This window comes from Lutra lutra, chromosome 3, assembly GCF_902655055.1.
Source record: "Lutra lutra chromosome 3, mLutLut1.2, whole genome shotgun sequence".
Classification (NCBI taxonomy): Eukaryota; Metazoa; Chordata; class Mammalia; order Carnivora; family Mustelidae; genus Lutra; species Lutra lutra.
In genome coordinates, this window is record NC_062280.1 from 149269684 (window position 1) to 149341772 (window position 72089).

Consider the following 72089-nt stretch of genomic DNA (forward strand, 5'->3'; position numbering starts at 1 on the left):
TCGGGCTCGATGCTCAGCAGAGAGCCTGCTTCCCCCCACTCTCTCTCTCTGCCTCTCTGCCTACTTGTGATCTCTCTCTCTGTCAAATAAATAAATAAAATCTTTTTTTAAAAAAAGAACAAGTAACATGAGATTTACTCTTAACAAAATTTTAAGTGTACAGTATTGTTAAGCATAATGTTATATAGCAGATCTCAAGCACTTATTTGTCTTGCATAAGTAAAAGTTAATACCTGTAGAACCAGCAGCTTCTCCCCCAACACCAGACCTTGGTGACCATGTCTCCTTTCTGCTTGAAGAGACTGACGGTTTTAAATACCTCATATAAGTGGAATCATGCAGTATTGTTCTTCTGTAACTTTTTAATAATGTTCATTAAAATCTTTTGTGCTGGGGCGCCTGGGTGGCTCAGTGGGTTAAGCCGCTCGCTGCCTTCGGCTCAGGTCATGATCCCAGGTCCTGGGTTCGGGCCCCACATCGGGCTTTCTGCTCAGCAGGGAGCCTGCTTCCTCCTCTCTCTCTGCCTGCCTCTCTGCCTACTTGTGATTTCTTTCTGTCAAATAAATAAATAAAATCTTTAAAAAAAATCTTTTGTGCTAATAAAACTCACATATTTATTGTAGCATTATATGAAATATACTAACACCTGGAGAAGAAAAAATGAAAAAAACTGTACTCCAACCTTCCAGAAATAATTGCTTAAAATTATATTTTATAGGTGTCTATTTTAAGTGTGTATGAGAATTGCTTTTATAGGTAAAAATTAAATAATTCTGGTTATTTTATATTATAACTCACTTCATTTGATATTGGGAATATTTTTATATGATTCAGTAATTTCCTCCAGTAATATTTTTAATTGTTCCATAGTAGTCCATTTTATGGATATGGCAATGAATTATATGCCAAAATTTTGCATAATTATGTGTCATAATTTATTGAACCAATCACTTATCATTCAGCATTATGTTGTATCCAATTTTTCACTATTATAAATAGTGCTGTGGTGATCATTCTAGTAGATAAATCTTTTTTGCTATTTATCATAATTTCCTCAAGAAAATTTCCTAGAAGTAGAATTACTGGTTCAAGGAATAAGTACATTTTTAAATCACTAAATGTTTATTGCAAAATGTCATGCAGCTAGCTTATAAGCAGGACACTAAACTGCCATTTCATCTATACCCCAGGCTATTCTGGGGTATTATTTTTTTAAAACCACTTTTACAAATGGTATCTCCTTGTTTTACTTTTAATTAATACACTTGATCCTTGGGTCCAGAATGTCTTCCTCTGTCCAGCCCCCTCCACTATGGCACGCCTTTAATTCTGAGAATATTTTTATACCAGAGCTCAGAAAAATTCAGCAAGACATTTTGACTTGGCACAGTGAATTTTCTTTATCCCTTGACAAGTTGGCGTCCTCAAGTACAGGGTCTCGGTAATTGCTTCCCTCTCCTTGTTTTGACTCAATTTCTCTTTTTCCCTCAACAGTCAGTTCTCTTTTCCTCTAGTATAAATAAATGTAAATGTTGGTTTTTTTACCCCACTGTTAAGCCCCAGTTTCTTTCCTTATGGTGCTAAATGGTCTTGATGGTGGAATCAATGTATTTCTACCTCATTAATCACCTACCAACCTATTCAGGGCTTCAGAGAAGCAATTCAGGAATTCAAATGCAGTTCAGAATGCAATAGAAAAGAAACAGTGTATCAGAGGAAAGGAGATAGTTTAGTTGCTAGGTATTCTTCTTGTCTTTGGGTTCAAAGTCCTGGAATTGGTTCCAAGATGCTAGATATTGCTGAAGCATCCAACTGATATGATAGCACAAATAGCATTAAAGAGGATAAATGTAGGTGATCATCCCCTAAATAGGCAGTGAGATCATCCCCTAAATACAAGCAAAAATACAAATATTGGCTTCAGAATGTGGACAGAATCTTATTCAAACTCTTCTTTTTCATATGGGCCAACATACGGTAGAGAAGTTAAGCCTGCATTCAGGTGCACTGCTGCTTTGGATTTCCCTCCAGATTCCTTCCTTTTGTCCCTGATACTTATTGAGTCATATGTATAGGCATTCCATAATAACTGAGATAGACTTCTTCATGCATCTCCAGCAGTTTATTTTTCCTTCATGACAAGGTTTATCCTCTCGTCAAAATTGCTTTCAGGACAATTACGTCTCCTGTTCCTTTTCTTCGGGCATCCTCCAACATTCCTTTTCCAAGAGGGCAAGTCGGTCAAGTCTGATCCCTCTGGTTCACCAAGGAAACAGGCTCCAATGGAGAACAGAAGGACATGCACATAAATTTCATTTCTTAGCAGTTCTTGGATTCAAAATAGATGCCATAAGTAATTATAACATTATACTCCTTTAGAATAATCAGATAGCTTGGATCCAACCACTGGCAAAGAGAAAAAGAATTGTTTCAGCCTTGGCTATCAGTCATATTTTTTTTTTCCTGCCTCCAGTTTTGTTCACAAACCATTCCTATATAATTTTTTTTTATTTTACATTACTACAACTCCTCAAAAAAAAAAAAGTAAAAGTAAAGTGCTAGAAAACAGAATCTTCTAAAATATCAAAATAGAATTATATCAAACTTTTTTATAACTCCTAAAGAAATTCCTATTATGCCAATAAACAGGAGGCCAAGTAACCTTTATAATATTGCCTTATTTTTATATGACTCCATTCCATAAATGTCTGTTAAATCGCAAATCCAGAACCTTCAGTTTCCATTGTGTTCTGGTCTGTGGGGCTGGCCCCTTCTGCACTGCCATTATGGTCTAGCAACATCCTGTTAACCAATAAAAGTCTCTAGGAATGCTGAAATGTTCCAGCTTCCATCTCTTTGTAACCTGTGTTGTGCTAGAGCAGAATAGAATGAACACTTGGATTTCTCCAGCCATTTTACCCACTGTATAAAGATGTGGAACTCTAACCCGGTGTAGGTTCTTCCCATATTTTAATACAGAAAGAGGATTCTCTGGCCTGGCTTCAGTGCGCCCACACTGGTCCCTAACTCTTGTTATTTCAGGAAAAACAATGAAGATAATGCTTTTTAAAATCTCCAACTCTTATTGAACTGAACGCCATTCTCTTTTCATCATTTCCTCAACTTTTGCTTTATTTTTAATTTTATAAAATGACTAAGTAAATAAATTTGGAGGAATTTGCTTAATAGTTTACCTGGTTCAATGATTCTCAATCCTATTTAGATGGCAGAGCATGTTAGGAATATGACACACCTCAGGGAATCCCATAAATCCTGACATATCCAACTTATATTAGCCACATATATAACTTTGTTCTAAATTAAAAAAAATGGATTGGATTTTAATACAGTAGAGGACATAATCTGTGAAAATTAGTGCATAAGAATTAAAATGAGTAAATTTTATTCATTGTTCCCCCCCCCCTGCAAAATTAGGGTCTACGGTTACTGATGTAATAGAGAGACTCCATTTTTGATATTTCACTGCTGAGGGTTTGAAGGTCCACTAACACCCTTTCCCCTTTGCTCTATATTCAGGAAAGCTGATAAGAAAGCCTAGTGTTCCCTCCTTTAGAACCTGGTGGGAAGTTCAGATAAAAAATGTGGGAATCTTCACCTCGCTTCACCTACTAATCACAACAACCCAAAGCCAGGCTCCTTTCTCTGCTTTCTCAAGACATTTTTGGATTTGCTTGGGAAGCCTCCCCTGCTCTTCTCAGAAAGTTTCATGTTGCAAACTTTCTTGGTACATGTATGGCAGTCAACATCTGAACCAAATCTGGGGGAGGTTTGGGGAGAGCCATCACTATTCTGCAGGATGTCCACAACAACTAGATTTTTAATAGTAACTTATTCCCTCTTCTCTATTAACATTGTATTTTGCAGTAGCATCAGTAGAGATTAAGCTACCCATTTGCTTTTTAAAAAAGAAGGTTGAAATGTAGGAAAGAAACAACAGCTAAAAAAATTATAAGGAACTCATTTCAAATTTTATCAGAATTTATAGGTACATTTTCTTTAAAATGCTGTCGTTATTAAGTAAGTGGCAGTTAAATATTCTTGATGTGAGAAACGACATTAAAAATGCAATTTAAAAATTTTGTAATAGAGGTAATCACTAAGATACTGTACTCAGTACTTAGCTCATTTAATACCCACAACAACTCTGAGAGATATAGATTATTATTATCCCTGTTTCGCAGGTGACTATGAAGCTGAGGGAGGTCAAGTAACATGCCCAGTACTGCATAGCTTATATGTAACAAAGCTTGGATTTAAAACCCAGGCAGTCTGTACCAGAGCTGGTATTTCCAATCACTAAGCCTTATAACACACATGACAGCCAGTACTGTTGGTAATGCAAGAGTTGCTTTCCAAAAAAATCTTTTGTTTCTTTATTCAGTTAAAAAAATAAGGGGCTGGTAGTGATTAATTTCTTGATTCAGGCTCACATTAACATTAGTTTACACTGGAAGAATTTTAACAATAAAGGGATTTGCTTTTATTTTTTATAGTGTATAAGAAAGTTATGAAGCCTAAATATCACTAAGCAAATCCAGTATTTGCATCTAGCTTTATTGGAAGAGTAATGGCCTCAATTTTCCTATCATCAAAACTATAATGATTAAAAATCCATTATCACCTGTTGTTATAATAAAATATAAATAACTTTTCAAAAGTCATTTCAATTATACTCTGTTTTTTTCTCTCCTTGAGAGATACTAATTTGTGATCTCAATTTCCATATTGATCTCAAGTTCATGTTAAAATATAAAGAAAAGTGGCCTGCATTATGCAAATGCTTCCTTAATCACATTATTACAATTTATATTACAACAACTAGCTCTCTATGAGAAGTGCCTATATTAAGTAAAGCATGTGTTTTTTTTCCCCCAAGGAAGGGTTGCCATTAAAGCACTTATTTTCAATTATTACAAGAATGTATTTATCTACTACTAATAAAGAAGATATTTTTATAGAGAGTTTCCATTTAATAAGAATATAATTATAACTTTATGGGAAAGCAGTGATTATGTATGTATGTATATGTCCAGTGGGGCAATTACAAAATGTACACTTTTCCCACCCATTCAATATTGTGGAACTTTGTTTTTTATGCAAAAGGTTAGAAAACCACATTGAGATATCACCTTACATCAGTTAGAATGGCCAAAATTAGCAAGACAGGAACAACATGTGTTGGAGGGGATGTGGAGAAAGGGGAACCCTCTTACACTGTTGGTGGGAATGCAAGTTGGTGCAGCCTCTTTGGAGAACAGTGTGGAGATTCCTCAAGAAATTAAAAATAGAGCTTCCCTGTGACCCTGCCATTGCACTACTGGGTATTTACCCCAAAGATACAGATGTAGTGAAAAGAAGGGCCATCTGTACCCCAATGTTTATAGCTGCAATGGCCACAGTCGCCAAACTGTGGAAAGAACCAAGATGCCCTTCAATGGACGAATGGATAAGGAAGATGTGGTCCATATACACTATGGAGTATTATGCCTCCATCAGAAAGGATGAATACCCAACTTTTGTAGCAACATGGATGGGACTGGAAGAGATTATGCTGAGTGAGTCAATTATCATATGGTTTCACTTATTTGTGGAGCATAACAAATAGCATGGAGGACAAGGGGAGTTAGAGAGGAGAAGGGAGTTGGGGGAAATTGGAAGGGGAGGTGAACCATGAGAGACTATGGACTCTGAAAAACAATCTGAGGGTTTTGAAGGGGTGGGGGGTGGGAGGTTGGGGGAACCAGGTGGTGGGTATTGGAGAGGGCACGGATTGCATGGAGCACTGGGTGTGGTGCAAAAACAATGAATATGGTTATGCTGAAAAAAAAAAAACAGGTTAGAAAATTTTTATGAATGCAAAATGTTGGGCTTTTTTTTTTTCCCTATCAACAGCAAGATGATGGAGGGTCACTGAAACTGCAATATAGTACAGAAGATGTGAGAACTAATTTCATCAGTTTGGAAAGGAATTAGGGGAGAGTTGAGAAATAGGCCTATAAAATTATAGATAGGTCAACCTGGGCCAGTCCATTTACCGGTTCTATAGTAGAAAACGCAGAGAATGCTAAGCGAAATAAAGGCTATGTTATTGAACCGAATGAAAGAGAAATACATTTTTTACACAGAAGATTCTGTAATTAACCTGTGGGGCTCTAATGTGATTATAAATTATGACAGTAAATTACTGAGGATGACACAAAATAAGACATATGGAAAACAGTATCTGAGTAGTTCCTGAATTAAAAGAAAGATGATGTACAGTAAGCTGACCCGCTAGGTCAGCAGTGAGATTTCTTGTCGTCTTTTTTTGTGTGTTCTCATAGCACACTGTTAGAGCCCCAGCCTTTCTCAAGGCTCAGGCTATTATGGAGATGAAACACTGTACAGAAAGGTGTTTGTCAATTTTTAATATATACATAAAAGAAACCATTAGATTTAAGAAAATTACCAACAGCAAAGAGTTTTCAGTCCTGCAAGATAAAGCAGAAAACACATTTTCAGTCTTAGAATTCTTTTTTTCTTTCTAATGAGCAGCAAAGGTGAGAATCTTTAAAATGTAAAAGAGATCCATCAGTACTCAGGAGAAGTACCGCTTCAGAGAAGAAAATACCCCCTTTTCAAATGTCTTTCCGGATTTGGTGGCTATCATCTTGCTGATGCCAGGGAAGCTGTACTGTAATTAAAACCCTGCGTTTCAAGAAAGGATTTTTTTCCTCCTCCAATAAAGGTTCTTTTGTTTTTTGTCAAAAAACATACGATTATTTTACAAATGAGAAATTAGATTTCTGCGTCCCCGTGTTTATCTGCTAATTCCAGTGTTGCAATTCAGTTCATTCAGTGTGTGTGTGTGCGCATGCGTGTGACTATGTGTGCGTGTGTGCGTGCACAGCCCCTAAGTATTGGATTTTATCCTGGGGGACAACAGTGCCCAAGATGGAATTTATCCTAGCCTTGCAGAAACACACAGAGAAGTACTAAAACACGGTGTTGAAATATGATGCCGGACGAAATACGTGGTACGACTGGGGGCCCTTTCCTCAGACGTAGTTTCTTGGAGGTTACCAAATGAAGAACTTTAACTAGATGACAGTGGTGAGGAGACTTAATGAATAAAGTTTTAGAGGCAGGGAAGAGTATGGTATTAGTTAGAAATGGAGATGATGCAATGTTTACAAAGAGGGCGGAGGTTGAGCTGGGAAGGAAAGTGGTGTCAAGACCATACAGCACCTGGCGAGCATTTTAGACTTTATCCTAATGGCAAATATTGAGCAGGAGAAATAAAGTTCTTCAATTTCCTAGCATAGTAGGAAAATATAAGACAATGCTCTTAACAGTAACTGTATTGGACAAAGAGAGAACTAGTTAGGATCTAGGAAATGAGAAACACGGTAATTGGCCAAGAACAAGAAACATAAAGACTGTTCTTTGATCATTCATTGAAAGCAAAGAAAGGAAGAAATCTTATGTTTGGTAAATTTAAGAACATACTTCTAAATAGCTCTTGGATAAAATAAGGAATCGCAATGAAAACCAGAAAATACTTTGAGTTGAATACAAATGAAAAATACTGCATATTCAGACATAAGTTAGGGTTAAAACTGTACTTAGAGGGCGATTTTCAGCCTTAAATGTTTAGTTAGAAAGTGAGAGTTGAAAATTGATGAGCAGTTATGAAAAGCACAACAAAAACAATCCAAGGAAAGTCAGGAAAGGGCTATGATAAACAAGGTTTTAAGACCAATAAAATAGAATGCAGTTATAATAAAGAGAATCTTTGGGAAAGCTGATCATATTGACACATCATCTGATAAGGTGTTCAAGAAAATGCAGAGACGAGTGAAAAGAAGCAAAATATAAGGAAGGTAGTGGAAGACCTAATTATAGATAACTCCCCAAATACTCTGTATAAGTTTGTGTTAATAAACTTGACCACTTGAGAAAAATGGATAATATCTTAGAAATATATTGCTGAACAAAATTGGATCAAGTAGAAACAAAAATATCTGAATAGATTTCTATCCACCAAAGCCACTGAATCAATAGCCAAAAACCTTCCCACAGTAAAATAAACATGTCCATATGGGCTGGGAGGCACTCCAAAACACTAAAAACATAAATCTGATCTTATACAAATTATTTGTAGATGATATACTTGTCTACATAAAAAAATCTACAAGATATCCAAACCAATAAAAAGCCTGAGCAAGTTTGCCGAATGCAAAATTACCATTCCCAAAGCAGGTGTTCCTATGCACAAACAACAGCTAGAAAATATAGATAAAATTGCTCTGATGATAACGGGTAAAACTATAATTATAGAGATAAAATGTGACAAAAATATGGCAAATGTTATGGAGAAAATTTTAAAATTTATTTAATGGCAAAACATAGATTTTGTTAGTGTGAGGTATACCTTGTGCAGACATGATTTACCATAAGCTTGACTTAACACAGACTGCATATGAATCTCTAGACAATATTAAAGAATAACGGTAAGATGGGACTCTTCTCTATAAGGACATAGTAATTAATTAATAGTAATGAATATTGGTCCAGGCAGGTAAGAATAAGCCAGTAGAACAGAACACAAACCTGAAAGGACTGACATATAAAAGGGGACTTTTTGTGTGACACAGGTGGCAATACTAAGCGTGAAAAAAACTCTGAACCATTCTTAGGCCACTGGGGGGAAAAGGATACCCATTTTTTAAAATCATATCCTCAAAATAACATGGGAGAGATCATCTCTATGACAAAAGAGATCACAACGTGAATGTGTAACAGACGGGAAGAAAACATTTGCATTTGGTATAAAATGGTAAGAGGCTGGTGCAGAGAATACATGGCGGACCCCTATCAGTACAAAAATTATGACCCTCCCCCCCCAAAAATGATGACCCAGTGAACAAATGGATGATGAAGATGAAAGTACAGTTTACTGGAAAGGAAGCATCAAGGTCAATAAAAGGCCTAGCCACACTAATAGAATAATGCAAATTGAAATAAATCATCTATAATGTCTTATGCCCATCAAGTTGGCAAAAGTTTAAAAGAAATCTAATAACACCACATTTGACAATGATAAGAGGAAACAGGAATTTGTATCCAGAGAGCTTGAGTAAAGAATGCGGTGATATGGAGGTCAATATTATATAAAATTCAAAAGTTCCACTTCTAGCTCTCTCCATAGAGAAACTCCTCCAAATATATACAAGAATGTCATTGCAATAATAGTTTCTACCGGCAAAAATGTAAAAACAACTTCTCTGTCCCTCAAAAGGGAGTCAGCTATAAAAATGTGACTCAGTGTAGCATGTAAAAGAATGAACTGGATCTAAAGTTATCACGGTGGAAACAGACAACAAAATAATATGCAGAATATACTACCAGTGAAAAAGAAATCTAAAACACAGTATTTATGTTGTTTATAGATGGGTGTACATTTGGTAAATTTATCTAATGGTGGATAAATGATCATGTCCAAGGAGAATTTGAGAGACCAAGGACGAGAGTGACACTTAACCTGTAAAGTTTGATTTACTTCTTAAAATACCAAACGGAAGGAAACCTTACAAAATATTAATCTCTGTACACTTGAGTGATGAGAACCTGTTTGGATGTTGGGAATATTTAAATTGTTTTTAAAATTTTAAAAAGAAGAGTTATACTTTTGGCAGTTTCTAAAGTGTATAAAATAAGTCATTCTGTTTTTTCCTGGCGTTTTAAAGCCCCTCTGTATGCATAGGGTCTCAGTTATCCTAATGAGTAGCAAGGAAGTTATTAGGTAACTTACGATCATCAGTAAATTAAACCATCCGGGATTTATTTTGTACAATGCCCAGCACAAATGCCTGCACAAATTGATACTTTGTAAATATTTTGGATAATAATATCGGTGATTCTGATTGCAGTGCTCCCAGACTGATAACTTAGAATTGCCAAGTTCATGCATCTCTAGCAGTGTAGAATTGGTTGGTGGGGTAACCTCTTCTCAAATAAAATGAGATAAGGTCTTTGAGTCAGATACCTTTCAAATTCCTAATGAATGTGAATCAAGTAAACTGGCTGTATGGACACGAGGACTCCAGTGCCATGCTCGCCGCTGAGAATACACAGCATTAACCTCGCAAAGGACCCTGAGTTCTCGTGACGATGCTTATTTAGGAGATGTCTGGATGTTTCCCGACGCCCAGCTTTGATCTATGTGTATGGTTGAAAGGGAAAAGCAAGTTATTACTTTCCCATGTCTTATGCAGACTCTCCAGATTTTGACTGTTTTCCTCGTGTATCATTGAGAAGAATCGATATCAATTTCAATGGTATAACTGCAAGAGAGAACGAAGAAAATCACAGCTCAATTATTTCTTTCACTTGCCTCTCCAGTACATTTTCTGAAATGACAGTCAACTCAAAGATCTATTTTAACATTAACATTTGTCTCTTTTTTAAATGCTCATGAACTGTGTGTAGGAATTTATTTTCCTAAGTGGGATTTGTGATGATGTAGTGAATGGGGAAGGTTTTCAAAATAACTAGATCTCAACAAGCCAACCAGTGTAAAGCAATTCATTGGGGAAGCTGATTGTAGTAGTGAAGGCAATTCACTGTGGGAATAGCAGCCTATTTGTTAATTTACCCAAATAACGTATCAGTGGATCAAAGATCTATTAAAGAAATGTCTGAGATGCAGGTTTTCTTGAAAACATAATTTTCTGTATATTAGGCAAGCATTTTGTAAGAGAGCAGAAATGACAAGAGTTTGGTGACTCCAAGCATAAAGACTATGCTGCTGGTGCAAATCAATTGAGAGAGAACACAGTATTTATAAAAACTTGATGATAACAAAGATGCAACTACAGCAAGTGCCCTGTGATAATGAAGTGAACAAATTATCAGGCACGACATAATGAATGCCTTGTTTCCAATCAGCCTTTATAAACAAACAGTGGTGGATCCATCATCCAAAATTAGCAAAAACATCAGAGTGCAATGATGATTTAATTAAAATAGGCAGGGTAGATAAATGCACCAAAAAATGAATGCTGCACATAAAATAATATGCTGGCAAAATGTCTTGAAATAAAAATCTTGAAGAATTAATCCATAATCCAATATTATGTCTCAAGATCACGCATTTGAACAATGATGTTGTTGCAGTTGTTACAATTATATAGACAGATTTCACATACAAGTTTGAATGAAAATGATGCCCGTATTTTCAAGAAGAGTCTGAGGTTGGATAAACAGTGGCACAAACATGCAGAAGACTGCATTTTGAGAGATTTTACCATATGTTGTATGAATTATTCATGCAAAGGTATGCACTGACTTGGTCTTCCAAGGTAATCAGACTATGGCCAAACTATGATGATACATTTTGGAAAAACACCACCATTATCAGATCGTGAGGAGTCTTCATACAGAATAGAACTGATTATTGGTGACCAGCTTTAGAATTCTAAATATTTAGAATTTTGGTGTTTCAACTAGCTTCATATCATTCTGGGGATATGTGCATTTATTCTTTATTTGGATTTTATTTTCTTTTTCAAAAATACAGTACCTTTGGCTTAAGAATTTTAGAGTATGATGTAAATTTCCATCTTTAGTAGCAATTTACATATTACATGAAGCATAAAATCACTTTAAAGATCTTTATTTGTCTAGAAAAATGTATTTTTTAGGTTTTGAAGCAGACTGTTTAGGTTATTACAAGTTCCCAACCTCAGATCATAAAATAGTTTTAAAAGCATCTGTAATATTTTCAATAACAATTTACCCTAAGACCAAGAAAAGCCAATTTTTTATCTTTTTCTTAAATATTATTTATTTATTAGAAAGACAGCATATGCATGTGTGCACAAGGTTGGGGGCAGTAGGGGCAGAGGGAGAAGGAGAAGCTGACTCCTCACTGAGCAGGGCAGGGATCCCGGAACCCTGAGATCATGACCTGAGCCAAAATGGTGAAGAGGGAGATGAGGGGGAGGGAAGGGAGCTCCGGGAGCTTCATGCCTGTTGGCCCCAATTTCCTTAAGTTTGGAAGGAAATGAGCTGCTGAGAGTGAAGCCCGTAATGCACAGCAGAATCAACGTGTCCGCGCTCTTTAGAAAATCGCTTCAGGAGCCCTGCACGATCTTCTTGATTGCAAATGGAGACCTCATAAATCCAGCCTCTCGCCTCCTCATCCCCAGAAAAACCTTGAATCAGTGGGATCATGTGCTACAAATGGTCACGGAAAAAGTCACTCTGAGGAGTGGGGCTGTCCACAGACTTTACACGTTAGAAGGAAAACTTGTTGAGAGCGGGGCCGAGTTGGAGAATGGACAGTTTTACGTGGCCGTCGGCAGAGATAAGTTTAAGAAATTGCCTTACAGTGAATTACTTTTTGACAAGTCCACCATGAGAAGGTCCTATGGTCAGAAAGCCTCTTCACTACCTCCGATTGTAGGATCCAGAAAGTCTAAAGGGAGTGGGAACCGTGGCGAGCACATAGTAGGTGACCTCGTAACCTGGGAGGGGTGTGATGCCAGGCTGCAGGTCTGCTGTGACAGGCTTTTCTGGCTGGGGCTTCTCTCTCTGCTTTTTCGAATGAGCTGCCGGACCAGCAGTGATCAGAATTGCTTTGACACCCCCCCACCAGCACACTGCTCCCCTGATTTAACTCCGCACAATTCTTCTGTTGGTATTTGTGACATTGGTGATTGCTGGGTGATGATATGTCTCCTCATGATGATTTAGTGCCCCCCCTCAAACTTTTTATATATCATGCACAATTCTTTGGAAAAAAAAAAGAAATAATTTTGTGTGAAAAAAAAAAACAAAACTTAACTGACTGAGCCACCCAGGCACCCCCCAACCTTTTATCTTAATACAAATGTATTTGCACTAAATTCTATATTAATGATAAAGTAATATCAAGCTGTGAATGATGATAAATATGGGATTTTAAACAAAAAAATTTTAGGGTCAAATTTGATTCTGAGAGTTAAAATTTGGTACATATAGAGTAATTTTGAACAGGGAACATAATCAGACATTTTTAGCAGGTCCATTATTATCTTTAAGAAATCTAAAAATTCATATATGCATCCTTTTCTCCTTACTTAGATAGTGGTTGTTTCAGTGTTGTCTTTGTTAAAACATGAGGTATAGTATTTTAAAAATATATACAAATAGAGGAAATTGGGAAGCAGCTTTGCTTAAAATGATCACCAGCAGCCACACTCTTAACTCTCAGTGAACTGCCCATCCTTTACAGAAGAGACTCCTCCCTTTGAAGTTGATGCTTGCTCTTTGCAGATGTTCAGGCATGACAAGAACGAAATCTTGTCTGAGAACTGGAAAATAAAAACTAGATAAAAGGAGCAGCTTTTATTAAGTTGGTATACATAAAAGAAGATAGAGCTTCTAGGCTCTGATGAACTTAATTTCAAAAGGGATGGAGAAATATGAAGGTAGGAAGACCCAAAAAAGTGCAGTTTGCATTAGGGTACTGGGTCTAAGAAAGTCAGTTTCCACTTCCCATTCAGACAGTGATGTTTTTCATTTCTCTTCCTCTGCTGCGAGTCACCTGCTGCTCTTCTGTGAGTGTGAGTATCCTGCTACATAGACTGTCATGTTCCATCTATCCCTCTTCTCCACTAGAACATTTCAACATCATGCTTTGTCCTCACGCTATAATCTTGGCTTGCACCTTCACTTTTTTAACACATACACTTTCTCTTTGTTCTTCTGTCTTTGGATTGTGTTTCCTTTGCTTTTTATGTTCTGTATTGATTTGGAGAGTAGGCACTTTTAGATTTTAACAATATTTACCATTATCACAATCATTTACTATAACAGCCCTTCAGTGATATTTTATTGATTATCAAACTCAAAGAAAAATGGCACCTTCTGACTTCTATACTTTTATGTACTTTTCCCTTCTCCTTCAGCTTTTCAGTCTTTCTTAATAGAATCTAAACTTGGGTCTAAGTTTTTGTTATAATTTTTGTTATAAATGTTTCTTTTAACCATAGCATCCAGCATTTTATGGGCAGTTATAACAATGTTTTATGTAATAGTTAAAACCATTCCTAGTTTTTTTGTTTTGTGTCATTCCTTCTCTTACTTGTGATTTCTTTCCTAGTTGGTTTGAATTCCTCTTTTCCCCAAGAAGAACAAGTGTTTAATTTTTCACATGTGAATGGCCTTCATTTATTTCACCATTTTTACTAGGCTATGGAAGCTATCATGTATTGCTATATTTTCCATAAAATATTTGTTGATATTTCCACTATCATCTAGCCTTTATTGCCACATTAGGAGAATCTGAGCTCAACCAAGTTTCATTATTTACAAGGTGTTTGGTTACCCTTCTGTATCTGTGAAATTAAAAAAAATTATAATTCAAAATTTGTTCTCATTATGTAAATCATGTTTCTTTAATTTTTGCTGAAACATTAGCTGCTTTTATACCATATTATTTCCATCCATATTTTAATTTAAAACTATAAAACCTATAGAAAAGTGCATAGAATAAGACAATAAACACCTGTAAGCCTTTCACATATTGGTAATAGATTTGCTTGAGAAAGAGACAGAAAAAGAAAAAGATAACATATAAATTGATCAGTAGATTGATCAAGATTGATCAAGATCAAGATGGTTAGTTAATGTGTATGTGTATATATATATACACACACTTTTGTGTGCATATATAGACTTGGTCAGTTGGAAGTAAGTTGCAGACATGGTATTTTTCCCATAAGTACTTTGGGATATTTTATGAGAATAATGGCATCTTCTCATGTCGCTGTAATGTTATTACCATGCCTAACAAAGTCAGTATTAATTTAGTAATATCTAATACACCATATTTTCCCTCTCTCTATCAACATCTTTCTCATCATTGTAACTCTTGTGCCTTTCCTCTGAGAATACTTTCTGAGAATACTTTGCAAATACATCCAATGTATCTTGTTTTGATTTCATTTAGTAATATTTCTGTTCCTTGATTGCTTCCAATGGATGATTTAATTCTGCCAATGAAGAATTATCTTGCGTATTATCCTTTTTTCCCATCTCATCCTAGTAGTATAGACTATTATCCTGATCTGTTATTATGATTTGTTGTTCTTTTTTCCTTATAGTCTCATATAATTATATCATGTTGAAAGTTCTGAATGGTATTATAGATTTCCTATGCCTAGATTTCACTATGATTTTGAGATGCATTTTATGCTATAGGGATAAATTATGTATTTTTTCCATTTACTCTTAATTTAAAAAGGATGACTCTATTAACACACAACATTGAGATTTTAGATTGTCTTGATCTTGCTTAATATCCACTTGCTTAATAATTCACTTTTCTGATCTACATCTGGAAGAGAGACTGGAATTCACAGCTCTTATTCTAATATTTGGTATCAAGAAATAATTTTTCTAGCATGTTTTTTTATGGACAGACATGGCAACTTATCATCTAGTTCTATGACACTGAGATTTACGAAAAAATACAATTCCCAAATGCTACTGACAAGGTGTTCCAACCGAATTTTGCTTAAGGGTACCATTCCTCCCAGAATGCAGTGTGCTCACATCATCCTATCTATCCCCACTCCCTCTTCCTACTGTCCCTTCGGTCGAGTTCTGGGAGACCAAAAAGACAAAAACAGAATGATGTATAAAGACACGTGGAGACAAGACCATTATTCTGGCCACTTTGTATAAAATAATATACTACCATATTATACTATGCAGGATACGACGTGAGGCAATGACATGGAATGTGATGGGACACAACACAACACAACACTATACACACAATACAATAAAATACCAAAGATATTGAAGGATAGCTGTCCAGCTTTTCAATTGATACCCCCCCTTGCTTTCTGAGTGTTGAGCAAAGGGGGAGTATGAGAGGGAGAAGTATTTTCCCAGCTTTTTTTTTTATGATGGAAACATGAGTAAAATTCTTGCTTTTCTTAATCAAATTCCAATGACTCTGGTAAACTTATAATTTTAGTTTTAGTCACTATTTCAAGTTGTGCCATTTGCAACATTTTTGCAGATATTTTGGAGAGGAGGAGCAATGTACATTATGACTGAATAGCCAAAGTTATTTTAAATTGAAAATTCAGTGCAGCGTTTGGATTTGATCAATTTGACTATTAAGCTCAAGCAATTTGCATTTCTCCACATTCTCTCTCTTTCAAAAAGATTATTTCCTCAGCATCACTTATTTGGCAAGGTATTTTACAAACATTATCTCACTTGATTATCACAGTAATGGTGTGGAGTGGGCATTATTACTGCTTCCATTTTTATGAGTAGAAACTGGGCCTCAGAATGTACTTGTTTTCCTCCAAATTCATAGTGGAAACAAATCTACCTAAATCTGTAGTCAATGCTACTTCCTCTATAGTGATATTCCAAAGAGAAGAAAATTATATTTGATGTAATATTAATCCTTTATAAAGCACATAGGTAGCAAATATGAGATCATTATCAAAGGAGATAATGTTAGGAAATTAGCCTTACCTGTTCTCTGTAATGTAGTTAGTTTGAAAGGGCTAATGATCTGAAGATACAGATAATTACTAGATATGTTAAATATTCCTGAAGAAATCTAAATGCCTGGACATAGAAATATTATAAAACTACTTTATCTAGTTATATGCAAATTGAACACATGGCAAAATGTTCAATTTGTTTCTAGACATCCAGATTCTCCCAATTCTTTAAAATATTTTCTCCTAAGGAAATTACACTATAACATTTAGTCAATTATTGAATCACCTACCTTGAAAGTTCTTTGGTAAAAATCTGCTTTGGACAGTCCAAACCTAAAGTGAGTGTACTTAAAATACTTAATGGAAATGAAAAGAAAATGGTATGGCCTTTTCAGTAAAAGGTACTGAGTCAACCGAATGTTCACATAAAAAAAATGTACCTTGGCTCCTACTCCATAACACACACACAGACACACACAGATAAAATGCACACATTCCAAATGGACTGCAGATTTAAATACAAAAGGTAAAACAAATATTTTAGAATGAAATTTAGTAAGAATATCTTCATTGTCTTAGAGTAGGTAAGATTTCTTAAACGTAGCACAAAAAAATAACTAACCGCATAAGAAAGAAATTCATAAACATAGCACAAACATAACTAACCATGAAAGAGATAAATCAGTAAACTAGAAAATGAAATACTAGAACTTTCTGTTAGTCAGAGGACACCATTTAAGAGTGAGAAAATAATGTATGAGTGGAAAGGAATGTTTGTAAGACATCTACCTGAGAAAGGCCTCTTATCTAAAATATATAAAAGGTTCCTTCAAATCAATAAGAAAAATACAGATGACCAATGCAAATGTAGGTAAAAGAACTGAAGATAATTTTTAGGAAAGAAAGTAATTGAGTAACCCTGAAAAGGAGCCTAGTTTTGTTAGTAGGTAAACACATGTTTAAATCCACAATATGATGCAAAGATACATCCTTATCAGAATGGCAAAAAAGAAAAGGATAGAACAACCAGTATTGACCAGAATATGGAAGTGTAAATAGGTAAAATTACTTTGGAATAATATTTGTCAGTGTGCACTAAGGCTAAACTTACATATTCTCCTGATCCAGCATTTTAACACCAAAGTGTATACCCAAAAGACATATAAAGTGTGTTTGCCAAAAGACATATAATAGAATGTTCTTAATGATACTGTTGGTAATAGCCTAAAGTTGAAAATTACTAGAGGTCCATTAGCAATAAAATAAATTGTGACAAACTCACACAGTGGAATACTATAGGGCAATGAGAATGAATGAGCTACATTTAACACGCAAAAACAGGTATGAATCTCACAAAGATAACATCAAACAAGAGAATCCATAAATAAAAGAATTCATGATTTTCTTTATATCAAGCACAAAAGATGTAAAACTAATCTATGGTGTTGGGATTCAGCATAGTACTTCTGATCGGGGAGTGGAGGTGGTAGTGACTGGAAAGGGGACAAGATAAACTTTTGGTTAGTTCTTGATTGAGGCACTGGTTACACAGATTTGGACAGTTTGGGAAAATGAGCAGGAAGAGATATTTGCAATATATCTACCTGAGAAAGGCATGAATAATATGTGATTTCTGTATCTATGTGATACTTCAATGAAGACCTCCAACAACTCCACCATTAATCTGAAGATTGAAGTTAAAGTTTCGATGTTTTGAAGGTAAGAAAATAACACAAAATTCTATGGAATGTACCTGATACATTTATTATACTCCCGATATACACTCTACATTTTGTAGCCTGTATGATGCTATCATGTGGAAGATGATCCGAGAATCCTAGGACCAAAAGAGACCATGAAATCACCTGTTTAAGACTCATGATTTTGAGGCATTATTTATTGTTGCTGTTAATTATCTACCCAACAGTCAGAGCTCAGAGGTGTCAAACAACTTATATAGGTGATGGGGATATGTCAACCTACTTGAGGGATCTAGGAGCCCTACTTCACCCTAGAATCCTGACTGGCTGACTCTGTTTGACTCCATGTTGAAATCCCATTTAAAGCTAGTCCCAATGCCAAATGTAGTTCAGTGTCATTGAGAAGTCAACTTCTAAACAGATTGGAGGTGTCTCCAAAGATTATGATGTACTGAGGAGCAGACTAAAATATATACACCCCAAGTCACTATCATATCTAGATAATAAGTATTCAAGGCTTCCTAATGCTTGAAAAGCCTTCCAAGCATTGCTACTTTGAAAGTTAGCTGAAGGGCATTAACAAAAGAAATTAAAATGCAGGAATAGGTAGAAGGGTACACTCTCAGATTTCTCATCATCCAGATATGATTTCTGAAACACATAGTGGAAATAGCAAAACCAACAATAGCATTCGGAGCATGGAGACCTGAGTTTTGGCCTTGTTAAACGAGTAGCTAAGTACGTGATGGTGGACACTTGTTAAGTTGTTAAAACTTCTCAGGGCATACTCTTCATCACTGATTAAATGAATCAGTTCAATTTGATGATTATTAATTTGCCTTTTAACTTCATAATCATGTAGTTCTCATCATAGTGCTAGCTTTTATATAATTTAAATGTTTCATGTTGCTTACTTTTCTAAAAGTCTATCATTTTTTCCCTTATCGTTCCTTTTATTTTATCTGGACCAAAAATTATCCTTGCTGAAACTTGAAATTCAACTAAATTCAAGGTTTTTCATTTAATGTCAAGTATGGGAAATATAAATAGAAAATTACTAATTTTGTAACTAATTTAAGCACCTCTAATGATCAGCAATTATCAGAAATAAAAGGGTGTGAGTAATACTTTATAAGCCCAGTTAATTAGCAAAATCTTTGCTTGTGCTTGACGAAATTGAATACAAAAAAAGACATTTATAGATAATCTCAAGATTGCCACAATAAGCATATTTATAAAAATGTCAATTCAAGCTCTAGCTAATATTAAGAATAATTTGAATTTAAACCAGTATTCAGATAGTAGTAATTTGAGGAATACTTAGTTTGTGAAGAATTTATCACATATGCTTTACCTTAAGATTATGTGTCAAAAATTTATATTCAACTTTCAAACCCTTTTTTGTTAAATCAGCTCTCTAGAAATTTTATTCAGAAAAGTTTTAAGTTGTGCTAAAAGCATATTTTTTAGCATATCGATTTTACTTTAAAATTAAACTTGACTAAAGGAAATAGCTTTGTGTTATTTGTAATAGATAATCTTAGAAAATAGGCATACAACATAAGGTAAACAGAAAATGTAAGGAGTGAAAAGAAATAATAGAATATGAAACAATTGTAAGCTTTTGAAATTCTTTGGTTTGGGAAGATAAAAAAAGAAACCAGTAGAAAGTCTTTCATTTATAGAACCAGGTAGAATTGAATAGTTGGGGCACAAAGGAAAGAAATTGCACAGACAGTACTCAAATCCACTTCCTAATTAAAGAAATAAAAACATTAAGGAACAGTATTCTAAGAGAAAAATCTGTATATGGCCAATCCATACATATCTTTAAAATGGTGGGACATTGATAAGGAATATAAAGGATGGAAATGCCCAACACCAAGAAAAATACATTTTTTTAGAATGGAGAAAACAATTATTATATAGCAAGACTATACAGAAACGTTTATTGACTCCATTTATATTACCAGTGTAAAAGCATGGGATCATGGAACACTGAAACAGTAAGTTCAAAGAGTTCAAGCATGTCTACTTCTCAGCCTTGCCAAAGAGCTTTCAACAGAACTATTCCGCTTGGGAAGAAGAGTTGAGAAAATGGACAATTTCTGCATTACTGAAAATCTGAAGCTATTGTTATCAGTCTAAAAATACATGGATGTTGGGGCACCTGGGTGGCTTAGTTGGTGAAGCATCTGACTCTTGAACTCTGCTCAGATCATGATTTCAGGGTTGTGAGATCAAGCCTTGTGCTGGGCTCCATGCTCAGCATGGAGTCTGCTTAGGTTTCTCTCTCTCTTGCTCCCTCTGCCCCTCTCCCACCCCCTTTCTCTGTCATCCACTGGATATGAACAGTAGAGCTAGAAGCTGGGCGTGGCTATTCCAGGAAAGGGCTTGTAAGAAAAAGCTCTCTCAACAAATGCAGTAGAGATCCAGCCCAAATGAACAATAAAATAATCACTGTGCAAGAAGTCTTTAAATGCAAAATTGTCTAGAGCAGGTGTTACACAAAGGAAGACTGGTAAGTTCTTTAGGAATTATACAGTGGTGGTGTTAAATGACTGGTTCCTCAAATAAATTGACTTCCTCAAATAAATTTCTTTAATAATTTCTGCAAAATAATTTTAAAAGCCCGTGAGTTCAAGGGTTATGCTTATTAACTCAATAGCTAAATTTTTCTAGCTCATGAGTAAGTTTCAAAATACCTGAAGCAACAAATGAATATTGGTAATTTGATAATAAGAATTTATTTGAGAACTTGAATGATTTAAATGTGCCACATCTTTTTAATATATTTTCATCTGAAGCTATCAAAAATACATTCTTTCAGTCACTTTGCCCTTTTTAAATCTACATGCATTTCAAGATTCAAGCAACCTTTATGATTCATTGCATTTTATTCATCAACACATTGCTTTTAAGAGTTCTTTGATGTTTGAGAAATCTTGTGTGTCTTTTGGATAAGCCTTCTTAAGCCTTTTTCCCTCAAGTCAGAAAGTTATACTTCACTAACTATAAAGAAATATCCAAGGACTAAAAATTTGCTTTGCAACAGAGAACCAAGGATGTTCCAAAGAGTTGCCAACACACATCTCCTTTATCCACAAACCAAATAGAAGTCAGGGAGCAAATACTTGACAACTGATCAGTGTATTGGAAAATAATCAACAGCAGACAAAGAAACTAGAAATCATATTGCAAGGCTAGAGGAAAAAATAAAAACACTCCTTCAAAAGTATGAGTATTGACAGAACGTGTGCTGAAAATGCATTCTAAATGGTATGTATCCAGTGCAAAAGAAGGTAAAAGACAAAGAAAAAGCGATGCTTTCTTGCTTTTAAACTTAATCCAGAGAAAAACAAAGAGAAGTGTTTGTACTCCAAATTGAGCTTTGGATCTGAATGTTTTAGAAAGAACTTGAAAAAAATGGACAGTAGTTTTTCTTTCCATTACACTGATATTTATCCAAGTGCCCATTAATAAGAGATCATTAGCTGTGTCAACTGCACCACGGGTAATATTTACTATGGAAACTGTGTATTCCTGAATAATACATTCATGTCACATTTTCATACCATAGGCTATAAACTAGAAGGTTTAGCTTCAGAAAAACAAAACTAGTCAAACAAGTTCTATGAAAATTATGGGCAATAACATCATGATATAGCAGAAAATTGATGGATTTTATGTCAGATATTCACGGCTATAAATTTTGGATCTACTTAAACATTCTAAAATTCCATCTCCTTATTCGTAGGATGAATAACTAAATCACACTAAAGAATGCATGAAACAATATATGTAAAGGGCCTAGCACTGTGTCATTTCTTGATAGAAGATTGCTATTACAAAAGATCCTTTACACAACCTGAAGATAGATTGTGGATTAGAGAAAGCAGAAAGGATGACCTTCTCAATGTAGTTGGCACGCGTGAGAGAAAAACTGCTAAGACTTCCCTGAATGAACCTGTGGTATTCCTTTCATTTAACTACTATGTGTGAATGAGGTGCCTAGAGTTGTGTGGCTAGTTACTTTCACAACCAGGTGGGGCAGTCTTGCAAACACTCCTCAGACTATGACACCTTTGCTCCTCCATTAGTTCCATTTAGTTCAGTATGCATTTATTGCCAGATACCGAAAGTCTCTAAGGTAAATAAATAGCACATGACCTGTTGCTATTGGGCACTCACAAGAAAGAAGGTCACAGTAAAGAAGGTCAGCACTTATCAGTAAAATTTTAAAGGGATTGTTGTAGTGCACAAGTGGAACTTTAACTCAAGTTTTGGGAGGGAGGATATCAGAAAGGGTCAGAGAATGCTGGTGAGGGATGAGTCAACAGCCTTAAACACTATGCCTAGACCAGAAGAGTGGGAGAGTTTGGTGGTACAAAGGAGAGAACCAGAGTCATAAAGGTGCTGGGTATTTGGGGGCCTGCTAGAAGCTGGATATATCTAGATAACCAATTAGAAAGATAATTGACTAGACTGATGATAGCAGAGGTACTAACAAGATAAAGAGGCCTAGAAGAAATGAAATGTTGGTGGCTTAACCTCTTGTAATACCAAAGAGTTATCAAAAGGGAATCTTTTTGGGGCACCTGGGTGTCTTAGTGGGTTAAAACCTCTGCCTTTGGCTCAGGTCATGATCCCAGGGTCCTGGGATCGAGCCCTGCATGGGGCTGTCTGCTCACGAGGAGCCTGCTTCCCCGTTCCCTGCCTACCTCTCTGCCTACTTGTCTGTCAAATAAATAAATAAATAAAATCTTTAAAAAAAAGGGAATCTTCATTTTTAAATATAATATAGAATGCTATGGCCAGATGACCTGTGCCCCAATCTTTTATCATCACAGTGAATCAAAGATGGGAATTTGCACTGAAAAACTGCCTCTTTTTAGAGAGAAGACAAGGACATCAAATAAAGAGTGATTGTATTGGTCTATCAATAATCACAAAATAGACTAGGCAAAGTCTAGTATCAGAATGTTGCATGGGAGGTGACAGATTAAGAAACAAAAATCACTTTTCTGAGAACCATGAATTCCTCATTTGTAAAATAAGAAAACTGAGTTAAATCTGCATTTCCAATATTTTTAACATAATATGCTCTTGTTGATAATATATAAACCAATAAATCTAAGAATGACTTTAAGTGCTTTTTAATTTTGGGATACACTGTTTCTATTTAATTAATTAAAATTACAAAGCAGGATTTGTCACCATATTAGTTTCCTAGGTCTGCCATAACAAATTATTAGAAGCACAGTAGCTGAAAACAACAGAAATGTATTTTCTCACAGAGACAAAGGCCATCTGAAATCAAGGTCTTGATGGGGTTGGGGCTTCTTCCAAAGACTGTAAAGGAGAAAGCTTCCATTTCTCTCCCAGCTCCTTGTGGCTCCAGGCTTCCTTGCTTAGAGCTGCATAACACCACTTTCTGCCACCATTTGCATAGGGCATTCTCCATAGAGTTTCTGTGTGTTTTCTTTACTGTCTCTCCTGAGGACTCTAGTCACTGGGTTTATAACCCAACTTGAACCAGGATGATCGTACTTCAAGATCCTTGCCCTAAGTACATTGCTAAGACCTTAATTCCAAATGAGGACACATTCTGAGGTTCTGGGTAGACATATCTTTTTGAGGACCACTATTCAACCCACTACAATTATCAATAAATTATAAAGTGGTATTATCATGTTTGCTTCTGGTTATGAGAGAATAGCTTGTATCAGATCATCTCTCCAGCTAAGAATTTTGAAACCTGGATACAATACAAAAGGTCAAATCCAAAAGTAGGCAGAGAATACCTTTGGCAGCCAGGACTTCACAGAGGCCAAGTCATAAGGAAATGCAGAAATATCTTGAGAGGAGCTAGACACTCTGCCACTTAGCCTCTTGTCTGTTCATAAGCAGCACAGACTAACATGCCAGGCAGATAGTCAAGGCAATCCCACTGACAATCTCAGGGGATCAAAGAGGCAAAAAGTGTAGGGGGGCTAAAGCAGCCAGGTCTTCAGTGACTAAGAGTCTGGAGCATAGGAAGTGATAAAAAGTTAGCTTCTGGCAATCTTTTCTTAAAATAATTGTAGTTTCATAAATTCTGCTGGATTGTAGGAAATAAGGACAAAGAAAACATTGGCTAAGAGGTTAAGAAGATAAGTGAAAATTTTGACAATCTCATTGTGTTGGGGAGACAAAGAGCCAAAAAATGGAATTCGGAGTCCACCATAGGGAAGAAAATTAAATCCCATCTGGAACAAGATAACATCACACCGACCCTCTGAAATTATTCATATGTATTATCTGGCATTTGATAAAAATTAACAGACATGACCATAGACAGTACCAAATCAAGAGAAAAAAAACAAGAAAATACTTAGATCTGACAAATATACTTGATAATCAATTTATTGGAATTATCTGAAAAGGACAACAAAGGAACTATGATTACTATGTTTTAAGAATTGGTGACAAGATGGGGTGTTTCAATAGAGAACTGGGATTTATGAAAACAAATTTATTGGAAATTTTAGATCTGAAAAATGCAATAACTGAAATTAAGTTATCAGAAGATAGGTTAAATAGTGGATTAGATACAGCAAAATGTATTAGTGAAATAAAAAATAGGTCCGTAGAGAATATTCCAATAGAAGTAGTGTTTGAAAAAGATAATCCAGTGTATTTTCTTAAACAGATTTATTGAGTTACAATTATATATGTCATTACATTTTCTCATTTTAAATGTACAATACATTTACATTTATTGTAAGTAAAGACTAATGATTTTAAGCATTTTATCAGCCACTCATTGCCACTTTGGTGAAGTGTTTATTCAAATATTTTGCCCTGTTTTTATTAGTAGTTAGTCTTATTACTGAGTTATAAGAATTCTTTATACAAGACACAATGCCTTTATTAGATGTATGTTTGCAAATAATTTCTTCAAGTCTGTGTTTTGTCTTCCATTTTCTTAATAGTATCTTTCAAAAACCAAAATCTTTTAATTTTGATAAAGTCCAATTTGTCCATTCTTTTCTTTTCCTTTCCTTTCCTTCCCTTCCCATCCCGTCCAGTCCAGTCCCTTTCCTTTCTCTTTTTTCCTTTCTTTTCTCCTTTAGTAGATTATGCTTTTGGAGCCATATCAAAGAAATCTTTTCCTAACCCATGGCCACACAGATTTTCTTTTAAACTCTTTATAGTTTAATCTTTTAACATTTACCTCTGTCATATATTTATAATCTTTTATTTGTGTTCTGTTTAGTTCTAAATAATCACTTTGGAATTATTTAAGCTATAGGAACTGTTTCACCCATAATATATTGGGCTTGGATAAGTTTTACCCCCACTGATTTAAATCTAAATTAGAGGCATTTGTCAATTTATTATGACTTTTAAATTTTTTAAATAATGGATTATTTGTGATATATTCCATTTTTGAGCAAGTAATTCTAAATTGTGTATCTAGTGAGTGTCTTTATAAAATAATTTTCTCGATTTATTATAATTTTTAGACTTCTGATTTTAATAGTGTTACTTCTTCCTTTATTGATTTTATTACTAGATTAAAATAGTTAAACCATATATATATAATTTATAACAAAAACCACAAGTAGCAAAAGCAAAAATCAATAGTTGGGACTACATCAAGCAAAAGCTTTTGTACTGCAAAGGAAATAATTGACAGAATAGAAAGGCAATCTACAGAATGGGAGAAAATATTTGCAGCTCATATCTCTTATAAGTGGTGACTATCCAAAATATATAAGAAATTCGTATAACTCAATAGCAAAACAACCCCCCCAAAACTACCCCTCAAACAAGTCAAACTGAATAGACATTTTTTCCCCAAGAAGATATCCAAATAATCTCATGATCAGCATCACGAATCATGAGGGAAATCAAATCCAGAATAAGAAATCAGGTTCCTCTAAAGATTAAAAATAGAACTCTCATATGATCTGGCAATCTTACTTCTGGACACATCTCCAAAGGAAATGAAATCAGGAACTATAAGAGATAACTGCACTCTCATGTTCATTGCAGCGTAACTCACCATAGCAATCTAAGTGTCCATCTATGGATGAAAGGATAAAGAAAATACATACAATGAAATATTATTCAGCCATTAGAAAGAAGGAATCCTACCATTTTATGACAACATGGATGAACTCTGAGGGCACTGTGTTAAATGAAATAAGTCAGATAAAGACAAACAATGAATGTTATCATTTATAGGTTGAATCTAAAAAACCAGAACTCATGGGAAAAGAGAGTAGAATTATGGTTACCAGGGCTCAGGGGTGGAGGAAATGGGAAGTTGTGATCAAAGTGTACAAACTTTCAGTATAGGTTGAGTAAGTTAATGAAAAAGTTCTGGGCATCTAATGTACAGCATGGTGACTATGATTAACAATACTGTATTATACACTTGAAAGTTGCTAAGAGAGTAGATCTTAAATGTTGTTTTGTTTTTTTCTTTTTTAAAATTTAAATCCGGTTAGTTAACATACAGTGTAATATTAGTTTCAGGTGCACAATATAGTGATTCAACACTTCCATACAACACCCAGTGCTTATCACAAGTGCATCCATTAATCCCCATCACCTAATTAACCCATCCCCCAACCCACCTCCCTTCTGATAACCATCAGTTTGTTCTCTATACTTGAGTCTGTTTCTTTTTGTATTTTTTATTAATTTTTGTTTAGAGAGAGAGAGAGAGAGCATGAGTAGTGGGGAGGGGGAGAGGGAAATGAAGATAGAGAATCTTAAGCAGGTTCCATGCCCAGCATGGAGCCTGGCATAGAGCTCAATCTCATGACCCTGAGACCGTGCCCTAAGCCAAAATCAGTAGTTGAACACTTAACCCACAGAGCTACCCAGATGCCCCAAGAATCTGTTTTTTGGTTTGCTTCTCCTTCCCCCCCTTTGCTGGTTTGTTTTGTTTCTTCGCTTAACATAGTACTCTCTAGCTCTATCCAGGTCATTGCAAATGGCAAGATTTCATTCTTCTTTTTATGTCTGAGTAATATTCATATATATATATATATTCCTAAGTCCCATATATATACAAGTTCTATGTATAAAAGATATATATAAATATCACCTTTTGTTTATTCATCCATCAGTCCATGGACACTTGGACTATTTCCATAATTTGGCTATTGTAGATAATGCTGCTATAAACATTGGGGAGCATGTATTCATTTAATTTAGTATTAAATTTAGTATTTTTAAAAATTAGTATTAAATTAGTATTTCTGTATTATTTGGGTAAATACCTAGTAGTACAACTGCTGGATTGTAGGGTAGTTCTATTTTTAATTTTTTGAGGAAACTCCATACTGTTTTCCAGAGTAGCTGCACAAGTTTGCAGCAATGCAAAAGAGTTCCCCCCAGCAGTGCAAAAGAGTTCCCCTTTCTCCACATCCCTGTCAACACCTGTTGTTTCTTGTGTTGTTGATTTTAGCCATTCTGACAGGTGTGAGGTGATATCTCATTGTAGTTTTGATTTGTATATCCCTAATGATGTGTATGTCTTGTATATCCCTGATGGCCACCTGTATGTCTTCTTTGGAAAAATATCTATTCCTGTCTTCTCCCCATTTTTAAATTGTATTATTCATTTTGGGGGTGTTGAGTTTTATAAGTTCTTTATATATTTTGGTATTCTTTATCAGTTATTTCATTTGCAAATATTTTCTCCCATTCTGAGGGTTGTCTTTTAGTTTTGTTGGCTGTTTCCTTCACTGTGCAGAAGATTTTTATTGTGATGAAGTCCCAATAGTTTATCTTTATTTTTGTTTCCCTTGCCTCAGGAGACATATCTGGAATGAAGCTGCTATGGCTGATGTCAAAGAGGTTAGTGCTTGTGTTGGCATCTAGGATTTTTATGGTTTCAGGTCTCACATTTAGGTCTTTAATGCATTTTGAATTTATTTTTGTGTATGGTGTAAGAAAGTGGTCCAATTTCATTCCTTTGCCTGTTGCTGTCCAGTTTTCCCAACACCATTTGTTGAAGAGACTTTTTCCCATTGGATATTCTATTCTGGTTTGTCAGAGATTAATTGACCATATAGTTGTGGGTTCATTTCTGAGTTAAATGTTCTTAGCACAAAAAAGAAATGGTAGTTCTGTGAGGCAATAGAGTTATTTTTTTAATTTTTTTTTGTTTTTTATTAACATGTAATGTATCATTAGCCCCAGGGGTACAGGTCTGTGAATCGTCAGGCTTACATACTTCACAGGGCAATAGAGTTATTAACTGATCCTACTGTGGCGATCGTTTCACAATATGTAAGTGTATCAGATCAATACATTCTACACTTTAATTTTTTTAAATTTATTTAACAGACAGAGATCACAAGTAGGCAGAGAGGCAGGCAGAGAGAGAGGAGGAAGCAGGCTCCCTGCTGAGCAGAGAGCCTGATGTGGGGCTCGATCCCAGGACCCCGGGACCATGACCTGAGCTGAAGGCAGAGGCTTCAACCCACTGAGCCATCCAGGCACCCCCATTCTACACTTTAAACATACACAATGTTAATATTAATTATATCTCAGTAAGTCTGGGGAAAAAAAAGATGATTATACCCAATCCAGGATTTGCCTTGTTACTCAAATCTGTCCTATTGATTGAATCCACTTGGTACTACTTATCCTATTAATCCCTTTGCTTGTATTCATTTTGGTAGCTTCTCTGTAACAGTGGAGTACTATGGTACATAAACATTTAATTTATTTAAATTCAAATATACACACTTAGAGAAAAGCAACAAACCCCCTCATCCAGTTTGGGAACAGGCACATAAATTACAAACAATAGCATAAGAAATCTGTAGAGTTTGTGAGTGTTCCCCTTTTTAGTAGGGTGAGTGGATGACCCAGACAATAGATGCAATTAAGTCTGAAGTAGTAAATGTCTGTTGGTCAAAACCAATGGAAAAAATATGTGAGTAATTTTAATATATTCCTGACAATTAATGAGGAAGTGAAATATGTTGTTCAGCTGGCCATGAAATTGTTTGTGATGACCTTTATTTGCAGAATTATTCATAGAGAAACAATGCCTAATATACAGTTAAAAGAACTGGTCTATGGAAAAGAGTTGAAAAGATAGTCTATAGGGAGAGAAATAGCAAAAAGAACAGAAAAGCCTTAACCTTACTTGAATTTTCTTAGCAACAAAACATTTAAGTGATTAGATTTCTGAATATAGCTTTTCTTGGAGATTGCTTACCTTATCTTACTATTTACATTAGTAAGTGCCTAGTACCATGAAGAATTATATATACAAAATATATGCTACACTTTATGAATTAATTAAGAATTGAAGAATTTCCTTAAGGGTAAAAAGAAGAAAAAAAAAAAGAATTTCCTCAAGGGTAATTTTGTTTATGAATGACTTTTACATTATGTGCTGAGCTTAGAAATTAACCTTAGACTGTTTTGAAATCTTATTTATGTTTTTAAATCCAGTCAGTATAAGATTCCATCAGAGTTTGTTGGCATTTTGATCAACCCTCTGCCAGATATTTATCTCTTTGCTCTCTAGTTAGCTGTTTAATTAGATTAAGAGGTTTTCTAGGGCTGGGATTGACCTTTATTTGTTGGTTCCATGTGCCTCATAGCACAATGACTGAGTCATGTTATATATTAAAGACATTTACAGTGAATGAATTGACAACCTACTTTTCAAAGAGACAAAATAATGCCTCTCTTATATGTATAAAATAAACACGTGTCAGAAATTTTCATTCAGGTCATTAATTAATGAGAGAATCAGTAAGATACTAAAACCAGTTCAAAGAGCATTTGAAAAGCAAGGGGTGAGTGTGTGCCTGTGTGCTGTTTAATTAGGACAGCCAGGAATATTTCTGGCATAGGTACAAAACAGGTGAATATCTTATAGTATAATAAACCATAATCTTTGAAGTTCTCCATCCCATGAGGCAAAAATTATTTGATTCTTTTCTGGACTAAAGTCTACAATTTAACACACGAATTCACTTATTCTGAAGACTTTAATCAATGTGAAATAGTGATTAGTTGTCAGTATATTCCTTTAGCTAATGCTGACGTTGCTTTCACACCTGAATGAAATTAAAAAGATGTGTTTTCCTTAAGCCTGGGACCACTACCCATGGACGATGGCAGATAGGCAGCATTACCAAACACTTGCACAGTGTAGAAGGTGCCAGAATTCGGGTGGGGAGGCCCAGGGAGTGCTACAGGCTTTCTGTTAGTCTGAAAAGACTACATACTAATGCAAAACTATGGATACAGTAAACATTTCAGTAGTTACCTAGGTTGGGGGAGAAAGAGGGAGGAATAGGTGAAGCACAAAGGATTTCTAGGGAAGTGAAAATATTCTGTAGGATCACGGTGGGTATATGTCATTAAGCATTTGACCAAACCCATAGACTATAGAGCACCAACAGTGAGTCCTAATAGAAACCATGGGCTTTGAGTGATTATGATATGCCATTGTAGGTTCATCAGTTGTAACAATTTTACTACTTTGGTGAGGTTGATAATGGGAGAGGCTACACATGTATGGGGTCAGGAGGTATATGGGAAATCTCTGTGCCTTTCTCTCAACTGTGCTGTGAACCTAAACCTGCTCTAAAAATAAAGTGTACTAAAATGTAAATACATAATTTGTTTTGAAAAAGGAAACAGTGTTTCCTTTTTTTGCCTGATTTTTCATGAGTGCATTAATACGTTCTTCCTAAAGGTATCTATTAATTGAATATAGGAACATTGCTGCTAAGGGTTTACCCTGTAGTTGGTGATCCTATTAACTTAAAAATTCAGTTATACGAAATGACCCATTTTACTACCATTGCCAGATAATTGAGGTCTCACTGTAATGGTTTAGTGATTTGATTCCTCACCATTGTTCTAAATATGTTTTGTAACTTGCTCTTTGAGATGAGATTACCTTTGAATATTTAGTGTCAGTGAAATTAATGATTATAATGCACAGGATTACAATAAAAATCTTTGAACTCCAATTTAAGTCAACTTGGAAATGGAAAGTAGAGATTTGTGTTTAAAAAAAGTAATTAGGAAAGGATTGCTTACTATATGAACAATTAATAGATTTAATAATCTATAAGAATAATAAGAAATAAAGATACATACAGTAGACTTCTGTTAGTATTTATATAACAATAGAATGTTAGAACTGGAATGGACCTGGGGAGCTGTTGATTGAAACCCCTTCATTTACAGGTGAGGAAACTGAAGAGAACTCACACAGCTTGTCAAATATTATGAAAAACGATGTGACTAACAAAATAATAGACAGCTTTGCCATAGCATATCTCTTACATGTATGAGGTATAACAGTTGTCCAGGATTTTATTGGGTTAGTTGCTGAATCAGTAGAGAGACACACACAGGATAAGCACTATATATGCATTTTTTACAGATAATGAAATTGGGATCTTGAACTGAAATGACTCATAAAGCATAACTAGTTTCACTGTATGTGGGTTTCTACCTACCAAAGAAGCTGCATGGAGCACTGGGTGTGGTACAAAAACAATGAATACTGTTATGCTAAAAATAAATTAAAAAAAAAAAATAAAAAATAAAAAGTGGAAATATTTTGAGCAAGTAGAAAAGGATTGCAGGGGAAAATGTATGAAACTTGTGACCTGCTCTTAAATAAAATTCTATTTCCACCCTGAGCCCCCCAAAATTATGTTCTCCAGGGGATATGACTAATGTTGATGAAAAAAAGAAACTTACCAGAAGATTTTATTCTTTTTTGTAGTTCTTGTAGGTAGCGGGCCCCTTTTAATACAAAGTGTATTGATTTAGAAGACTGGTGCCTTTGGTATTCTGGTCTAGAGAAAATAATCAAAGTTGAGAATAGGGGAAGAAAGTATTGTCTGCTTCCCACCTCCCACCTCCAAAATGCATGCCTGTCTCAAGAAAAATTACAGCTGCCTGCATGTGGCAGAGATAACATTTTTTAGAAAGTTCTAGTGACTGGTAACACAGATCTCAGAAAAAAGGAAAAATATTAAATGGCTGGTCAATTTAAATAGTACAATGTTGAACTACTACAAAGTAATAATTGTCAGACTGAGGGGTGATGGTGGGAGGTAGATGGGGGATGGGCTGGTTGGGTGATGGTATTGAGGAAGGCACTTTTTGAGATGAACATATTGGATACATGGAGACTTTTAGGGTTTTAGATCTTCCCTGACTTTTCCAAGTGCCCTTCCTGTTTAATGCCTTCTATGAGGTTAGGCACATGGTTCCCTGACTCTCTCATTTGGTGATTGTAGGTGTGGGAGGAGGAACATTGTCCCCTTTTCTCTCCCAGTTCTCTAGAGCTGACTTACAAGTCCTCCCTGTGGATTTTTAAATCACTGCACCCTCATCTCTATTCACTCCCTAAAGAACCCGTGTCCCCAGACCCAGTGCATTCAGTACCCCACTTATTTTTAACTCTCTACCCCACCACCTGTTAATCATATTTGGTAATTTTTTAACTTCTTTGGCAGTGCCCCAATTAACAGCTTATCCCAATTTACTGAATAGCTACTGATCCTATTCTCTTCACCATAGCCATGCCCAGCCACCTCCTCACCTCCAGTATCTCTGCTATGTATTAGTAAGCCTGAATCAAGTCTGTGTCATTTTACCTGGTTTTCAGTATTTCTGAGGCGAAATTTTGGCATGAAACATGCATACCATTTAGCAAAGGCATTTCATGTTTGGCCTGTCTGCTCCGCCTATATGCAAACTTTGAAGGCAACCATAGAGTGTGTGATGGTCACCGGATTGCCTTCCTTTACCAAACATAAATAAGAGCAGAATGCTGGGATTCAGCTAATACTAGGAATGCTGCAGCCTTACATTTTCTTCAAATGAAAAACTATATGAATGTCCTTTTAATACAAAGACTTTTCTTCTGTATTTTCGTCCCGGCTGCTTTTTTAACTTTTCATTCTGTTGGGGAGATTAAAGACAGAGGATCATTATGAGTCTTCTAAGAAGCCAAGGGACTGCAGTTAGATTAAAAGCTATTTATTCTGCACTTTGTATTTTCTTTGGTCCTTATTTTCAGATTGAACATAAGGTATCTGCAGCACAGATTGCTTTCAGAAAGATGAATTTGACTAAAAATCATACTATGCATTCATTCAATAAACATTTATTTTTGAATGCCTCCTATAATTCAGGGTCTCTGCTAGCCCAGGGCACATAAAATGAATGAGAAAACCTTTTTGTCTTTAAGGAGCTGTAGTGGATTCCATGGTGTTGTGCCCATAGACCGTCACCCCAGCTGCTTGGATGGTGGTGGCTGATGGCTCTTAGCTAGTCTCTCTTTGGTCCTTGCCCATAACTGAGGAAAGCCACCTCACCCAAGGTTATGCTTCTATCCCAGAGGGAAGCCACTGGGATAATGACTGCTCAATAGGGGGATTATTATTATTATTATTATTATTATTATTTTGCCCTAGTTTAGGACAGTTTTGAAGGGCTGTTTCAGCGTTAGAGCTCCCCATAAGATTGGCTGAAGCTTTCTTTGTCGTTGCATTAATTCACAGTTCTCTCTCTCTATCCAATCCTGCTTCCTTCCCTCCCCACAATATTTGATCCAGGGAACGCAAAACAGTCTCAGATAAACTTCTGGTGGGCACATCTATATTTTAGAATCCAATTCCTGGGGACCCTGTGTACATTGAGAATTCACTGTCTGGCTGGAGGGGCCACAACATTAGTAATTGTGATAATAGTTTGAAAATTACTCCAGTAGATGTAACCCTATGTCATTAGGAGAGATGCATGTAGCTCTGATTGTGGTAGAGGTGGGGTCACACCGCCTTTTCTAGAGAAGGTGACTTCTGAACTTAGATTTTAGTACCACTCACAGTTAAACACAGAGCTATGGGCAAGGAAGAGATGAAGAGAAGGGATTTTTGGACAGAGAAAGCAGTATTGTACAAAGGCAGTGACCTGTAGGTGAGCTTGACAGATTAGAAATTTCTAATAGATTAGTATGACCTGAACCTATGGGCAAGAGAGAAAGTGGGGAGAAATGATGAAGGGGTTTGCAAAACCCAGTTCATGAGGAACTTGTCTTTCATGTTGAGGAACTTGCGTTTTATACTGAGAACATTTGGACTGTTGACATTTTAAGCAAAAGACTTCGGTTGACAGTAGCTTGTGAGCACAGGTTAGAATGAGGTGAGGGTGGAGACATGGAGGCCCTTTATGAAGATGTGGTAGAAAATCAGGTAGTGAAAATGGATAATATCATGGTGGAAGATAGGAGAAATGAGAGGACTTGGGAGCTAATAGGATACAAGAGAGAAGGATGAGACATACCACTCCTAGTTTAAACTCATAGGGAACATAAAGGAAGGTCTTTGAGGGGCACCTGCATGGCTCAGTCAGTTAAGCATTCGACTCTCGATTTCCACTCAGGTCATGATCTCAGCGTCATGGGACTGAGCCCTGCATTGGGCTCTGTACTCAGCGCAGAGTCTGCCTGTCCCTCCCCCTCTACTCTTCCTGTCCCCTCCATCTATCTATCTATTTGTAAAATAAGTATTTTTTTAAAGGAAGGGATTTGAGGGACAAATATGCTCATCTTAGTTTTGAACACATTGAGTTTGAACATATTTATGGGGCATCCAAGTTGGGGAAAAGAAGGTGAGAGAGACAGGTGCATGTAGGTTATACTTGAAGCTGAGCCTTGAGCTGTTGGGAAGAGTGGGCAGGGTAAGGAGAGATGAAAGGAGAAACTGTCACTTTGGGGAAATCACAGCGTTTAAAGGAAAGGCTCCATGGAGGTGGCCACAGAGACAGGCTTCTGGAATCGGTACTATGCTATGGTTGCTATCTACTTCATACCAAGGTGAATATGTTTTTGAGTTTTTAAGTGTGTCCACTTAATTACTTTTCACAGTAGTCTTTCTTGGGCCAATTGCCTTTATATTATAAATGAGGAAACTCCCTTAAAGATAAGTTGTTACACTACTCCTGTTGTATAGTAAGTCGATGGTTTGGCCAGGCTATTTATTTGAAAGATGACTGAAAAGTAAAGATATAGGGAGAGTTCAAATTAGTTTACAAATTAATTCCTCCTGTTTGCAGCAGGATATGTTTTACTTATCATATCCTCGTGAACCCAATTAGTCTGAAAATATTTTATGACATTCATGTGCATGACATTTTCAATGACCTGAGCTTTCCTTTTTCTACACTTACCTCTTCCTTAACATTGTTTTTGTTGTTGTTGTTGTTGTTGTTGTTTCCTGCTCTTCTGATTTAAAGTTAACAGACATCTGCAAAAACTGTATATGACAAAACTGTAAATACTGGTGCTCTACCTGATCTGTCAGTTATTTCTCGGAAGTTGAACCTTTCAATAACTGTGTTCATAAGGCATGTTGTAAAATCTGCCATCTGATTGCATATTGCATACATACATAGCATGGCAAATGACATCATTCATTCTTAAAATTTTCTGTTTTTTATCCACTATTATTCTTGGTATGGATGCATAGGCACAGCACATTTTCCAAATAAACTGCAGTTCTTTTTTTTTTTTTTCTTTTTTAGGAAAGACTGTTTCTCAGTGGCTTTCAGAACTTACTACAGGTATTTAATTAAATGTAGATTGTATGGTACATTAGTGACCATCAAACATTATGTCTTTCAGCAGGCAATTAAAAAGGGCAAAATATTCTAAATGAATTTTTAAATACCCTCTTCCAATCATTAAGCACAGTTACCACGGCCATATTTTGTAAATTTAAAACACTGGAGTTCGCACAAGTATGCTTGTCACAGTCGTTTTTATTGATGATCTATCTGAGCTTCATTTCCTAGCTGAGAAACCTTGTCGGTCAATTTATTCCAACATAACACCGTTTGGTTGGGTGGTTATTAATCCTGTAATTGTTCACGGCATGCCAGGAATGATTCAGTTAATTATTACAATATGTCTTACTTTGCCATGCTTTTCTATGTCAAAATACCCTTTGCATACATTGGAAGAAAAATCAGATGCTTATTTAAATTCTAGACATAAAAATTGATTACTAACTAAAAATATAAAAGGATGACATTTTGTGTTTGCCCTCATAGAATAGCTGCTGGCCTAAATGAACTTTGATGAATTATAACCTCCTGATTTTAATTGATCCATCACCTCTATTTTTTTAAAGAATTTGGAAGAAGCAATCACTTTAACTGAGTATTAGTTTCAATTAAGTGCCATAGTGTAACAATTCACCCTCAATCTTACTAAAAAGAGAATTTTATTTTTTTCCAATCCGATATATGGAAATAGAGCTAATGTCTACAATTCCATTACGATCATGAAATTAAATGTTGTGCAGTTAGGTAAAAAGTGTGATGATGTATATAATAACTTTCATGCACAGAATTAAATTCAGGTAAAGGTATTTGGGGTTGGATATGCCTGAATGGATTCTAGAATGTAAAAGCCTATCAATAAAACATAATAATGTATGGATTATTATATTCTAACACTCACAATAGGTTATGTTAGTTCACTATAGAAATGGAAAATGCAATATTCATTATGCAGCACTGTACTTGCATTAAATCAAGTTCAGCAGAGGCCTTCCATGAGAGAAAGGAATATAACCACTGCTTTATGGTTAGCTTCTTTAGCTAACTCTGACTTACAATAAACAAATCACCATGTGCTTTTTAACCAAATTAACATCCTTCTCTTAGGTCAAAGGAACAGCAGCATTAATTGGCTGTGGCCACAGGACCCTGAAGGATTTAAAGACAAAGATGATTTCATCTCTGCTGATGGTGGTGAGGGAGCATAAATACAAAATAATAAATAAAAGATGCATTCTATTTCATCTGATAAAAATCACAGGCATTAAGATGGAACCTATGTTGTTAGCTAGAGATGGCTTAATTCGGAGTCTGTTTTACTCTAGATTTGCTACATAGTTTTATGAGTTTGGCAAGTCATTAAATCTTAATTTACCTATAAAAATGGCATGCTAATACTACTTTGCAAGTTGGACATAACAATGGGATGACGAGTATAGGAGATCTCTTTTTTAATGCTTAAGCACTTTATTATTACTATTTTTTAAAAATTTATTTCTTTACCTGAAAGAGCACAAGCAGGGGAGGAGCAGAGGGAAGGGAGAAGCAGGCTCCCCGCTGAGCAGGGAGCTAGAGGTGGGGCTTGATCCCAGGACCCTGGGATTATGACCTGAGCTGAAGGCAGACTCTTAACTGACTGAGAGACCCAGGCAACCTGTTTAAAGATGATATTAAGAATATAAATTTGCACCTAGACTATTTAGAAGTACATACCATTTATATTAGATATAAGATGTGTTAGGAATGAATTGACCTATTCATTACTTCTATAACCTATTCATTTTTCTGAAGTACTTCATAAGTTTACATATTTTACTGTATTTTTGGTATATATGATTGGTATAATGTAATGATTGGTATAATATAATAATAATATATGGTATAATAAAGAACATATCTGGTCTTTGACCTTGGTTCCTCAAGTAGAGCTTCAAAAACCCAGGGAATTTCCTTAGTGATGAGTGTCTTTGTTGTGTTAATGAATGACTCATCATGTGTGTCTATACAGCTTAAGGTCTGGGGACTGATCACCAGGAAGGCAAGACACAGGATTACAGTGTCAGAATTTTGGGTCAGCCTGACCTCCAGGTAGAGGAGAGAGACTGGAGGTTGAGCTCTCTGTCTTGTGGCCAGTGATTTAATCAATCATGCTTACATAATGAAACCATAATAAAACTCTGGACACTGAAGCTCCATGGAGCTTCTTGATGGGTGAACCCAATGATATACAGGGAAGGTAATGTACCAGACTCATCTGAGAAGGAGACTGGAAACTCAATGTACTGGACTCTCCCAGACCTTTCCCTTTGTGACTCATCCTTACTTGGTTGTTCTGGAGTTGTAAACTTTGTAACAGAACTATAATCATGAGTATAGCACTTTCTTGAATTCTGTGAGGCATTCTGGCTAATTTGAAGCTGAGGGGATCCTGGGAAATGCTAACTTTGTAACTAGTAAGGCAGAAGTGTGGCTGGCATCTGAACTAAGAGAACCTTCTGGTGGACTGAGCCCTTAAGCCTGTAGAGTGTGACAATAGGATAATTAGTGCCAGAATTATATTGTAGTGCTGGACTTGGGTGGAAATGGAATATTTGGGATAGAGAAAACAAACAGAGTATTTCCCCTAAGCATGACAATATTATTGCAAACTGAAAAAGAAATCCCAGAAAAATTACTGTGAAAAATGTGCAAGATACCATATTCAATTTTTAAAGAAATATAAATTCTATACAGTACAAAATGCTCTGATATAAGTTAGTTTAATTAAGCCACATAATGGGCTATTTTAAAATTTGCAAATGTAGCTCTATTTTTTTACTCCATTGACTTTCAGTAAATAGGTGTGCCGAAAATTTAATTTCACCAATTTGGTGAAATATCTAAGATGATGAAACATCTGCCATAAAAGTCTAGAAATGCTGTAAAATATTTGTAAAATACCCTAAGTGTTTCTTTAAATACAGGCTGAACTTTAAATAAAGTAACTAAAAATGTCCAGAGAGTAAAAACAAAGAGGAAGCTAAATCCCTGCTGATGTTCTATTTGAGGATGGAGGATGAGAATGGTGGAGGATGTTTGTTTAGGTAACGTGTGTGTTGCCCACATTGAGCTGAGGGAGAAGGTGTAAAGCCCATACTTTTGAGCTGGTTCCTTTGAGGGGCTTCATGCTCAGTGAAAATGGACTAAAAAAAAAAAACAAAACAAAACGGAAAAAGCCTACCATTTTTTTCCTGGTAGTATGGTATATTTTATAATCTGATTTCCACTCTTACTGTGTTTATTAAAATGTATTAATGGGCTAATAGGAATAAAAACATACACTGAAGCCAAAAACTAAGTAAAGGCAGATCCTTTGGAGTAAGGAGAGCAGTGGAGTTGGCTTAAGCCTTTTGATTATTTCTCTCGTGTGATGAAAAATCACATAGAACACCCTGAAAAATTATTCTAGTAGTGTACAGTTGATTACCAATAAACTGCTTCCTTATAGGACTCTGCTGCAGGAAAGTTATCTGTCGTGAACTTTGGTGCTGAGTCAATATGAGAGAAATCCCCTTTTGAAATTCTGTGTCTAAAAACTGGACCTCTAGGGCACCTGGGTGGCTCAGTTGGTTGAGCAACTGCCTTCGGCTCAGGTCATGATCCCGGACTTCCAGGATCGAGTCCCGCATCGGACTCCCAGCTCCTTGGGGAGTCTGCTTCTCCCTCTGACCTTCTCCTCTCTCATGCTCTCTCTCACTTATTCTTCCTCAAATAAATAAATAAAATCTTTAAAAAAAATAAAAAAAATAAAAACTGGATCTCTAGTGGATTTGCAACCCAAATCCATGTTACATGGCAGGGCATATAAACTCAAGACAGATACCTGGCAGATTAAGAAAAAATCCTTTCTGGAGGAATTAACATTTCATACTAGGACTCATAATTTTCACAGGTACATTTTTTTTAATTATGTTCTGTTAGCCCTGTATAGTATATTTTTCGTTTGTGATATAATGTTCAATGATCTGTTAGTTGTGTGTAACACCCAGTGCTCATCACAACATGTGCCCTCCTTTCACAGATAAAATTTTAAGAAATATGGGGTCTCAGTGAAAAATTTCATCTTTTAAAAAGATTTTTATTTATTTTTTTGTGTGTGTGAGAGAGAGGGAGAGAGCAGGGAAGAGAGGCAGAGGGAGAGGGAGAAGCAGACTCTCTACTGAGCAGGGAGCCTGACATGGGACTTGATCCCAGAACCCTGGGACTATGAGCTGAGCTGAAGGCACACACTTAACTGACTGAACCACCCAGGTACCCCTCAGTGAAAAATTTCAAAACATTCAAAGGAACAAGTCATCATGGATTGCATTCAGTAGAAATAATAACAGTAACAGATATGCTAAGAATTCAGGAAGTATCTCTTCCAGAATATAATATATGTGCAGTATGACTGTCTTAGACTTCAAGCTGCTATAACAAAATGTCACAGACTGGGTAGCTTATAAACTTCAGAAATTTATTTTTCACAGTTCTGGAGGCTGGAAGTCCAAAATCAAGTCGCTGGCAGGTTTAGTGTCTAGTGACAGCCCACTTTCTGGTTCGTACACAGTACATTCTGGCTATGTTGTCACATGATGGGAGGGTCTGGAGAACTCTGGAGTCTCTTTAATAGGGCACTAATCCCATTTTTGAAGTCTCCACTTTTATGACCTAATCACTTCACAAAGGCCCCATCTTCTATCACCATTGTCTTTGGGGTTTAGAATTTTGGCATACGAATTTTGGAGGTACATGAACATTCAGACCATAATGATGATAAAATAAATTTTTACATATTTGAACATAACAGAATGACCAAAAAATTTGAAGAGCAACCATATAGAGCTCTAGAAATAAGAATATAATGTATTAAATTAAACAGTAATGGGTAGTTTTACCAGCAGTTTAGTTGATAGTTAAGTGAAAAAATCAGAATATAGCATAGAGAAACAAAGAGCTAAAGAAAGTTTAAAAATAAGTTGAGAAATGGTTGAATGCTGTTCAGAAGTTATGAAGAATTTCTATTCTTAGATTCAAAATAGGGTCTGAAGCTCATGTCTAGGTCTATTGCAGTAAATTTGAAAAGTTTCAGAGACAAAGGGAAAATCTGTATAGCAGAAGAATAAAACAGATCATCTCTGAAGGAGTAAAATTTTGCTTGAAAAGTGAGTTCTCAATAATCACAAAAACCAGAAGACAGAAGTTGTTTTCAATATATTCAGATAAAATAACTGTCCATCTAAAATTGTGTTAATAGTGAAAATATCTTTCAAAATGGTGATACAAAAGAAAATTCCAACATATCTAAGAAACTTTACCACCACCAGATCCACATTAATAAGAATTTTAATGCATGTACTATCCACAAAAAGAAAATGATTGCACATGAAGCAAAAATTATGAGCAAAAGAAGTAGTAAATATATGGCTAGACAACCATTAATTATAAGGACCAAAAATAATAAAATTTTGTGAAATTTTAAGGAGCATATATCAAAAATATGAGACAGTTGTACACCTAAAACTAATATAACCCTGTATTTTAACTACACCGGAATTAAAAAAGAAAGAAAGAAACAAACAAAATAAATGAACAAAAGAATAAAAAAGAGAGACAGACCAGAAAATGGATTCTTAACTATAGAGAACAAACAGGTTACCAGAGGGGAGGTGAGTGGAGGAATAGGTAAATAGGTAAAGGGGATTAAGAATACACTAATCATGATGTGCACTGAGTAATGCATTGAATTGTTGAATCACTTCATTGTACACATGAAACTAATAAAACACTGTATTTTAACTATATTGGAGTTAATATAAAAATTAATAAAGAAAGAGACAATTATAATCTATAAATTAGGAGAGGAGTGACTGATGTTAAAGTTTTCTACCTTACATTTGAGGAAGGTAATGATGTTGTTTAAGTTTATGTATTGGCAAATTTGAAATAGAGTATAAACTTCTGAAGTAGTAGAGGGAAAAATTATGACATAAGAAATACCTTTGCCCTGGTTAAGGAGCAATCTTTTAACAGACACTAATATAAAATAATACATTTTTATTTTTAAGATTAGAACTTGGGGGGAAAAAAAAAGAAAATCTGACCACTGACTCAGGGTGATGACAAAGAGGTTTGCTAGTTCTGTCTCAGGTCTGAGCAAATATACAAAGTTGGAAGGTTTCCCTGAGAATATGTAACTATGGGAACGTATTTCATACCATAGGGGGGCTTATTTTTCCATTACTTGCATGATCCAGGAATCTACTACTCAAGGTATTATCATAAGATTGGTCTTTAGCTGGTTAAAAATCACTTTGGGGACTAGTTAAAATATGAAAAACTGCTCTGCATGTACAATGCCTCAACTCAAGCTGCACAGTATCCAGGATGGTGAGCCACAGTATGAACTTCAAATACATGAGGAAGAAATGAGTACCAAAGAAGTCTCAGCTGAGACAACAAACAGAATAATAGTCCACCAAAACAGATTATATGATAATTGGAGAACATTTAAAACAGTATGATAAAAATCACTGAAGATAGGAGAGTCACATCAGCAAGATGAAAAAATGGTGGCCAACCAAGAATAACTATATCTGATAAAACTGTCCTTCAGAAATGGAGGAGAAATAAAGGCCTTATCAGATAAACAAAACTGGAAGGAGTTTATTGTTACTAGATTTGCTTTTAAGAATTGCTAACAGCAGTCCTCCACATTGGAGCAAAGGGCAATTAGAAAACAACAAAAAAAGTATGAAAATATAAAGATCTTTGGTAAAGGAAAATGTATACATCTTAGACAAATACAGATACAGAACCCTGTAATACTGTAATGGTGCATAAATCACCTGTAATAGAGGCATAGAATTCAAAAAATAAAAGCAAAAAATAACAATAATCATAAAACTATATTAATGGATACAAATTATTAAAAAATTCATTTTTTACATCAATAGAATAAGGTGGGGGCAGAGACATGTAAAGGAGTATGTAAAGACATAGAAGAGTTTATACATGTGATTGAAATTACCAATTTAAAACAATTTACAAAATGGCAATAGTAAATCCTTCCTTGTGCATACTTACTTTAAATGTAAGTGGATCAAATTTCCCAATCAAGAGACATAGAGACATGTCTCTATGTGTGGTGGAATGGATTAAAAAATAAGATCCAACTAAATCATGTCTTCAAGAGACTTGCCTTAGATATAGGTATATACATAGGCTGAAAGTGAAAGGATAATAAAATATATTCCATGCAAATGGTAACCAAAGAACAGCAGGGTGACCATATTTACTTATATCAAAGAAGATAGATTTTAAGTAATAACTTATAAAAGAAAAAGGAGATTATATAATAAAGAATCCACTCTCTAAGATATAGCTATTATAAATAAGTAAGCATCTAACAAGAGGGCTTCCATTTATGTGAAGCAAACACTGACAGAATTAAAGGGAGAAATAGACAGTCATATAATTATAGTAGGAGCTTTTTTTTTTTTTTTTTCTTTTTTTGACAGAGAGAGATCACAAGTAGACGGAGAGGAAGGCAGAGAGAGAGAGAGAGGGAAGCAGGCTTCTTGCTGAGCAGAGAGCCCGATGTGGGACTCGATCCCAGGACCCTGAGATCATGACCTGAGCCGAAGGCAGTGGCTTAACCCACTGAGCCACCCAGGCGCCCCTATAGTAGGAGCTTTTAACACCTAACTTTCAATAATGGATATATCAGACAGAAGATCAGTAAGAAAACAGAGGACTTGAACCAACACTATGGACCAAGTGGACTTAACAGACATATACAGAATATACATTCTTCTCAAATGCACATGGAACATTCCCCAGAATAGATCACATGTTATCCTGCAAAACGAGTCTTAAATTTAAGAAGACTGAAATCAGGGGCGCCTGGGTGGCTCAGTGGGTTAAGCCGCTGCCTTCGGCTCAGGTCATGATCTCAGGGTCCTGGGATCGAGTCCCGCATCGGGCTCTCTGCTCAGCAGGGAGCCTGCTTCCCTCTCTCTCTCTGCCTGCCTGCCTCTCCGTCTACTTGTGATCTCTCTCTGTCAAATAAATAAATAAAATCTTTAAAAAAAAAAAAAAGAAGACTGAAATCAGGTCAAATACCTTTTTCAACATGTGGAATGAAACTAGACATCAGTAGCAAAAGAAAAACTGAAAAATTCACCAGCATGTGGAAATTCAACAACACGTTTTGAAAAACTAATGATTCAAAAAGAAATCACAGGAAAAATTAAAAAATATAATTACAAATGGAAATAAAAGCACAACATACTAAAACTTATGGGATGTAGCAAAAACACACTAAGAGGGAAATTTATAGTGATAAATATATACATTAAAGAAGAAAGATCTCAAATCAACAACCTAACTTTATACTTCAAGGACTAAAAAAGAATAATAAACTTAATCAAAAATTATCATAAAGGGGCGCCTGGGTGGCTCAGTGGGTTAAGCCGCTGCCTTCAGCTCAGGTCATGATCTCGGAGTCCTGGGATCAAGCCCCACATCGGGCTCTCTGCTCAGCAGGGAGCCTGCTTCCTCCTCTCTCTCTGCCTGCCTCTCTGCCTGCTTGTGCTCTCTCTGTCACATAAATAAATAAATTCTTTAAAAAAAATTATCATAAGGAAGAGAATAATAAAACAATAATAGTAGCAGGAGTAAAATTGAAAATGGAAAAACAGAAAAAAGATAACACTAATAATTGTTTTTTCTGAGAGCAATGAAATTGACATACCCTTAACTATACAAAGAAAAAAAAAGAAGTTTAAAATTAAAAAATCAGAAATGAAAGAGGAAACATTAAAATCGATGCCACAAAAACTAAAAGGAACATAACAGTCTATAATGAGTAAATGAAATCCAATAAGATGAATAAACTAGGAGAGATGGATAAATTTCTAGAAACATATAATCTACCAAGATGACTTCATGAGGAAATAGAAAGTCTGAATCGACCTATTACCACTAAAGAGATTGAATCACTATCAGAACACCTCACAACAGAAACCAGCCCAGGACCAGATGGCTTTTGTTGAAGAGAGGATTCTTTTTCCATTGTGTAGCTTTGGAGCCCTTGTCAATCATGATCAAATATATGATTCACTTACAAATGGTTAAGATTGTAAATTTTATGTTACATGTTTACCATGACAAATAGAGAAAAAAATTGAAAACGTAATTGAAAAAATAAAAAAGATTAAGAATCCCCCAAAATAATACAAGTATAGAATGGTTATGTAAAAAGACCACACTGAACTTTTAAAGGAAAGAATATTGTTATTAAAATTTAAAACACAAAAGATGGGTTAAACAAGATTATAGTGAGCAGAAGAGTCAGTTAGCAAACTGGAAAACAGATTGCAGAAGTTACACGGAATGCAGCAGAGTAAGATGAAGAGATGGAAAATATGAAGAGTTCAGAGACATGGTGGAGGTAACTAGGTGTTTATCAAATGTCTGACCTGAGCTCCTGAATGAGCAATAGCGGGAATGAGGGAAGTACAAGATTCCAAGAGATGAATTTGAAGAATATCGTTGAAAGACCTGATTACTCAGATTTAGGAAATACGAAGATTTCCAAGTGGAAATAAATATGAGTAAATCCACACCCTGACACAAGTTATCTAGATTGTATAATCTTACAGTCAAAATAAAGGTCCTTTGAGCAAAGGAAAAAAAAAGATCATAAAAGCAGGCAAAGAGATCTGCAGAGAAATAATAAACTTATTTATCTCAAAAGCAAAATTAGAGGCATAAAAAGAAATGTAAGATATTTACAGGGCTAACATTAAAAAAAAAAGAACCTAACATGAGTTCTGGAATTCAAGAATTGTATTGAGCAAGGACTATTTTAATATAATTCCTTCTGCTTTCTGAAAGATGCAGTTAAGTAAGTGAAAAGACAAGCCACAGACTAATACTTATGCATATACTGATAAAGGACTTGCATCCAGAATAGGTAAAGAATTCCTACAAATGCACAAGTAAAAAAGTCAGCACACTAGAATAAAGGGACACACTCCTTCCATAGACCTTTTTCTAAAGAAGGTTGCCAATGAACCAATTGACTTATGAAAACAGGTTCATAGATATAAATCATTAGTGAAATACAAATTAAGTCACAATGCACAGCCTCATGATAGTTAAAATAAAAAAAAAAAAAAGACCTAATGAGTGTTAGAGAATTTGTTGATCAGTTGGAACACTCCATAGAGGAAGGAAAAAAATGTATTTCAATTAAAAACTGGATTATCTAGAGGACAGTCCTGTAAGTCATTTGATTCTAGCTTTTGTCTTGAAACTATTTTACAACACTGCATCTTCTACATAGGGCACGCTCTTTCTGGTTATTTGATTCTATTTCTGTTTATTATCTTTGAGCTATTTTCAACTCTATAAGAAAATGTTTTTCTTTGGATTCGCTTTCAACCTGATTATAACATCAGCTTGACTTTCTCTTTGAATATGTTAAATAAAATGTTTAACGTGTTCATTTTTATATCTTATGAGAGTCATAATTTTATCTTACTTTGAAAAATATCTTTTAATCTCTTACAGTGCTGGTGCGAGTATGAAATGGTAACATTGGTTTGGAAAACTGGCAGTCTCTACATAAGGTGAACATATTAATATACTATGTACATTTCTCTCCAAACTATGTACATATGTGCATCAAAGAAGATGCGAGAATGCTCATAATGAGCCCTATTTGTGGTAGCTTATGACTGGAAACAACTCAAATGTATACAACACCACAATGGTGAAATAAATTGTGTTATAAATAGGCAATGAAATATATCTGTCAATGATAATTAAAATGAACACCAAAACAGAAAGAAACCCTCTATAAAACATGAGTGGATATTATAGTCATAATGTGGAATGAAAGAAACCCAAACAAAAGACTATATGCATAATTCCACTTATATAAAAAAAAAAAAAACAAAAAAAAACAGGCTGATCTAATCTGTGGTGTTAGAAGTAATTACCCATTGAGGACTTCAGTTATTTAGGGCCAGGGGAATAATAACTGAAATTGGGCATGAGGAGAGATTCTGGGGTGATTGTAATGTTCTACTCCTTGCCCTGGTTACAGTACATGGATGTGTTCACAGAACAAAAATTCACCAAGCTATATACGTCAATCTCACGTGCATTTCTCAACATGTTGTACTCCAACTAAATCATATGTATATTTGTATATATAGTACATGTATCTGTAAAAAGTGGATAAAATAAAAACATTTTCAGACAAAGAAAAGTATAGGACCCAGAGACCTTAGCTATCAAAAAAATACTGAGATATATATGAGTAAGAAGAATATTATACTTAGAAGGTAGGCATGAGATGCAGGGAACAGTAGTGGGCAATTACCTTCAACATGAAGGCTAAGCATTGGTCAGTCGTGTTCAGATTATGAGATTGTAAACAGGCAGAACTAAAATACAGAGTAATAATAACATGTATGACAGAAGGAGGTTAAGAGAATTAAATTTATCCTTAGGTTAAGTCACAGGCTCTAGCCCACTGCCCTGGTTCATTGCTCCTGACCTTACATTTAGAATCCCATTTGTGCTCTCTGCTCCACTGAACCACTTTTCTTCCCAGGTTGCTCTCCCTGAGGCCATATCCGTGTACTCCCACCCACTGTTAGCCCCCAGGATCCGCGTCAGTGCCAAGCCCCAGATTCTCTGTTCCTTGCTCAAGGAGGTGTGTCAGAAACAGGTTAGTTATCAACACAAGCTTCTGTGCAGTTCAGAAATCCCGTTATGCTCTGCACTTTCCCACATGAGTGTTGGCACTGATTTCATGTTGCTCTAAGAGTACCAGGAAACACTTTAGGGTTATACAAATTTAACCACAGAGGCAGCTTCTGCTTGGGAGTGTTTTACTTTGTTTTCTACGTTGGCCTTGTTGTCATGACTTAGCTCTCACCTTCTGTCAATTAAGGTATGGATGATAAATGGACAATGCTTCTGTATAGGCCAAGGAAGATTTTCTTTGTTCTGGGAATGAGACTTGCTCTGCTAGGGTTTGCCCTGCTTAAATCACTGGCACAACAAAATCACTGAAGCGTTTTCTGGAGGAGTTGAGGATTCTCTGTTCTGCACACCCTGCTTTTGAGTTATTGATATGGTGGAACAGACCGGATGGTTGAGACGTTTGTTGATATCATTCATTAAGGCATGTATCCTTGTGCTTTCTGGGGAATATCTGAAAGCCATATGTGAATAATTTTTGGACTTTCTGTCATTTTGGCTCATATGTGTGGCTGCTCCCATCCATTCATGCAGATATCAAAAATTGTCTAGAAAATTATTCTGAGAATTCTTAGCTGCACTCAGGGCTAGGTTTGTAAAATGAGAAATGTGTTTATTTTGTGGGGATCTTCATTGAAACATGGATGCAATATTGTCTTGAAACTATCTTGAGAGTAAACATTAGCTCTTGAAAATTGCTCTTTGGCCATTTTGACCTATAAAAATAGGAATTATATACATAGTTCAAGCAAATATATGCTTATTAATGTTTTACTCAGAAAAGGATATCATACTATCACAACAATTTATATTTTGTTTACATATACCTGAAGTATTTTTCTAACATTATTTTTCAGAGAATAGTGGCCAATTTTCAGATGGGGAGACTCACTGTGCTATGAATTTAACTGACAGAGAATCAGATTGAGAGGAAGCTTTTGAAAAATTTCCTTGAAGGGAATTTTGAAAGTTCTATTAACTTTCCCTATGCCTTGTCACATAGGAAAGACAGAGACTTGTCTATTTCCTTTCACTTTGAATCAGCAGCACCCAGAAGAGCTCAGAACTAATAGTTAGTCAATAAATATTAGTTGTATTTTTTTTTTTTTATAGCCAGTGACTCTGGAAGATGAGAAAAGAAACTCATTAACTGAGCACTATAATAGTCTAGGCACTTTTTACTTTTTAATATTTATTAGAATTTTTTATCACAAAAGTAATATATACTTATTGTAAACAACTTCAAACCTTCCAGAAATAGGTAACAGGAAGTGAAAGTCCATCTAACCTGGTTCCCAAGGTAACCATTGTTTTCAAGCTGTGGATATTCCCCCTGGATTTCTTTGATCATATGTGTTTGCATACTGTACTTGGAAAATCTTCCTGAAAACCAAAATCCAGATCATTGACTTGGGCTTAGTATTGCTTTCCTCTTTCATCATTGGATCCTTTCCTCTTTTTTCAACAGTGATGTTTAACCCCTTCTTCTCATAAATGATACAAAGTCTTGAGGGCAGGCTTTCTAAATAAGATCCAGAAACTTGGTTCTTTCGTCCTCCCAACATCCCTGTGAGTGGGCAGTTTTAACCACAACCTTAGTGAAGAAGCTCAGAGATGTTGAGGAACTTACCAGAGGACACACAGTTAGCTGAACTTTTAAAGTATCTTGTGTACCATGGATTTTGGCTTGTGTTTTCTACGTAGTGGCAAAATCCAAAATAAAAAGAATTTAGTTACTCTGGACATCCAGAGTTAGTATTATATTGTCCATGTGTGTCGAATGGTTGAGTAAAGTTTGTTTTCACATCTGTTGTCAGCTAAGAATAGCGTTTAAATTTGAATTCAACTGTCAACACTTTAGTTTCCTTTAAAATGATCCAAGAGAAAACCCAAATGGTCCAGTTTGGTGGGATAAAGGCAGCATTGGTACCAGTGGAGTAGAAATATGTATATTTATTTGAAAACTTATATAAGTTAAATTATATAGCATAAGTTAAATTATTAAAAATTATCTTCAGAGGAGAAAAATTAAATCATATGCATTACAAAAAGATACATCATAAAAATACTGATAAGATAATTACATTAGAAGGGTAAAGGACACAAAGATTTATCTAGAGACCCAGAGCTTTGCCATTTCCCCTCTAACTGGTAAAGGTTTTCCTTCTGTCTTCTTAAAGGAACATTTCAATCCCCTCTTAGCAACCAACATTTAAAAAAACAAAACAAAACAAGAAACAAAAGTGAAAACATTTATTTGTAAGTGAAAATAACTTTTCTGGCCTCCGCGCATTTTAGAAATGCCATTAATATCTGGGTATCCGTGCATCAACGTGAGAGCTAGCTTGATAAAAGAAAGGATACCAGAGACCATTACAGAAGAAAGATGGTGACTCGTCCTAACCCTTTAGAAACAGAAAGCTGTAGGAGGCTGCCTAATCATATGTCTTACAAACAGAGTGTATGTTCACATACCAGTGTCTCATAAACCTGAAGGCATCAACTGCATTTGTCACGAACTCCAATCCAATATTTGTTTTCAATCATTTTTAACCGGGGAGTCCTGGATGATATGAACCCAATTCAAAGGCTAACAAAATTGTTTTCCCCTCTCTATACTGCAACAAGTTATACACCTCATATAAAGAGGGAGGCTTGTACTGTCCCTCTGATCTGGTGCTCTTATTTTGTCTCAGCTTTTCAATAATAGTCTAACAACAGTCGTGCTAAAGATTTCGATGTGTTCATGATGCCCAGTCTGTAGAATCATTTCGTGTGCCTTCCTGCACTCCCCTACAAGTCTGACTTGTACTGTGGTCATTTTTATTTTCTTTGGCGGGAAAAGGAACCCCAGAATGATTTGCCAGACATAAAATTAATGTGTCTGCCTTGGTAATGGGTTCAAAGCGGTAGCCCTCTCAGGGCGGTGGTGTAGCCGGAGATCTGCCATGGATTTTGCCATTAGAGAGTCCTCTCAAAAGCCCAGATGTGGGCAGATTTGCAGTCTCTCAGCATTTCATTTTTTTCCTTTTCTCTAAAATGAAGATACAAGGACCTAACCTATGGTGCTGTTGTAGGGATTAAATCAAAGAATGTGACACACAACATAATTGTGTCACATATGTGAACTTCCTTTCTCCTCTATGGATGTCCATTTGATTACCCTCCACTTGACAAAAACAGTGTTGACCTTTTCCTTTTCCTGAAAGGAATATGGAGTGGAATCTCCTGGATGTTAGCCTCTCAGGGTTTTATGCTTGCCAAAATAAATTATGGAGATAGTTTGGCTCTATCTTGAAGATAGAGCACTAAGAAATTGGGTCCATCGCTGTCATTTTCCTCTCAGATTCCTCTCATCTGTCACAACACAGTAGTTATGAAAAATGAAACCATAAATTCAATTTAGAGGGCAATTTGCAGCTAATCTTTGGAGTAATTCCAGTGTGAATAATGCAGGAATTTGGATGTATGGTCAGTCAATTCAGCCCTGATTTATTAGTATTTAAGAAATCTTTCTTTCATTAATGATAATTACTAAACAAGAGAAAATAATTTCTTCAAAATTATCTACCTTCCTATCAGTGCTTCCGGTTCTGAAAAATGGCTACATTGTTTGTTGAAATTATGATGACAAATACAAGCTTTTGTGCTGTTGCTTAAGACACAAGATGTGTTTAGATTTTGCACAATAATTCTTTCTAGCTCTTGAGTGAACTGCTCAACCCTAGGTTATATCTGCCTTTTTTCTCTGGTATCACTCCCATTAGAGTTAACATTTTGAATATCTCAGCAGAAGGGCCCTGGGATTTGCTATTGATTTCCCACATTTCTTACACCTTGAAGGATGTATTAAAATCTAGCTGCAAAGAGAATGACATTTTTGTTCGTGTCTAAGAGTCGAGTTTATCTGAGGTTTTTTTCCTAGTTATTAAAACTCTACCTTCTGACACATCCAATATACTCTGAGTCAGTGAACTTACAAGCATATGTTTAAATAGAGGGTAACATCACATTAAAATCTATAAAGAGCAGTTCTCAGAAAATGTTTACACTCGTTTTCTTTTCTGTATTTTATTGCCTAGGCTTTAACTGTTATGTGTTAAACTCTCGAAACAGGTATTTCAAAACAAAGCAAAACAAAACAAAGCGATGTAATGCCTTCCTTCCTTTTTTTTTTTTTTTTTTTTTGCTTCATTTAAACAAAACAAAACCTTGTTTCCTATTCCTTCTCCCCCTCCACTTAGTTTGTCCGCAAGTCAGGACCATGAATTGTGCAGAAATTTTATTATTCCATTAAGGGACAGTACCCAGAGTCCTGGGTGTATAAAATCCCCCTCAGTTTTCGCATTCATTAAAATGAAGAAAGCAAGAGGTGAGCCGTGCCTCCCCATAACCCAGGTGTTCTGTGATGCAAGGACAGAGGGCATGTGCTGGCCAGATTTTGTTGTAGTGCTGGCCAACAGCTTTCTGGGTAGGCTAGGGTTCCATTGCGTGCAATGTAATCTAAACTCCAAACTGCTCAACTTTACCGTGAAGTTTACCCCGAGGTTCTGTATTTATAACTTATAATGTGTAGTAGGTATTCAGTAAACACTGAGCATAATCCAGACTTGGCAAAGAATGAGCCCATTTAACGTTATTTTTTCAGTCGGTTTTTGAGTCATAGGAATTGATAGTGCTGATTCCCCTGATTAATCTGTTAACAACAACAACAACAACAAGCACCACCCGCCAAACAAACAAACAAAAATCCAAACTAGTTTTGGGCAGTTGTGGCTCTTTGGCGGAGGGTGGGTATGCTTCCCCCTTGTGGGATCCCTCTCTTGAATGTTGTTTCAACCCTCTTCCTGGACGCCGTTGGAAGACCCTTGAGCCTGAACTCTCCACACAGTCGTTTGTTTGCTGTGTTGCTGTGATTGTTTTCTAGTTGTTGTCTCTTGACTTACTACAACGAGGTCGGCCGTTGAGGTTACACTGAGAGCAGTGAGAACAGGAGGATTTTCATCTGTATTCAGCAGTGCCTTAGCCTCAGCTCCCATCCTTTCTCACCTGCCCTGAGGGAAAAGGCCACTTCTCTTTTCTGGTCATAGTTCTGTCCTATCTTCATGTCCTCCTCCTAATAGCACAGCTTAAAAAAAAAAAAAAAAACCACAAAAGTCCCTCATACATCATGTGGTATGTTTATTCTCTTCACTTCATATGGTGACAGTGACTTAACACTCTACCAGAAACCATTTTCTTTTTTTTTAAGTGCTGACTCAATTATATCTAATTGTTTATGTGACTGTTTTAAGTTTTAATTTATAAGTTATTTCTCTGTTTAGAAAGGACAGCTTTGTTGTCATTTTGTCTTAATTTTCTATTGCCCACACACACACACAAATGAAAACCAGAAACCAAAAAACCAAAAAACACTCTTAGCTGAGAAGTTAGGGAGTCCACACTTTGCATTAGATCAGAAGAAAATACTTCCTTGTAGGCTTTCAATTTTATGGGACTCCACTGTCTACAGCGCCTCAGAATGAAACTGCCCTCTCAGGACCGAATATGTTTGGAGGTAGAGATTTCCTGGCCAATCAGAGTCCTGGTAGCACTTTAAATTTGGTCCGGGTGCCTCCCACTGGTGCCTTTTCTTTCTGGGACCCATGGAGTCTGTATGTCTTTGTTTGCTTTAGCCTACTTGGTATTTGCATTACCAGAATCTTTGGGCATCTGAGTAATTTTGTGGAGCATTATTTACTTTATTTGAAATCCTGTGGGTTCATTTTATTTGTTTATTTTATTTTTTAAGGGAGGCTTAACATGTCTGCTTATTTGGTTAGCTAAGTTTAGATCTTTTTTTTTTTTTTAAAGATTTTATTTATTTATTTGACAGAGAGAGATCACAAGTAGACAGAGAGGCAAGCAGAGAGAGAGAGGAGGAAGCAGGCTCCCTGCTGAGCAGAGAGCCCGATGCGGGACTCGATCCCAGGACCCTGAGATCATGACCTGAGCCGAAGGCAGCGGCTTAACCCACTAAGCCACCCAGGCGCCCAGTTTAGATCTTTTTAAAGTGAAAATGGTTGTTTGCTTGGTCTAAGTATTTAAAGTAGGGCTTTTTTTCTTTTTTCTTGCCTATTCTAGTATGTGTGTTAATTCAAAGAAGTTCAAAATGTTCACGTTGTGTCTTAAGCTTAATTTTTCTTGGCCTTTTAAGTAAAATACACAATATTTACATTTTTTCCAGGAAAGACCCATCCCCCTGTGCTGAGTTTTCCAAACTTCATACCCTTTGGTCAAAGCTAAGCAGGTCAGGATTTTTCTTTCTGTAATGCTTTTTATTATGCTTTTTATCATTGAGCTTACCTGTGTTTAATTTTCTGATTTCCTCCCTAAACTTTACTGAGTTCATAGGCAGGATGTAATTAATTTGGGGGCACTAGCCATTTTTACAGTGTGTGAGACATAGTATGCAGTCAGTATGCTCGAGTTTCAATTTTGTGAGCCTAACGGCTTCTAGGTGATGCTGATAGGGACCCTTTGCACTCAGGGAGTGTCCTGTGGGCTGTGGCTCAGGAAAGCAGCATCGCCTGGGAGCTTGTTAGAAACGCAGAATGGCAGGCTCCACCCCAGACCTACTGAATCAGAGTGCATTTTTTTCCAGGATCCCCAAGGGATTTCTATTAATTAAAGTTTTAGAAACACTGTTAGAGATCTGTAAGTCAGTGGTTCTACAAGTGTGGACCCTTGACCAGCAGTATTAATGTCACATGGGGATTTCAACAGGCAAGTGATTGAGGCGCCTCCTGGTGTGCTGAATTAGAGACTGGTGCAAAAGGCAACCTCTCTGGGCGCCTGGGTGGCTCAGTGGGTTAAGCCTCTGCCTTCAGCTCGGGTCATGGTCCCAGGGTCCTGGGATCGAGCCCCACGTCGGGCTCTCTGCTCGGCAGGGAGCCTGCTTCTTCCTCCCTCTCTGCCTGCCTCTCTGCCTGCTTGTGATCTCTCTCCCTCTGTCAAATAAATAAATAAAATCTTAAAAAAAAAAAACAAGATCTCTGGATGGTTCTTTCTGTTGCCTGCTAAAGTCTGAGTTCAAAATATCCTCCTCTTTCCCAGCCTCCTTTGGAGAAGTAAAGAAAATCAACACCAGCAGTGAGCTATGATTAATGAAAAGTAGATTCATGACCTCAATTATATGAATGACTGAAATATTTATTTACTTTACATTGTAACTGTAGAATCTGGCTGGTAGCATCACTGATGCAAATTTGAGAATGGAAATGAAATTATAGGAATGAAATTTAAAAACACACATATTCACGTATTTTAACTCAGAAGTACTTTCATAGCCTTACAGTTGAAAGGAGTATTATTTATTTTTGTCCAACCTATTCATTGAGCCACTTAAGAACATGGAGGCTGGAAGTGTACATGACTTGCCACAGATGAGAGGTAGGACCTCTAGCTCAGTGATTTCTTCAGTTTGCCATTTTGCCTGTAGGGGTCTTAACTTTGTTTTTAGCCATTGCATGTTTCCTAAATGGAGCTATCACTTCTATTAAAACATCTTAAATGGATGGAATTTGGAGACCTTGTATAGCAAATCCTTTATTTTGCAGGCAAAGATACTCCAATGCTGACAAGCCTTACGGATGCTTTCATACTACTGTATGACCGGGACATTTCTCGGCAAAATAAATGCTATGCTGTAAGTATAGAGAATAATATTTAACTAAAATAACTTTTTTCTAGATAATTCATTCCTCATATTTCAAGGGCATTAGAGCTAGAGTGACTTTTCTCTTTTATTGTGGAACCATCTGCTCTCATTCAAAGGATAATAAAACCTGTAGCCCCCCGGAGTCAAATGTTTGCCTTCTTCTCTTCCCAGTGAGAATTTGTTTCCTTAATGAAGATGAAGTCTCTCTCCTTCTCCTCTGGGGGGGTGGCAGCTGAGAGGACAGCCTGTAGTCTACATAAACTCCTAGATTCATAATTTTGGGGTTCATTCCTGCGGTGGGGAAAAAAAAAGTAACGTATAGTTTGCATAGGATATTTCTGGTTCCTTTTTCATTGCCCTGAAGGGGAAAAATGGTGCATAAGGAATCAATGTGCTTATTGCAGTGAATAATAGGTTGTTCCTGACCCAGAGACCTTTTGTTTCCTTTCAGGGTGGTATAAATGAACATATATATTAAACATGTGTCAGAGGGCTCACAGATGTGAAGTGGCCAACCTGAAACTCAGTTTATAAATGTTGCAAAATGGGGAAGCTGTCTTTCTCTTCTGTCCTCTTTCAGGCTTATTTTTGCTGGGGCCTGACAAAGTAGGTAAATAGTTAAACACTAAAACTAGTTGAATCATGCAGTCAACAAGCCTGGTTCATGTAGGAAAAAAATTTTTTTTTACTTCATTTTAAGGAGTTTCAAATTACTTTGTTGACCTTAAGGTTCTGGCACACCTAGCTTTCCCCCCTCATCTCTGCCACCTACTGACTCATACAGTTCTGTTTGTTTATATGTAAAATGGGGGTATTAACATTTACCTTATATGACTATTGTAAGAATTAAATGAGACAATGAATGGAAAATAGTGTCTGGTGCATTGTATCTTAATTCTAGTTTTACTACCTAATATTTCAAATAAAATAACTGAGGTCCCAAAGTGTTTTCCCAAGGGTCATGCGGATAAGAGGGAGAGAAAAGAATTGAAGCAAATCGTTGTTTTTCTGTAATGGGCTTTCTCTCAATATATCACTTGAGCATAACTAGCCAAGCTCTTCTTTTGGCTTTGCAAGGGAGGAGAAGTTTTTCTTCATTCTCTTAGGGTTCCTGGCTCAGTCTGAAAATTGAACTGACAAAGATTAATGGGAGAAAAGCTGACACATTGATTTAAGATAAATTTTACGTGGCATGGGAACCTTCAAAAGGAAATGAAGACCTGAAGAAACGGTTGAACCTGGCTATTTTTAAACTAGGTTTGATGAGGAGTTGGACCGTCATGGAAAAATATCGGGCAGAGTATGAAGTGCAGCAGACTGGGGGAAAGGAGCAAGGCTTATTTGTGTGGATTCTTGTTCCTCTTGATATGGGAAACAAAGGCAGAAGAAAAATTACTAAATTTCCTTATGACCAACAGCCCACTGACAAGTCCTTGAAACAGCAGAGTGACATTTCTCTAGGGATTCATCTGCCTGGATGTTGACACTTTGCTAAGGGTAAAAAGGAATCCTATCCTGGGCCCCCACTTCCAGGATCCCATAAGCCTACTTTAGCATATAAAAATTCTTTTGGAAACTTTTTCTCTAAACCCACCAAGATACATGTTAGCAATCCTCTCCCAAGCTTATGGCTCACTGATATACATCTGAAGGGTCTCAAGACCAGGGTAAGAAAAACCTTAGTCATGAGACCCTTCAGATATAAATGACCTTTTCCCAACAACAGCCAGCCCCCCTCAAGTTTCTGGAAACCTTGCTTCTAAAATTCCTGTAGCAACTTACTCTATCCCTAACCGTCTCCCAACTTGAAGGTATATATGAGCCACTCTTTGTGACCCTGGTGCAGCTCTTTCTGCCATTGGGTCCTGTCCCCCTGCTTTAATAAAATCACCTTTTTGCACCAAAGATGTCTGAAGAATTCTTTCTTGGTCATCGGCTTCAAACCCTAATGTCTTCCTACATCACTCTTAGAGATAAGAATGTTCCTTTCCTCTGGGTATAGAGAGGGCACCTCTTAGGGTCTTGTGACCTGCTTTAGGGGAAGTGGGGAGAACCCAGAGTAACCTTCCTGCATCTGCTATTTTCCCAAACTCCTTCAGCTTAAGACCTGCAGTATACCAAGGTGCAGTATTTTAGTGTAGCACGTTCTGAGCCTGTCAGGTTCTATATTAGACTAAAGGAGAGCGATGTCTATAAGTATGGTCCAAGAGTACAAATATAAATGAGGTATTCAAACAGAAGGGAAAAGGGTTCTTGGCATCTGTTTGGGTTTGGAATTACTTAGAAGTAGAAGCAAATGTGGAAAAAAAGGCATTTTTGATAAGTTATCCAAATTGAGTTTTGACAGTTGGACTTGATTACTCCATCTTTATTATCTGAAAGAATAGGATGAACATCATTATTTAAGGGTATAAATCTATATTTTCAGAACCCTAAAAACTGGAGGAAAACTCTCTATGGTTGATTTTCCTCAGGATTTCAGATACTACAGTAGAAATGTTTTTATCAAATCCTTTCTTGATGCATCTTTAGTTAACTACTCAAGAACATCAGATAAAATATAGAGTCATTAAAAATGATACACAAATTATTTTAACTTACAAAGTAGGATACATTATGTTCACTCCTATCTGAGTGAAAGGACACCGTGTTCTTTGTGTTTGTTTTTTTGTAAAAAACCATGTAAAAAAAACATGTTCATATGGCAGAAAGGAATGATTTTTGAGTTCAGTTTCATTCTGTTTATGGTACAATGGGAACTTAGAAACACTTGTGATACAATCCAACGGTAGATCTTTCTGTACTTTTATAATTATTAGTCTCTTGTAATGGCTTCCCCTACACCTAATTTGATAGCATTTTTAAAAAAAATAACTCCTCTTTTTGGAAAATTTCCAAAGCATTTATAATAGTTATCGTAAAACAAAATATTTCTATTTTGTGCTCATATTTCATCAGTTTATATTTTATTAAATTACATAATTAAAACTTCCATAAGTAGGCCTCAAAACAGAGATAATTCACTCTTAGTAAATATAAAATTCAACTGGAAGGGACAGCATGTGCACTGGTATACTAGAGAGACGAGAGAATGATGATAATGATTAGCTAATTTTATTCACTTATGCTTCCTTGGGATTTAATGAGAAGTCATTGGTTTTTTAGTACAAATTCTCACATAAAAGTTTAATGCCAAATTTTATGCTAAATATGCTAAATTTTAAAAGAGTTCTATCAATATTTTAGGCTGGCAGCCTTATAAACACATGGATTGCAAACTTCTATAATCAGCCTCATGGTCTTTTAAACGATAGTATTGTTGGGCTTTGGCATAGAAACATTTTTCACTAACTGTTGGTCCTAAAACATATAAGATTTTTCATTATGTCCTAAGGTAATTTAAGAAATCAAAATTAATCTAAACCATACACTGACAAATTGCTTTGTATCACAAAATTCACACATTAGAACATTTCCCCTGACAGTGATTTGAATCCTACTTAAAGTAGATTACAAATGCTCAGGTTTACTTAAAAAAAAAAAAAAAGACTCAATTTTAAATCCTGTAACTATAGAGATGATATTCATTTCATAAAAGCATTGACATGATTAATCAGTGATTTCTAAGTGTATCACAGAAACTACAGACCTCAGGTGATAAAAATTGTAAATTATAAATTTTTTTTACCATTCACCTTTTGGAGAAAAATTTGAAATACCAGATCGGTTAAATTTGATGGCTAATGAATAGAAATGGATGCTTTTTGAAAACTTATTTTCCATGAGCTCATTCTAAATTGCTTAAAGAAAAAATTGTAGTTTTATTCATTTATAAAAAAAAATTTATAGAATAATATAATGTAGTTTGCAACCAAAGGAGTGAAGACATGAGAAGCTGAGTGTGAGATTTTCACTAGTTAAATAATCTGTGAAATTTTGTGGAAGAAAGTGTTCAGAGCTTTGGTATTGTCTAGAAAAATGGTAAAAACAGAAGTTCAAAACTGGTCCATTGATCCCCTGGTAGTAATAAGGCACATAGGCAAATGCATGGCAGATACCACTAGGATAGTATTCAAAAGAAAGGTCCTGATTATTATTCAGAGGGCAAAGTTGTCGGAGTAATGGAAATTTTTAAATGTTATCAGGATTACTGAATATCTAAAGCCTGTCTATACTATTTATATCTCTTAAAAACAATTTGGGGAAGGATTTTGAAACTGCCTTCAGGCAAAGTGGGTTTTCTGTGTTGTGTATACTGGTGGCATTTAAAACAAGTCTAAGCGAAGAGTTCTAATGAGGAGGTTGACTGCTATGTGAAGACACAATCTGTAGATGAAAGGAATTAATCTCTTCACGACATTTGCGTTTATGGTGTTTTAAATGCATTTGTCTTTTGCTTCTAAGATTTTTGGATGCCTCGACTTAGTTACTTGCCACCAGGCTAAGCACCCTATTTTCTGAAAAGTAGGTAGTTAGCAAATAGTTGTGTTTTTTTAGGTCCAGGAAATCAGAAATTTTTGGATTTTTAAGAAGGATCATGGTAACTACATTCTTTTGTTACAGGTGAACAGGAAAAGGAAATTAAGGATAATTGATTTTGTGAATTGGGATGGACTTCCAGTTATTCGGTTAAGAGTTTCTCTTCCATCAAATACTTCTTAAAAAATTTCTCTAGTTTTTGTTGTTGTTGTTGTTGTTGTTGTTGTTTGTTTGTTTTGTTTTGTTTTGTTTTTTTAAAGATTTTATTTATTTGACAGAGAGAGAGATCATAGGTAGGCAGAGAGGCAGGCAGGGGTCGGGGAAAGCAGGCTGCCTGCTGAGCAGAGGGCCCATTGCAGGGCTTGATCCCAAGACCCTGAGATAATGACTGGAGCTGAAGGCAGAGGCTTAACCCACTGAGCCACCCAGGCGCCCCAGAATTTCTCTAGTTTTAAAATTTGAATTTTGTGCCTGTGTGAGACCTAGGTACAGAAAAGTTTTGAGGAATTGTTTTTCTGTGGTGTTGGCAGTTCTGTTGATCTTCACCAAAGTGGTAGTGAGACCACAGTTGAGGGGAAGGCTGTAGCCACATAGTGCCTGTGGAGGAAGAGGGGCAAAAAGGCACTCGAAGCTGGAGATGTTGGTGCTGTTGTCGCAAACACAAACGTGATGGCAGCAACAGGGCTGGGCAGCGGGGGCTTCAGAATGTGATTTATAGTCAGAATCTGAAGAGTGTTGGCAGCTGCTGACCAAAGTGGTAGAAGAGAGGAAGGGGGTTGAGAGATTGATGATTTTGAGAGAAAATGGTGTGGAGGAAAGGGAAGGAAGGCTGTCTGGGGATGATGTTCTCTCACATACACGTTAGTTCTGTACTGGGTTGTGTCCTAAGGACTCAGGTATTGTTTTCATCACGGGTGATGGCTCTTGACCACAGAGTATGATTGGGATATGGAAATTCTATAAACTGGTTTTAATGACTGACCTCCTCAGTGCTTCTGGCTCCCTCACGTAGAAAGAGATAATATTACAAAATTCAAACTATGTACATAGTTACAGCCATCTATTTCACCACACCTCTCTCCTCCACCCCACCCCAACCCACCCCTTACCCCACAGTACTCAAGCTGTCCATCCATCTCTGTGACTAGAAGGACTGAAAAACCCTCTTCTATTTCATGTCTGAATCTGAAAGAGATCCAGATGCAGACCAAAAGTTGACCTCTGCTTGAAAGCTGAGTTTCTTATTCTTTGGCCACAGTCTAATGCTATTAATACTCCAGGAAATAAAACAAAAAAACAAAACAAAACAAAACAAAACCAAAACTCTTCGCTCCTTTCCAAATTAAATAATGGGACAAAGGAAGATTTAGTGAATAGACATCATTCATTCAGTTGCCTTTTGTGGGCACCTGGATAAGCCACGGTCAATGATGATAAGTATCTGCAAGATTTTTCTAAACCTGATTTGTTGTTTTGTGATATCACTTTCTTTCTAATAATCAGTAACACATCCCTATAAAATGAGGGCTTGTACAGAAAGAGCAGGTAACAGAGAAGACCATCCATCCTGGAGCCACCGTCCTTCTCCCTCTGCTTGGAAAATGCTCAGACCCAATACTCTGGAACAATGGGCTATTGGTGTCCCAGGAATGGTCTTCGATTAAAAGTAAATATGCCAAAAGCTGCCATTCTGGGACACTTTGTAACTAATCCATCACCACTCAAGATTAACGCAATAAAGTTTCTAATAACTTATTATTTTCCTAAAGCTTTTTGTCAAATGTGAAATGGGAGAAATACATTTGGTTTCAAAGATTACTCATGCTTTCCTCACCTGTGTGAAGAGTATAACAGTTTCTGTAAAGTGTTCATCCATCCAGGAGGTCAAAACACTTCTGCTGTAGGATATATCCAATGCTGCATCAAGAAAACAATACCTTAGTACATTTTTAAAGGAAGGTTTCAGAACCAAAGATCCAAAGAAATTCATAAAATAATTATTCTCACCACTTAATCTTTGTTAGTTTCCCTCCAAGATCTTATAGTATGCTTATCTTTTCTTTCCTGTTCTCCTTTACCAACGGAATATTTTCTACTTAGGGAATCCAGCTTTTTTTTACCACATTATGAGGTTTTTACATTTGGAAGACTATTGTTTCATTCTCCAAAGTCAAAGAGATCTTCCCCTGGCATACATAATTACAGATTTAATATTTCATATTGTTTACTATCCATCTTTACCACTAGACTGAACTTGCTTTAATGTCGAGCACAGTGCCTGGGCACAAGGGCAGTGGTTATGAATCCTTTGGGAAATGGATGGGAGTGTTTAAATGCCAGAGTTCTAGAAACATTCACAGGATCTGAACACTTTTAAACTTTCAACTGAGCAATTGATGTGTAACAGTACGATTTTTGCCCTTACAGCTACAATTTTGTTGGCTTAATGATAAGTATTTATTAATGATGTTGTCAATGACACAGTCATCAGAATAAAAAATGAAGAAGCATAGATCCCCTTGCAAGAGAAGGATGGACTAATAATAAGCTTCTGTTTCCTATTGAATTACATAGTGTACAAACACAGAACAAATATTTATATGACTAGGTAAACAGTTTCTCTTGTTTAGACAGGTTAAAAGAAGATTTCCTTTATGGCGGAGACATAGTCATTGCCTTAGGTAGCATGCATAATATCCTTGTTTGACAGCCTTAAGGGAATAATTGTGTGTGCGTGTGGTGTGTGTGTGTTTTGTCGTACTCGCTTTCTATTTCTTTTGCATTTCCAAAGTGATTCTTCATTTCAGAAGCTCAAATTGATTTGAGTAGCCTCCCAAATCTTCCACTGTGCTTATACTGTTCAGTGACATGTATTACCTACCCCTTCCCCATCTCAGTCGTGGAAGAATGCTTTACTGCCAATCCATGGTGGTGGTTAATAGGCTGCTGGGCTAACTTGTCATTTCTTATGTTTATTTTTATATGAAAGAAGGGACAACATTTTGTTATTTTCCTACTTATGTAATTTGCTGTGCTTAAAGTAAGTTTTTACGGTTTTCAAATTTTGTGAGTTTATCCATTAAACAGATTTGGAACAGGTAATGGGTATTGAACTGTGATTTGTGCATCCCTCATACCCTGTTGATTTTGAGATAAATCAAGATTTCATTTCCTCATTTTATGAGCAAGATAAAAATCTGATTTACAAAAATAAGCAAACAAAACAAAAACAATTTACGCCCGCATTCTTCCTGTTATACCAGGGAGCTCTTTACATCCTGATATTGTAGCTTTCTGAAGAGTTCTTATATAAGAAATTAGAGCTACTAGCCTACAAAAGCATGCTGGGAATTGCATGCTGTTATGGTGTAAAATAATGCAAGTCCCATGAGGCCAAGTCCCGGGCTTAGCTTTCTTTATTACTAGTGCCAACAGATAGTTTGGTATGTGGTGCATGCTCAGGAAATGTTTGAGGAAAAACAATGCAGCCTAAAATAAATGGTTCTGTAGGGAAATTCATGCTAGTCTGCAGTCTTAAATATTTTGCATTTATATTTATAGATATACATGATGTTTTTTGGGTAATAAGAAAATAATAGTTAATTTTTTGAATAGCTAAAGTATGCTGGGCAGTGTACTAAGTACCATGTATAATTAATCTTCCAGTTTTATGAGGGAGGAAAGTCTGTCTGGAGTTCTTTAAAAGCAGAAGGGTTGGGGCACCTGGGTGGCTCAGTGGGTTAAAGCCTCTGCCTTCGGCTCAGGTCATGATCCCAGGGTCCTGGGATCCAGCCCCACATCGGGCTCTCTGCTCTGCAGGGAGCCTGCTTCCTCTTCTCTCTCTCTGCCTGCCTCTCTGCCTACTTGTGATCTCTGTCAAATAAATAAATAAAATCTTAAAAAAAAAAGCAGAAGGGTTTTCTTCATCTGAGATGGTGTAAATGGGGTTGTGTTTAAAGTCAGGTGAGAGATAAGATACGGTTTTATGCATTTGGGTTTTGCAAAACCACTGTTGAGTTAATCTATACTTGACTTTGCCATGTTGACTTAGAAAAATGAGTTGCTAACTTATGTTTTTCAAATAAGTGGAATCTAAAATGGAATTAAAACACGTTTTTTAGCAATTAAGCAAAGATATGATTTTTTTTTCTCTTTATAGAAATGGTGGTTGAGGCTTATCACTTCAAACACCAATGAAAATAAAAATGTAAAATATGACAGACCAAAGGCCAAAACAGCCACTGTATTCTCTATTAATGCAATTTCAAGGCAACTGGCACCATGGTGTCTGTTTTCCCAGATAGCAATATTACTATTTAATCCATGATTATAAATTTAAGAGTAAACATTAATAGTTTATGCCATTTGATTAAAATGAAAATCACCCCAAATCTTTGGGGATTGTCACCCACTCCTTGTTTATAGATGCATGAAACTTGAACATTTTCCTTTTCACATAAGCTCTGGCTTTCCTTATAAATCACATCCCTGGCCCAGGGAATGTTTCTGCATAGCTGTTTGGGATAGATAGGTTGAAAAGAAGCAGAAAAAAAAAAAAACTTCCTATCAATTATTGGTTTCAGTAATTATCTGTTAATGGTGTAGAACTGAGGATAATGAGGATGGGGAAGAGAATATTTTTGGTGGTTTTAAAATCCAAACATCACTCTTTTCTTGAACAGAATAAAAGTGTATATATATATATTTTTTTTTCGACAGAGAGAAATCACAACTAGGCAGAGAGGCAGGCAGAGAGAGAAGAGGAAGCAGGCTTCCTGCGGAGCAGAGAGCCCAATGCGGGGCTTGATCCCAGGACCCTGGGATCATGACCTGAGCCAAAGGCAGAGGCCCTAACCCAATGAGACAGCCAGGTGCTCCAAAAGTGTATTTTTATGAGATTCATGCATTAAGAAACAAGAATGAAAACAGGAATCAGGTGGAAAAAAGACATTGATGGTTGGTTGGTTGGTTTGTTTTGATAGAACTGACTTTTCCGAGTGTCACAGTATCACTCAATCTCCATCTACTCCCTATCCTTGAGAGGCATGTTTGTCTATGAGCAGGGTTTCGGGGAAACACAGGGAGCTGCTTGCTATAGCACCTCAAAGGGCTTTCTGTTGGGGCCTATTTATCTAGCATCTCTTTCCAGCCAGCATTAGACTTATCTACTCCTCATATTCTTAGTTGAGAAATGAATTTGACTTCCTAGTGGCAGAAAGGGAGAATCCTTGACAAGCAATACATAACGAAGATGACGACTATCCCAAATTCAGGGAAATTCTGTATTTAATGGCTTATGTAAATGTACTTCTATGCTGTATAAAAAAGGAAAAATAAGGAACCCCAGCAGAAACCCTAATTTTTAGTGGGGTTGGTACTTACCATTTTATTAACTGTGCTGGTGGCTTCTTTGTTATAAGTGATAGTTCTTCCTATGTTGAGAATTAGGGAGAAGGAAGGTAGATAGGAAGGCGGAGGTGGAGGTGGGAGGAGGATAGGCGGGTAGGTCAGTCACTGGGCCCTCCTTTGCTCTGTGGCCACTCTTCCTGGCCATCTTCTAAATGTCTGTAAGAACTGGTGTCATGCTCTATTATTTATCCCCTTTCTAGCCCCCTTCAGTTTGGTTTCTACCACCTTGTATTGCTGGCTGGCAATGGTTACCACAACATGCTTCTAAACTAAGTGTCCTTTTAATTTTAGAGTTAGGGAGCAGACGGACTCAAGAAAGTTTGTGTATTGCTCAAGCTCATACAGCTTGTAAACAGTAGGCTGAGATTAAAACAGGGCTGCCCACATGAAAACATGGATTACAAAAATCTCAGTGTCTCCCCTCGTCTTCACCCCTTGGTCTGGCATAACACCTTCCATGTGCTCTCCTAAACCTGTGTTTTTATCTCTCTGTAGTGCTTTATAAAGACCCCTGGTGAAGCCACATTAGTTGGATAACAATTTTGAAAGATACCACGCTTGGTTCATCATCTATGTCTAATCTTTACAACGAGACAAGTCAGGGCTGGGTGGAGACCTGTGGGTGTTTCAGGCAGGCTAATTTGCTCCCCCTGAAACCTTATTCTTCATATATTTGTTCAGTGTTTAATAAGATGCAACAGTGAGTCTTGAATAAGGAATAGGGGCAAAAATGATTCTCCTTAAGGTGACCATAGCAGCACAGCCAACTTTGTAAAAACAAAAAACAAAACTCGACAATTTTTTCTCAGTCAAGGGGAGGTCAATTCTATGTTGAATGGCCTTTGCCAAGGATGGGGTAGCAATTTGTGGAATGCTCATTATGCTTCCTCCCCAAACAAATAGCTAATTAAAGTGTTCCTTCTAACCACACATAGTCTTTCTTCAAGAAGTTTCTAGAAATGCATCGATCTTTATCATTGTATTTAGGAAATGTTCTCTGACCCCTTACTGATTGGAGCTCTGGTTATCTCACCCAGATGACCTGACTGGAAACTCTGATAACAGCATTATTATTTCCATTTAATGGAAGAATATCAGCATTCAAACCCAGCTGGGAGTTCAGACTCTGCTGTTTTCCAAGTCCTATTTTTCCTCTGAACTTCAGCTTTCTCACGTCAGAATTTCCACTGGCCATTTGACCTGCCTAGAACATCTTTTTTTGCTTTTTACTATGCCTGCTCCATCGAGACTGGGTACTTTTGCTTTTTTTTTTAATCAGGTATTTACTGACATGCAATTTTAGTTTCAGATGTATAACAATGACTAGAAAATTCAATACAGTACACCATGTGCCACCCAGGTTCCACATTTTTCCGACCTCTTGATTGTCTTTCAACTTTGTTTTTGTGATTGAAATTTTAAAAAAAAAATTTAAAAATTTTATTTATTCATGAGAGAGCATGAGCTAGCAAGAGAGGCAGAGGAAGAAGCAAACTCCCCACTGGGAAGGGGCCTTGATCCCAGGACCCTGGGATCATGACCTGAGCGGAAAGCAGACCCTTAACTGACTGAGCCACCCAGGCACCTTTTTTATTGAATTCTAAGCTAGCTTTGTCTCTCTAGTACTGCTCGCCTTGGGTCTCACAGTTCCTGGTCCTATGTTGTAAGTGCTCTGTATTCACCTGCTCTTGCAGCAGGAGTTATTTTGGTATAAAATGTTAACCAGTCGCACTCCTTCTACTCTTTCCACTCCTTTCTCCAATTTATTCTCACTGCTTCTTTTTTCCCTCCAGGCAGTGGTCTCCCAGACTTTTATTTATGTCACTAAAGCTTTTTTTTTTTTTTTTTTAATTTTTTTTTTTCAGCATAACAGTATTCATTATTTTTGCACCACACCCAGTGCTCCATGCAATCCGTGCCCTCTACAATACCCACCACCTGGTGCCCCCAACCTCCCACCCCCCACCCCTTCAAAATTCTCAGATCGTTTTTCAGAGTCCATAGTCTCTCATGGTTCACCTCCCCTTCCAATTTCCCTCAACTCCCTTCTCCTCTCCATCTCCCCTTGTCCTCCATGCTATTTGTTATGCTCCACAAATAAGTGAAACCATATGATAATTGACTCTCTCTGCTTGACTTATTTCACTCAGCATAATCTCTTCCAGTCCCGTCCATGTTGCTACAAAACTTGGGTATTCATCCTTTCTTTCTTTCTTTCTTTCTTTTTTTTTTTTTTTTTACAGCTTTATAAACATATATTTTTATCCCCAGGGGTACAGGTCTGCGAATCGCCAGGTTTACACACTTCACAGCACTCACCATAGCACATACCCTCCCCGATATCCATAACCCCACCCCCTCTCCCAACCCCCTCCCCCCATCAACCCTCAGTTTGTTTTGTGAGATTAAGAGTCACTTATGGTTTGTCTCCCTCCCAATCCCATCTTGTTTCATTTACTCTTCTCCTACCCCCTCAACCCCCCATGTTGCATCTCCTCTCCCTCATATCAGGGAGATCATATGATAGTTGTCTTTCTCCGATTGACTTATTTCGCTAAGCATGATACCCTCTAGTTCCATCCACGTCAAGATGTAATTCTGCATTTTGAGCTGCTAGTGGACATTTCCAGTTGGACACCCTACTAAGACATCACTGATCTTTAATCAAATTGACCCTTGCCCTCTTCCCAGTTTAAGCCAGATTCCCCTTCATCCCTTTTACCACTCCCAGTATAGACCGAGTTTTAGCAATTCTTGCTTCCCATGGCTTAATTTCCATCATGGCTGCTTTCTGTTCTTGCAACTTCCATAAAGCAGATCTCTCGCATCTTAATGCCAGGACTCTTAGGAAAGGTTCTAATCTATCTCTGCCTCCATTCCCTCCTTCTACCAGCACACTTTTTGTATTCCTGTAGGATTAACCTTTTGAAAATCTAATCTGTGTTTAAAAAACCCCAAGATTTTGGGGGTAGACTAAGATCCATACTCCTTAGGACCTCTAGGCAGACCCAAAATTATTTCACCTTATTTTGTTCTCAAGAATGCTCTGTTCCACTTTACTCGTTGGTCCCTAGTGGACATGAGATCTGTGTTTCCCATCTGGTCAGGATACCTCTTTTCTTCTCTTTACCTAATCCTTGTCCTTTTCAAGACCAAAATCCAATAATATTTCTTCCATAGATCTTTCTCAGACAGCAGCCCCCCTCCCCACCCCTTCACTCCCATCCCTTCCTGCTGGAAATGATCTCACTGTTTTCTGGACAATCCCAACTTCAGCCAGATCTTTGTAGCCAGTGATTTTGACCACAGCTCAGTCATTTCCAGCTGCCTGTAGGTCATTGCCTCTCATAGTGGCAGGCAGAATTGATCTGGGAAGTTATCTCCATCTATCAGTAAGACAGCCAGAATGACTTGATCATTTGTGTCCAGTCACGATCCAGTCACTGTCTTTGATAGTCTTTGATAGTGAAGACAGGGTCTGTCACAATGTTGTCCTGTTTCATTTGCATCCAGCTCTGGATTTTAAGGAGTGGGGGGAGGGGAAGGCAAATTATAACCATCACTGTTCCACTTCATAATTTATGTTTTAAACTGTCACATACATTTGGGGGCATAATTATGTCACTAAATTTTATTGGCATAAAGAGATAACTTTACAGTTTTAAAGAGATGAATTTATTTTTGGTTGCGGAATCAAATGCAGTTTTAAGTTTCAGGATGTTTACATTTTATTAGTAACAAATTGATAGCACATGGGTTTCTTTCTGTTTCTTACAAAGTCAGCAGACCTACTTTCACTCTATTTTGTTCTATTATCAGAGGAGTTTTTTGATACATGTATAAGCAAATATTTTCTTATAGTGCAGCAGAACTGAGATGCTAAAATGTTTTAACAAATCAGGTTTTCCAGTTAATTTGGGTTTATTCAAACCCAAGATACTGAATGTCTTTGATTACTCAGGGGTATTTCTAGATATGAGCCATCTTAAGATTGTATTTTAGCACATTCATCTGCATATCATGAAGTTTTCATAAGTACAAACTTTTTTTGAGTTTCATACAACTGCTAATCGCAATTTAAACCAGCAAACTTACTTGCCACCAGTTTGCTTTATAAATGTTTTAAGTAGACGTACAATAAACAAACACCTAATATTTACTAAATACCTACCTCACTGTAGGTAGAGTTGCCATATTTAGGGAGTGAAAGTGCAAGACAGCCGGTTACATTTAAGTTTCAGGTAATAACATAGTTTTTTTTTTTAGTATGTACGTCTCACACAGTATTTGAGGGGTATGTATACTCACCATTAGTTATCTGAAATTCAAATGTAACTGGATGTTCTGCATTTTATGTGGCAACCCTAATCGTCTGAATTATACCATTTTTCACAGCAAGTTGAGAAAGGGCTTGTGTGATTAAACCTATTTCACAAACAGTAGAGACTGACCTTTTGAGGCTTTAAAGAACTTACCCAAAGGTCATAAGCTAGTATGTGAAAGGTTTGTGCCCAAGTCTGCCAAACTTCAGAGCTGAAGCTCTCAATCTTATTTCTTCACATTAAACTTCTAGAACTGGAATTTGGGAGCAAAGTTACAGATATCTAAAGGCTTTTGATCATTAGCAACGTGCCTTCTAGAATGTGAACAAATTTATACTTTTACTAAGATCTGTTTCGCTGAGCCTGTGAAATACTGTCATGATTGTAAAATATTCTCTAGTCTATTAAGCCATAGAATAACATTGGTTTATTGTCCACTTGTTTAATTTTAGTGAAGTAGTTCATTTACATGACTTTTTTGTGTTCTTTTGTGAGGGTCTTACTCTTTAAAGTTGAAACTTTGAAAGCCACTAGGTGTAATGTTTCTGTAGCATGGTTCTCGAAATTGAGAGCGCATCAGTCTCCTCAAGGCTTGGGAAAGCACAGGTTTCCAGAATTCTGGTTCAGTAAATCTTGGGTGAGGCCAGAGAATTCTCATTTCTAACAAGTGATGTTGATGCTGCTGTTCTGGGAACCATACTTTGAGCATCAGTGGTCTATACGAAGAGCCAAGGCTTATGTTCCAAAGAATAGCTACAATTGTCTTCCATTGTGTAGCTCACTTGTTACTGATCTCAAAGTAACAATTCCATGCCAAACCAGAGAATCACTTTAATAAAAATCCGAGTATTCAGTTTGATAGAGGATAGGTTATGATTAGTTTTATATAATTCAATAAAACACTTTCTCAGCTAACTTGCCGAGGACAAATAATGAAAATATCAGCTATTTAGGCTATAGATAGGACTTGCATATGTCTCTCCACTGCATAAAAAAAAAAAAAATCTGAATCTGTTAAGAACACGACACACCTTCCCCTGAGTGGTTCAGAGCAACTATCAGCAAATACATAGATATTTGGCATGCTTTTAATTGAGCACAACATTCAGCTAAGTACTGGTAAGGAAGTAGTTACAAATCTTCCTCCACTCTTGTTGGGGTTATGTCCTGATAAACCCATTTTAAGTTGAAAATACTGTAAGTCAAAAGTGCATCTAATGCACGTAACCTACCAAACATCATAACTTAGCCTCGCCTAAAACATAAATCTAAAACAAAGCCTGTTTTATAATAAAATATTGGAAATCTCATGTACTCTACTGAATGTTGCAACAAAGGTGAAAAACAGAATGGTTATAGGGGTACAGAATGGTTGCAGGTGTATCAGCCGTTTATTCTTGTGATCTCATGGCTGACTGCGAGCTGTGGCTCTCTGCCCCTGTTCAGCATCATGAGAGAGTACCATACTGCATATCACTAGCCTGGGAAAAGATAAAAATTAAAGTATGGCTTCTCCTGAATCCCTGTCACTTCCATACCATTGTACAGCCAAACCATGCTAAGTCCTCGACCTTCAGAGAACTTCAGACTAGGAAAATGTACTTCTCTAAGCTCTGGGGCTGGGGACCATGGCTGTGTTGTTCATTGTTGCTCTGTCAGCACCTAGCACAGTCCTGACATGGTGTCTGTGGTCATTGCGTGTATGATGAGTGACTGTAGGAAAGAGTTCCCTAAAGCTTTGGCCCAGGATTGCTTCAGATCTTACTATTTCATAAGGGGTCTATGAAAGGGGAAAATAATAAAGAAGTCAGCTTCCAGGAATAAGGAAGGTAACCAGCTTTGGGAATGCAGTTCTGGGGCACTATGCTTTAGCAGAGTGAAGAGAAGGCTTGATTACTTTGTAGAAGAAGATAAAGTAAGTGAAAAGTATTGGATTGCCTGACTTGGGCCTACAAAGAACCTTTGTTTTAGGCAGAGGAGGATGAGTTTTGGAAGAGGCAGGGATATATGAAAAGGTTTTGCTCTGTATTTTGGGTCAGAAGAGCAGGGATTTTTTTCATTGGTAGTAATGACATAAAGACTCCTTGTAAATATGACTGTTCGTTTCTAAGGCACCTAGGCTTATACCTTGGAGGGGCCAAACTCCTGAGGGATAACTTCAGGAGAGAAACCTGGTCAGTATTATCTGAAATGAGGAGAGAGCTCTGTTGCTGCTCAGCACTTTCTGTGCACATACGACCTCTGGCTGATTGAAATCGACCCAGAGGCTTACTTACATCAGTACCCTACTATGAGGCACCGATCTGCCCCTAATCGTTTTGCACATTGTAGAAAAAGTTGCTTCTAATCAGACCAGAGGAAAAAATATCCCTTTAAGAAATCATCATAGCACCATCATCCTCTTCATCCTCATTCATTTGAGGGCGTATCTTGGCTTTAAAGACCTCAGTTCCGCAGTGAGTTCCCATTGCTGACCAATTCCTTTATTTTTATTTAATTTTATCCAATTCCTTTATATGGAACATTGTTCTTTGCT

General features: G+C 36.5%; 1 long non-coding RNA gene across 2 annotated transcripts; it reads left to right on the top strand.

The window, feature by feature from the left end:
- The first annotated feature begins 28033 nt into the window (after nucleotides 1-28033).
- On the top strand, nucleotides 28034-55893 carry LOC125094664 (uncharacterized). Of its 2 annotated transcripts, none has more exons than XR_007125646.1 (5): nucleotides 28034-28078; nucleotides 46442-46500; nucleotides 47493-47609; nucleotides 55243-55331; nucleotides 55795-55893. It is a non-coding gene; the product is annotated as an uncharacterized LOC125094664 (long non-coding RNA). The 2 variants fall into 2 exon arrangements; XR_007125647.1 differs by lacking the exon at nucleotides 28034-28078 and adding an exon at nucleotides 36951-37039.
- Nucleotides 55894-72089: the final 16196 nt, after the last annotated feature.